This window comes from Alnus glutinosa, chromosome 10 (assembly GCF_958979055.1).
Source record: "Alnus glutinosa chromosome 10, dhAlnGlut1.1, whole genome shotgun sequence".
Taxonomy (NCBI): Eukaryota; Viridiplantae; Streptophyta; class Magnoliopsida; order Fagales; family Betulaceae; genus Alnus; species Alnus glutinosa.
This window is the reverse complement of record NC_084895.1, coordinates 6,087,341-6,159,429: the sequence shown is the minus strand read 5'-3', so window position 1 is coordinate 6,159,429 and position 72,089 is coordinate 6,087,341. Positions and strand designations below refer to the sequence as shown.

General features: G+C 33.0%; 5 protein-coding genes and 2 long non-coding RNA genes across 11 annotated transcripts; 5 read left to right on the top strand and 2 right to left on the bottom strand.

Moving 5' to 3' along the window:
- Nucleotides 1–6,922: 6,922 nt before the first annotated feature.
- LOC133878955 (rust resistance kinase Lr10-like) lies at nt 6,923–7,759 on the top strand. The gene is made up of 2 exons (XM_062317515.1): nt 6,923–7,110; nt 7,207–7,759. The coding sequence occupies exons 1-2, from the start codon at nt 6,923–6,925 to the stop codon at nt 7,757–7,759; spliced, it is 741 nt and encodes a 246-aa protein (XP_062173499.1).
- A 24,873-nt stretch (nt 7,760–32,632) lies between these two features.
- Nucleotides 32,633–37,849, top strand: LOC133880720 (ubiquitin-like-conjugating enzyme ATG10). Of its 5 annotated transcripts, none has more exons than XR_009902378.1 (6): nt 32,633–32,733; nt 34,075–34,244; nt 34,348–34,395; nt 34,467–34,563; nt 34,731–34,830; nt 37,552–37,849. XR_009902378.1 is itself a non-coding variant. In XM_062319720.1 (6 exons), exons 2-6 carry the CDS (start codon nt 34,092–34,094, stop codon nt 37,581–37,583), a joined length of 414 nt encoding a protein of 137 aa, XP_062175704.1. In that variant the 5' UTR covers nt 32,633–32,733; nt 34,075–34,091; the 3' UTR covers nt 37,584–37,849. The 5 variants fall into 5 exon arrangements, 4 of the variants coding, with proteins under 4 accessions (XP_062175704.1, XP_062175702.1, XP_062175705.1 ...); XM_062319720.1 differs by having other exon boundaries at nt 34,348–34,385; nt 34,737–34,830; XM_062319718.1 differs by having other exon boundaries at nt 34,348–34,385.
- A 12,836-nt stretch (nt 37,850–50,685) lies between these two features.
- On the bottom strand, nt 50,686–52,844 carry LOC133880722 (rust resistance kinase Lr10-like). The gene is made up of 2 exons (XM_062319723.1): nt 52,169–52,844; nt 50,686–51,951 (listed from the first exon to the last, which is right to left on the bottom strand). Exons 1-2 carry the CDS (start codon nt 52,827–52,829, stop codon nt 50,837–50,839), a joined length of 1,776 nt encoding a protein of 591 aa, XP_062175707.1. The 5' UTR covers nt 52,830–52,844; the 3' UTR covers nt 50,686–50,836.
- Nucleotides 52,845–53,021: 177 nt separating this feature from the next.
- Nucleotides 53,022–53,759, top strand: LOC133878954 (putative RING-H2 finger protein ATL21A). The gene has a single exon (XM_062317514.1). The coding sequence runs from the start codon at nt 53,022–53,024 to the stop codon at nt 53,757–53,759; it is 738 nt and encodes a 245-aa protein (XP_062173498.1).
- Nucleotides 53,760–53,869: 110 nt separating this feature from the next.
- Nucleotides 53,870–54,536, top strand: LOC133880730 (uncharacterized). Its single transcript, XR_009902387.1, has 3 exons — nt 53,870–54,091; nt 54,234–54,317; nt 54,492–54,536. It is a non-coding gene; the product is annotated as an uncharacterized LOC133880730 (long non-coding RNA).
- Nucleotides 54,537–54,601: 65 nt separating this feature from the next.
- On the top strand, nt 54,602–55,940 carry LOC133880714 (rust resistance kinase Lr10-like). The gene has a single exon (XM_062319710.1). It carries the CDS (start codon nt 54,811–54,813, stop codon nt 55,903–55,905), a length of 1,095 nt encoding a protein of 364 aa, XP_062175694.1. The 5' UTR covers nt 54,602–54,810; the 3' UTR covers nt 55,906–55,940.
- A 4,585-nt stretch (nt 55,941–60,525) lies between these two features.
- On the bottom strand, nt 60,526–62,814 carry LOC133880723 (uncharacterized). Its single transcript, XR_009902379.1, has 2 exons — nt 62,358–62,814; nt 60,526–60,733 (listed from the first exon to the last, which is right to left on the bottom strand). It is a non-coding gene; the product is annotated as an uncharacterized LOC133880723 (long non-coding RNA).
- Nucleotides 62,815–72,089: the final 9,275 nt, after the last annotated feature.

Below are 72,089 nucleotides of genomic sequence, written 5' to 3'. Positions count from 1 at the left end.
AAAACCCATGCAGTTTTGGGCCATTTAAGTGGGCTGACCTAGTTTGGGCCAGCACTATACATAGACCCAGAGGCCTGACCCGATTAAGTGGGTTGACCTAATTGCCAAATACAGTAGCCCATTTGGAGTCTTGTGACCCAAAAGCCCAACCCAATATAGTAGCCCAATACAAATACCCAACCCAAATTAAGTGGGTTAACCCAATTGGGTCAGCCCAATACAGCAACCCTTTTTTAGTAACCCATCAAGTTCTTTTTAAAAGGGGAATTTAGGCTTTATGGTGTTTAGAACCTGGGTTCACCAGGTGTAAAGAGCCTTGGCCACTTACTAAACCATTAGGCCATGTGTTTTATTATGTCTTCATATTAAAGTTTTATTCCCTTTATTATTTACAGTACTGTGTATTAAAATTATTGTTTATTTAATACATGAATTGAGGAATATATATTTTAAATTTATATTGTTTAAATATAAATTGTTTGATGCCTAGACCTAAGAATAATTAACAATACCATATATACTGGTGTGTTTACAGTAATATCTAAGAATGCAATGTCGGGGAAAGTTCTGGCAAGGAAAGTCTTGGGATTTAAGTGTGTCCGGTGTGACCCCCCTCACTTTCCTGGGAGCTCATCTGCTTGCACCTTGGAAAATGCTGTTTACCCCATTTAAGTATTGGTTTGTTATATTCCTAAGGCCATTAAGGGGGCATATATAAAGTTGTTAGATGTTAATGAAGTAGCAATTATCATGATAATTTTGGGAGAGCCACAGCATCCCAATTTTGAATGACAATTGCATCAAGATTACACACACGTAATTATCATAATAATTATGGGAGAACCAAAGCATCCCATTTTTGTATGATAATTACATCAGGATCACACGCATGAACCTCATAAAGATTTATTAGATGTTCATGAATTACAGCGTGATTATTATGATTTTGGGAGAGCCAAAGCATCCTAATTTTGTAATAATTGCATAAGGATCGTACACATGAACTTCATATAAAAAAATTAACATCGTATTGTAATTAACTCATAAATTTAATTACCTATCCCCAAAGGGAAGTTTTTTATTTTTGTGACTTAATTAGAATAAGATAACAAATTTAGTATTAAAAGTAAAATTTCTTTCGGTTGCCCAAAGGTACGAAGAATTTTATTTTTTAATATTTAAATTTGCTTTAGTCTTATTAATAAAGAGTAAATTTCATGCGTGATGCAACCTTTGCCCAAAGGTAGGTTGAAATTTACTATTTAAATTGGCATTGGCTAATTTAAAATAAAGTTGATATCGTCTTGTAGTTAATTCATAAATTTAATTACTTATCCCCAAAGGGAAGTTTTTATTTTTATGACTTAATTAGAATAAGATAACAAATTTAGTATTAAAAGTAAAATTTCTTTCGGTTGCCCAAAGGTACGAAGAATTTTATTTATTAATATTTAAATTTGCTTTAGTCTTATTAATAAAGAGTAAATTTCATGCATGATACAACCTTTGCCCACAGGTAGGTTGAAATTTACTATTTATTATTTAAATTGGCATTGGCCAATTTAAAATAAAGTTACTTCATAGCATTAAAGCATTTTTATTTTTGTTATTGCAGCTATTCATATTACTCTACCTTGGTAGTTTTATATTCCAATACTTTAAGGTAATATTTTTTCTGACTAAAAAAAAAAAAATATTAATATGCTTTTTTATTTGGGGTGTTCAAAATTTGGTGCTCCGTGTGGACAAACCACCTACTCCCGCGGAATTAAGTACGCCACGTGAGATTATTAAGCATGAACGGTGGGAGTGATTTAATCACTTAAGTTAGATGTTCATGAAATCTCATGTCACTAAAGTCATCAGGGATTTATTCCTGAATGTTTTAGAGCCAAAGTTTTATAAAGGTTGTTTATGAACATTTAGTAAGTTCAAACAAAACTTGGCCAGCACCCTAATAGAAAATGCTTTAAAGACAAACCTTTTACAGTTTCTAAAGTGTTTATAATCTCATTATGGGAATGAAGGATATTATAGTTTAGCTTAAGTCCCTAAAGATTGAGATTTTTTAAGTCATTATTGGTCATTTTATTTTGAATTCTCTCTTCTAAGTGTAGAATTTTTGTCTTGTAACACACGTAAGGATAAATGGTTAGTAAATAAACTTCTAACCATGTGTGTTCAAGGATATGAGAGAATTTATAAAGTGTTCACATGATTACTCATATTAAAGGAAAGACCAATAAATGCAATCATGTCCAACACTTAAAGCATGAGAATAAGGTGCCAATAAAGTATTATGGCAATCAAGATACCTATTTCTCATGAAATAAGGAAAATTAAGGGCATATAAAGAAAGATTGCATGAAGTATAAGAAATGACTTAAAATAAAGATAATCTCATACATCTAGTATGTCGTGAATCTCTTTTAGTGACTCATTCAAATATGTTGTGGATTGATTATGGTTTAACAATCCACGTTGTCAACACAAATGCAGAGTCCTTTTTAAATAACACGTGTTTATAACTTGAGGTTGTTGGGATCTATAGGTTAATTTTAAAATTCAGTCATAATTTTTGACCTCAAAAATGATTTATATTCCATAATTTTTAGAAATTTATTTTTTAGTTTGGCTTGTTAAAAATTTCAATTTTATTTTAAACTTGAAGTTTTTCTTATCTTTGGTGGAATATTGGTTGGGGTTTATTTAAAGTCTATTTAAAATTGACCTACGTCCCAATTTTTTAAACAAAATTATTTGTTTATTTCTGCATAGTGATGTTGACGTAAAGTAGAGTCTTTGAGAATTTAAAATGCTCTGGTTATGGCTTTGGAGATTGAAATATATCTCCATACAGTAAATAAAAGTCGGTAATTTACTGACTTTGGTTCTTGTGTGGGCTGCATAAGGGAAAGCATACCAACAAGACCACTAGAGGTGCCAAAAAGAGCATTTTGAGATTCTTGAGATCATGTACATTAAAATGTGTTGACTTTTTCATACTCATTGCCTAAATGGTCAGAGATATTTTGATCTCTTTTAGTGATGACCATATAAAGTTTATGTATCTCTATCTTCTAAATATTAAAGCTGGGGTATTGAATGCTTTCAATATCTATAAGGAAGAAGAAGAGAAACAATGTGAAGATCATTAGATCTAATATAGGCATAGAGTATTAAGGTAGGTACACACCAAGGGGAAATGATTAGTAATACTAATCTGCTATTACCCTTATAGAGTAAAGCTTTGAAGACCGTTGTGTATATGTTAAACAGGATTTCATCTAAGGTTGTCTTTATGACACCTTTTAAAATATGAAATAGATGGAAGCTTGTTTACATTATTTACACATATGGGGTTGCCTTGCTAAAGAGAGGATTTATAATCCTCACCTTAGAAAATTAGATTCAAGGACAACCAGCGGATCTTTATAAGCTATCTAGTAAACTTTAAGGGGTTATAATGTTTAATTATCCTTCATATGATCATAGAGTTGTTGATTGTAAAATTTCTAGAGGATGCAGAACCTAGTGGGAGTGCTCATTCACACAAATTGGAATTTGAGGAAGCACTAGAGTTGGTCAAATCTCCTCCTCATAGAGGATGATTGATTGTATTCAGGGAAAATCAGATTGATTATCCTCAATCATTTATAGAACAACCAACTCATACAGAACAGGTTCAAAAGTCTATTTTCCCATTGCAAAATGCAGAGGAAGTAGAATTAAGAAAATCCTATAGAATAAGGAGATCAACAATTCTTAGTGATCATGTTGTATATCTCCCAGAGTCTGATGTTGACATTGGACATAAAGATGATCCAAATTGTTTTCACATGCTATGAGTGGAGAAAACTCCACATAGTGATTCAATGCCATGAAGTAAGAGATAAATCTATGGCTCAAAAGTCAAGCTAGACTCGTAGCCAATGATTTTACTCATAAAGAAGGCATTGATTATCATGAAACATTCTCTCCAGTGTCTAAGAATGGTTCATCAAGATAATCATAGCATTAGTAGCTCATTTTGATCTAGAGCTACATCAAATGAATGCGAAAACAACTTTTTTGAATAGGGATCTTAAGGACGAGGTTTACATGAAACAATCAAAAGGTTTTATAAATAACAGTCAGAAAGCTTGCAAATTAAAGAATTCTATTTATGGGCTGTGATAGATCTCTCAATGGTAAGATACTTTTTTCAAGGTTATTGTTTATAGAAAACCTTGTTGATTAGTATATATACCTTAAGGTCAGTGGGAGTACAGTAATCTTTCTAGTCCTATATTTGCAAGTGGTGATTTAGGTTTGCTACATAAAGTTCACAAAACTTTGAAATGAAGGATTTGGGTGAAACCTCTTATGTCTTTTGACATAGAGATTCACAGAGACATAAAGAATATTAACATTGTCTCGGAAGGCCTACATTGAAAAATTTTGGGAAAATTTAGAATGAAGGATTTGCACCTTCAGTAGCAATTAAGAGGGACTAATTAAATACAAATTAATGTCCCAAAAGGTATTGGAATAAGGGCAGATGAAAAGTTTTTTCTTTAAACATCTGCATTATGCATAACCATATGACTGACAATAAGAATATTGGGTCAATAAAATGCTGCAAATAAAGTGTTGCGGTATATGCAAGGAACCAAGAAGTACAACTTAACCTAAGGATACACTTTCCATTTGAAGGTGGTTAGTTGTTCAGATTTGAGTTTGCTGATTGTGTAGATAGTAGAAAGTCTACTCTAAGGTATATATCTTTTTATTGAAGGATATATCCTAGAGATGCAGTTTGCAGACTATAGTTGCTACGTCTACCAAGAAAGCTAAAAGTCTAGCGTGCTATGAATTTGGTACACATGCATGATGGTTGAGACTTTTGTTGAAAGTCTTAATCTTGTCGATTTTACAGTTAGACCATAAAGATACTCTGCGGTAATTCTACTATAATCTTCTTTTATAAGAATAAAGAGTAGAAGCAGAAGTAAATCGACATCAAGTATCTCAGTACGAGAGATAACATTAAGAGACATAAATGGTCTATTGAGCATATAAGTACTGAATTAATGATTGCGGATCCCATGACTTAAAGTTTACCGGTAAATAAAGAATAAAGTCATGCGGAATATATGAGACTCATTAATTCATTTTTTGCTTGGTTTGTCTCTTTTTGGTCTATAGACATAAAGTTATTGTAATAAAGATTTTTTGTGCACATTTGTTATTTTATCCATGAGGATAAATAAAGTTGGACCCGAATGACTTATAGGAAGTTCATTCATAAAGCTTGATTATCCATAAGGTACTCATATAAGGAGTGTTTTACATCGTGATACATGGAAGGGACGACCTAATTTTATAGTGGTTTTACCGCCATGATTCGTGTAAAACATTTCTTAACTGAGTTGGAGGATTCCATAAAAGATTGGCCAAAACTAAAGAACCTAATACCATATGGTCATGTGTTATAAAGTCCAAGTGGGAGAATGTAATATATTATTCCTTTTTGGTTGTGGCCTTTATATCACATTTACGGTATTTACTATGTTTATTATTTTTTCAATAAACATATACGGCATTATGGATATTTCCATTAATTTAGATTACCGTAAATATGGAATCGGTATTATGGTTATTTCTATTAATTTAGATTACCGTAAATATGGAATCGGTTAATTGATTTTAAAATCAATTAACGATATTGTTTCCTTGATGGAAGGAAACAAATACGGTGTTTACCATTTTGAGGGTCCCTAACCTAGCCTATAAATAGAGTGCATGTGTACACCATCAGTACAGCCATCAAGCAATAGGCATAGGTTAGAAGATCCCTCAAATAATCTTTCTTGTTCTTCAGATGGATCGTGGAGATGCTTGAGCAAACATGGCTAGAGGTAAGCCTGAATTCTGTTTATTCGTTTTCCGCTGCGCATGTTAGATTAAATAATATGTTGATTATTTCTAACATCTATACGCTAATGTTATTCTTTTCTTAGGCAAACAAGGAATCCTTGACATGGTATACGTACAGAAGTAAGTTTTCTATCATGAGAATTCAATACGATCTAATTCTAAGATACCTCAAGTCTAGAGCGAGCTGAGGTTTATAGAGTTTATTTATATTTATAGACTTTCAAAATTATTCAAATCACCTTTTTGATTAATTAATGAATTTATTTATTTATTTATGCTCTTTTTTTTTTTTCTTTTTTTTTCATGTTGGAGATATTGTGAGAATACTAGAAGTACCAATGTCCATCGGTAAGAATTGTAGATATCTATACATTTTTATTTTGGTTATCTTTATTTCTATTTTTTAATTTTAATTTTATAAACAAATCATTCCTTGCAAATTGCAATGTGACGTTATTACGGATGTTTACATAAAAAAATAAAAAAAAGAAAAAAAAAAAAAGAAAAAGAAAAAAAGAAACACGACAAATGCTGAGTTTTAATTCTATGTTATTCTTTTGTTTGTCAATGTACAGCATTATATCAACTACGTACAACTACGACTACCGCTACCACTACTATATAGAAATGGAATTAATATTGATTGTCCTTGATGATGATTGATGAAGCAAGAGGTTTATACTGTTGCTTTTATTTCTTCTTAAGCATTGCCCTATATGTGCTCACATTTGTTTATGCAATTTTATTAATTAATTAATTAATTTTTTTTTCATACTTCTTGCAGCTCCTCCAATCAATTTACTGACGTACATGACCCTGGACTACGGTAAGAATCTTCTCTCCTTCGATCTTCTTTAAATTTCTTTTTTCCAAGATCATTCTATACATGCACTGTTAAGCATGAATTAATTAACATGTGGCCAAAATGAAAATATGAATTATTACCTGAAAAAGATAATAAGTATTGTACTTAATAAATATATAATTACAGCAATGCAACAACATGTTGGCTTACAATCCATGCTTTGGTGATGTTCTTCCATCTACAGGACTATTCCAGGCAGCAAAAATGATATTGGGGACTCCATTTGTGACTGCATTCTTGATATATAAATGCCGTAGGAGGCACTTATCCATGTATGGTGTTGTTGAAGAATTTCTACGAAGTCACAATAACCTCATGCCAATAAGGTACTCTTATTCCGAAATTAAGAAGATTACTAAAAGTTTCAAGGAGAAATTGGGTGAAGGAAGTTATGGCACTGTATTTAAATGAACACTTCAAAGTGATCGCCTTGTGGCTATAAAGATATTAGGTAAATCCAAAGCTAACGGACCAGATTTTACAAGCAAAGTTGCAACCATTGGAAGGATTCACTATGTTAACGTAGTGCAGCTCATTGGTTTTTGCGTTAAAGGATCGAAATGGGCTCTTGTATATGAGTTCATGCCTAATGATTCTCTAAATAAATACATATTTTTGCCAGAAGTATGCACGCTTCTACGTTATACTCAAATGTATGATATAGCTCTAAGAGTGACTCCTAGGATTGAATATTTACATCAAGGATGTGACATGCAAATTTTACATTTTGATAACAAGCCTCACAACATTCTTCTTGATGAAAATTTTACTCTCAAAGTTTTTGACTTTGAACTAGCAAAATTATATCTAGTAAATGACAGCATTATTTCTTTGACTGCTGCAAGAGGGACATTAGGATACATGGTTCCAAAGTTGTTTCACAAAAATATTGGGATTGGGCTTGGGCCTTGCGTTGGGTTGACAATTGTGGACAATAAAATTCAAGCTGAATTGGAGAACTCACTAGCTTACTAGATTTGGCATTTGGGTTAGCTTTGGATCGTAGGAGATAGGAATCCACTCTTTACTTAGAGTACGTTTGGCATTGTGATTTTGTAGACAAAAAATGTGATTTTAAACTAAATCACAAAAGATGTATTATTTTGATTTTTTTGACAAAAATTGGTACCATAAAAAAAATACCTTGGCATATTAAATTACTTCACATATTTATGATTAATGTTGCTAAAAATTAGATTTGTGTAAGTCATAATATACTATGTATATACATAGCATTCAGTGTAAATAGCCCCCAAAGTTCAAGAGTTGTTTATATCCCTATCTATTAACCATTCATACTATTTTACTAATTAGAGTCTATTGTATTTGTATACATGTATGCTTTTGTTAGTAATTTTCTTTGGCTCAAACCTCTACTTTGAACTGCCCAGGTTTGGTGGAATTTTTTATGAGCATATGTAGTCTTGGGTTTAAGTTTTGGCATCTCTCTCATGCCATTTATAGTTTTTAATGTAATTTTACTTACGACAAAATAAATTGTTGAATTTGAAATTGGTGCTTTAGAAGTTGGTGATTGCGTTTATGCAAGTACATTGCGCTTGAAGTTTATTTCTTTCAGATTTGTCAGTATATGCTAGTAGGATAATTCATTGACCAGAATCCTCATGTTATTATGAGCTGTTTTACTTAATATGTTGTACTTCGCTACTGTTGGTTTCGCTTACTTGATTATGGTCGGACATATGGAGGGTAGTATCTTCCTAAAGAGCTCTACTCAAAAAGTTTGAAGCTATCAAAGATTGACTTAGGTTATTCTTCAACTGTCATAAGTAAAAGAAATTGATTCATTTTGTATAGATGTAATTCATCTCTTTTGATATGAATATGGCAGAGCTGAGTGCTTGACTTGTTATCTTTCTTTCCTTTATAATTATTTTTATTTCTTACTATTCTTTATCAAGACCTGTTTTTCAAAAAATATTTTTGAAATTAAATTATAATATTAAAAGAAAAAACCACACATTCTGCTAGTTATATGCTAGTTTTGGGTAATGAAAATGATTTTTTATATTTATACTATGCAGTTTCATCTCTAGTCTGTGACTCAAAAATTAACTTACTTTTTTACCTATATGGTTTCAACTGTGAAAGTGAATATGTTTTTGCTTTTTCCCTTCGAGCTGTAACTGCCGTAAAAGAAGCAGTTTTTATCATGGAATGGAACCCTCTCATCAAGTGATTTTCGTCTTGCTGCTTGTGCTTTTATGGAGAAATGGAAAAGCATTACGTCAGCTTACCCTCCGTGGTCATGGGTCACTTGTCCAAAACAACCTTGGGTAGTTGGGTTGCTTCTCATGATGTCAGTGTTTTGTCAACCGTTATCTTGATCTTCCTCTGTTGCAATCAGTTCGTTTTCAACACTTGATGTTATTTTGCTTCTCTTATTTGTTTCTCTCTCTTTGGTGCAAGGATACTTACCTAAAGATAAAGAAAATAAATAAGAAATTTAATAATTAATAAATTATATTTATTAAATAAATAAAACAAGTCTTAAGTGAAATAATAAAATTACTAATAGAATAAATAATTAATTAAACGGGTAGTAAATAATTAAATTAAATGTGGAGTTATATATTAATTGTTAAAAGATATGATTTTAATATTATGAGGTCCTAGTGTAATTTATAAAAATGTATGCATTTAAATGAAAATGTAATCCTACATTATCACGTGTCACCGCCGAATCGGGTAGAAGTAGATAACATCTTCTTCTTCGAACCATCCATAATAGGACAAGTTCCCCACTCACCCTCTCTCTCTCTCTCTTCCCCTTTTCCCTCTCTCCTTTTTTCTTTCTCTTCTCCCTTGGCATTCACGCACAGCCCCATATTCCCTTTCTTTCCTTTCCTTTTCTTCTTCCATCCCTTCCTTCTTCTCATCACACACGCATGCCCTCTTCATTACCCTTTCACGTTTTCTCCTCTCTTCTTCACACACACACACACACACGTTGAGAGTGAGGGACCGAAACTGAGAGGGAGAGCCCGAGAATGAAAGAGAAGAAGAAGAAGAGAGAATCCGGCCATGAGCTTTAAGAGGTAAAATCTTTAGCTTCCCTTTGTAATTTCAAGCACAAAAATCATGTGGATCATTAGGGATTTTTTTAGATTCAAATTTTAGGTTAACCTCAAAAATCATGTGGATCATTGTGATATTAAGGGTCGTTCTCTATGGGTTGAGAAAATTTTGTGCCAATTAATGAGTATACTTTTTATTGAAATTTAGATGTCACATGAAAATTGAATAACTTGTGCTTTGGAAAACACAAAACTTCAATTCAGTGTATGCATATAAATGGACTCTGTAAACTGCCCTTTACATCAAACAAGACAGAAAAGAAGAGCTTAACAAACTCAGTTAATCAAAATAAAATTGAGATTAATATACTAATCAAAGGCTCTTTTCATATAAGATCCCTTTGGAATAGCAAGTGTCATTAAAAGTTCTGGGTTTTTAATGATCTACTAACGGAAGGAAAGAAACTTAATAATTACCAACTAGAAAAACTGCAGCACCCTTTGGAATAGCCAATGATCTCGCCAGTAATGTCCCAAATCCTCTGTTGAGTCCCTTGCATAAAGTTGTCCCTGTAATCCAACAATGTATGTATATGGAATTAATACAAGGGTTTGTCATCAAATTTAGTGATGATCATGAAATAGAATATTAGCAGGCAGGCAGGCAGGCGCACAAAAGCAATTATGGAAAAGAGACAAACCAGCAAACAGTTAAATGTAACAAGAACACCCAACTCCAAAATGCATAGTGTAACAAGGATGTCTGTTCGTTTTCTCCAACTCCAATAAATAAATAAAATTCAAATATAACAGGAAATCATGAAGCACCACACCAATTTTACAGAGAAAGCATACAAATTATGCTATATGTCCATAACATATCATATGGGCTTGTGGGCATGATTGAAGACGACAAACACACACCTATTTGCACTCGATCGGGTGGTACTTATACAATATTAACCCCAAAAAAAATCCAATACTTAACACGTTCATAGTTAAGACAAGCACATGGTAGAACACAACACATAAAATAACACAAACATAAAAATTTTATAATGGTAAAAAACAGAATCCCACAACTTGAATCTCATCCACATTAGAAACCCACCAACACATACATAACTCAACAATGGAAAGAGAATTAAAAATATATATATATATGGAGAAAAAAAAAAAAGTACCTTTAGGAGCCACTGCACAATGAAGAAAACTCTACCCAAAGCTCTTCCTTACCTAAACAAACAAAATTACAGCATTAAAAAGTGTTAGCTTCTAAGAATATCAAATACCCATAATAATTTTCAGATCTAGATGCCAAAACTAAGCTCTTTGCTGAAGTTCTGAGCAAAACTTTCTCTAGAATTACAAGCTGCAATTAAAATGTGAAGAAGAACCTAGCATGTTCTACTGTGTACGTGAGTGTTATAGTGCACAAAACAAATCCTCTAGAATCAAGTCAGTTAGACGTCGAGTCACCAAGCTCTTGAATGCTCTTGTGTTCACGTGAATACTAGTGATAACTCTTAATATATAATATAATATTATATTATATATTACAATTCTTAAAAAACTCTCAATGCTCCAAAATTTAATATATCTTTGAACCTAATTCAATCTGTCCACTTCTCAGATTAAACAGAGAACATAAAATTAGACATAAAAATATATTTGAAACGATCGATGCAAACAAATGTCTTTTTATAAACGACATTACGTGAAAAAAAATTATGTCTTTTGAATGGAAAAGACGTAATATTTTTTTAAAAAAATGATGCTTATTGTTCAAACAAGTCCAAACGACGTTAAATTGACTCGATTAGACAACCAAACGACATCACTCCTCTTAATTTGAGTAGGGCGCGGAATATACCGAACAGCCCCGTGCCCTCCTCAATTTTTTCACCTCTCTCTCTCTCTTACAGCCCAGCGTCCTGCGCCCTTCTCCACCCCAGCTCCAAGCATTCCAGCTGCGAGTTTCCAACCCACTTTGGTTTTATCTTCAAGTCTGATTTTTTATTAGCTTGTAGTCACGGTCCTCTCTGTTTTCACTTCTTTCTGTTACAAATTTTTGTCTAATTTCTTCAATATGCCACTTTCTTGCCATGCCTTCCTGTTATCCTACTCTTTGTTTGTCTTTTTTTTTATTCATGTGCATTGTTGCCAAGCAACTTGTTTTAGTTCACACGCATTTCAAGTTGGGCTATGGTTAATTTGGCTATCTGGGTTTGTGTTAATTACTCTCTCTCTCTCTCTCTCTCTCTCTCTCTCTCTCTACGCTACTCAGAGGTCACCTTCCATCAGGGTTCGGATCAAAGTGCCCAAACTTAGTTACAGAGCTCTAGTCTTGACGATCCGGGCAATCCGAGAATTACCGTATTCTCAGCGCCCAGCCCATTTAACGGCTCTGCTGGGGCTAGGCAGAGTCTAGCCGTTCGGTCATGGCTTCCGTTTGTTATATTGAGGTGTGCTGGAGAAGAAATAGATGAGTTTATATATTGGTGAAGTTATCTCTAATTGCTGATTGGGAACAATTTTATATGAAAACATATCAATACTAATAGACGAAGGTTTCCTCGGTGAATTCCTTATCTAGAGGGGTCCCACAGCACATAGAATGGTCATCGACGTGTTCAACTTTCAATCCGATCAACCAGGAGCCCAATGAAACATCCTCGTTCGCATATCTATGTAATATGGGCCTGCCAAATGATACCATACCAAAGTCCCAGACACCCAAAAAAAAAAAAAAAAATTCAGATTTTCCTACACCTGCCAAATTCAGTTTTGGACTCACAGGTTGATTGAGACGTAGGTAGCAAGCACGTGTTGTTTTAATAGTATGTGTTTTTCATATGCTTAAAGGATACTTGTCACTTTTATATATGGGTTGTATGAAATTTTTTACAAACCGATTTATAGAAAATTTATGTCTAAATATTATATTTATAGAACATTACACATATTTGAATAATTTTAAATACAAACAAATTCCTTAAATTGAGATAAGTAAATCTCTTAATTTATGAAATAAAATAAACTAAATCCCTTAATTTAGGATAATCAAATCATAAAAGATTTATATCCTTTTCATTTCATCATTGTTTCTATGTAACTATGTCTGTGTACAAGGGCCTGCAACTTGGGGGGCCAAATTTAAGAAAAGAAAAAAAATTGGGGGGATCAGAGCAAATTTTTTAATATGTTTTAATATTTTTTTTATTTTTTTTTTGGGAAAGCCTTGGGACTTGGGGGGGCCAAATTGAAGAAAAAAAAAATTGGGGGGCCAAATTAAAAAAATTTGGGGTAAATTGGGCTTGAGGTGGGGAGGCTCCCCCAATCTCCTGAATGGCTTCGTCCCTATCTTTGTATTAAATTTTTAGAGGTTCAAGGCTAAAGAACAAATGAATTAAGAAGATAACTCAAGTCTTCTACCAAAACGTTGCATCTAAATTAAGTAGAAACATTGTGTTTAACTCATGCCTCAAAAAGAGACAAAAAAATCGCTGGTTAAACTTACTCTTAGAAGAGACAGAACACGAGTAATTCTAACAGTATCCATTTTTTCTGTCTTTCTCAAAATGACGTGACTTTTAAAATTATTGTTTAATCAAAATTTAATAATAATCTACAACATATCAAATGGTGATTTTAATAGTCAGATTATTTTTGAAGAAACATACGAGAAACTTCTAACATTATTCATAAAACACACATACATTTTTAAACACCGTGAGAACCACGAGTCCTTGACATGTTCAACCTAGTCAACCAACTTAAATTAATAATGAGGTGCTTTCACGTGTTCAATGCTGACTTAATAAAAATACCTAAATATAAATATTGTGATAAGTGAGTAAAAGTTGGGAACTTGTGATTTCAATAGTTTCATTAGTTTGAAAATTGTGCGGCGATCAAACTGTTGAATCCTCGTTCTACTCACAGTCAACATAATTGTAGTTAACTGAGATTTCGGAAAACAACAATGATTCTGTTGAGCTCCAATCAAATTTTAAACGAGCTAGTGTAGATTTAGTAAATTTGTCTTTAGATCCTTGCTTAAGAAATTATTTTTTTTTTTATTACCATTCTAATGATAGAGACAAAATCCGAAAAACATATGTACAAAAAGGACCATTTCAACGAATTAACCATGATTTTCCAAAAACACAGTTTAGAAAAATATGGCATCATTTTAAAATATGAAGTAATCATGTTGTGTTTTCAAAATATAAAGACTTGTTAATGACAACTGAACAAGTTAACTCTACGCGAGACAAAATATATTGTAAATTACATTTGTATAAATTGTATGTTTAAAACAAAAATTAAATTTTGTTGAATTATTTATTTATCTTTTACTATTTTTAATCAATACTTTTTTAATTTTATCTTTTAATCTTGACCCATTTGAACATAAATTTTGGCTCCACCAGTGCAAGCAAGTCATCCTGCAACTAAGAGGTGGCTCGGGTGGCTACCCCTAAACAGTGGTCAGGCCACCCCTAAACAGTGGTCATGACTTGTGCAACCAACTCATAATAGAGGGCTAGCTTGCAGGCTACGCAAGTCACTCCTAATTTTGGTTGTTTTTTTTCTTCTTTTTTTTTTTTTGCCTTATTTTTTTCTTTTGGAAAATGATAGAATTCTAATTTTATTTAAACTCAGCGATTGATGGAATTTGTATAAAATTGGATGACATGATCGATTTGATAATGCAAACAAACTAAAAGAACTAAATAAAAATAGAAACTTGGGAGGGGGCTTGATAAAGGCTTGAAACTGAAGTCATTTAATAATTTTTCTACACTATTTAATCATTTAATGCGATATGAAGTTACCGATAAATAAAGATTAATGCTATAAATTACACTTTTGTTTCATAATACTGACGCGACAATTCTAATAAAACTTTGAATTAGTCTTTGTAAAAAAAAATAAATAAATATTAACGATCGATTAGAATTGTCATATCAACATTATATGATAGTTACAAGACGAAAATGTGATTTATATCATTTCTCAAAAATATGTTACCCTTAAGTGTAACTAAATTCGCTATATAACATAATATTGATCGACCATGTCATAACAGTCTATTCTCCTTTTGAATTATACATATTTTTTCTTGCACTTTAGCCAATAGCTCTTTCTTTTTATTGCTCACCAATCACCATGTATTCGCAATTTATTTTTTTCTCACAACGACGTATTTGGAACAAGATAACATAGTAGATTGTACAGTTGATATAGGCTTGATTAGCCGACTCCCTTAATTGTCTAATCTTCTTTATTATTATATATGAAGTTTTTCTAGTTCTACGGTTTTTTTTTTTTTTTAAAAAAAAAAAAAAAAAAAAAAAAAAAAAAAAAAAATTAGATGACACAAATGCCCTTAAACTTGCTACCCCTTGCTTTGTGTTCTACTTGATATGATCTCTCATAACTCGGAGGCTGTATAAGCATCAAATTCAAATGTTGTGTAAAGAGAAAACCTGTACGACAAACATATGCTTATTACTTGTAGGTATGGTTCTTCTTAATCTGAGAAGGATTCTATATATATATATATATATATATATATATATATATATATATATATATATATATATATTATGGCCAAAATATTAAGTTTGACCCACGTGAGGCCTATTATAAAATGGAAATGCTCTACTTCTCAAATTCTTCAAAAGCGGTTCCCAAATTATGTGTCACCATCTCATAAGATGATGACACATTTTTCAAAATAGTAAATCTTATCTATGATTGACAAATCATTTAAAAATCAACTTTTGAAAAAAAAAAAATGGTAAGTTTTGCACTTTGATCTCATTATAAAAACCCAAACTTCTATAAAAACCCATACAAAACCCAATTTTAGCCTCCTTACACCCCAAAGAATTTTCTAATTTAAATAATTATTGTGAAAATCAAACAAGTTCTTAAAGTCAATTCTTTAAAAAAAAAAAAACATATCTCCATTTTTGTTACCCTAAATGGATCAATAAAAACGGAGTAATCTTTTTCGTATTTTCTAGCAAGCTCCAATGGTTGTTTGTTAGGGGCCCACAATTTTTTGCACCTTGCTAATCACTAGAGCTTATACTGATACCATATAAAAAAATCGTGCAAGGAAAGGTTCTCTCTGACAGGCAATAGTTTAGATTGAGATTTGACGCAATACCACTTATTTGGACTATACATTTTTAATGAACGGCCCATATTATAATGGTAAATAAATGAATAAATAATAGTTAAAAAAAGAAAAAAAAGAAAAAGAACAAGAACAAGAAAGAAAGAAAGTGTGGCTCCTAATGAAGGGGTGGATATTAGTGTGGTTTAGAGGTGACCGAATCAACCCCGGCCTTGGCCACTTTTAATTGTAGGAGTAATACTCTACACCACTTCCTCATCCCCTAAAGCCTATGTTGCCTAGTCCTCCAAACTAAAAAAACAATTTACATACATCAAATACTATCGGGGACTACACCACATAGGCTTTAGGAGGAGGGGAGGCGAATGTGGGGAGGTGTAGTGCCCCAGATCATGATTAAGGGTTAATTAGGCTTTAATTAGGAATTTGAGATTTTTTTGACCTTTTGAATTTGGATTTACCTTAATTGTAGTGCCCCATATAAATAAGATCCTTAAACCTCAATGTCGAGCTAGACAACATGTATCCTACTAGGTCCAGTGGCGAGGAACTTGGTATGCCACTAAGCCTATCCCCTGGTAATAAGTTTCACATAACCATCAGTTCGATACAATAGTAGCTAACACTTCCGTCTATAGAGTTTCTCATAAAGAATCATTCCAATAATCGTCTGGATTATTGTAAGCAATCTCAATTTATGGTAGATACTGATCATTAATCCAACTTCCCTTAAGTCCAATACATAAGCCCGCAGTTATGTCCTCCAATGATTCGAATAGCCTTCTAAACTAACTGTTGGTCTATAGATGAAAAGCGGTTGCAAACTTAAACTGCATACAACCTCCTACTGTAACTCTACCAGAATCTTAATAGTAAATCACATTCCGCCACACGACATTCGATGCTTTGACCATTGTACCACACTTTAGACATACAATACTACTAGCTTATCCTTCTTTGACATGAAGTGAGCAATCCTTGTCAATCAATCACTTTGACCAAATAGTGTCATCTCTAGAGGCTGCTCTCAACAATCTTGTTACCAAAGTCCATATTTATCTTGTTCCATTTGAGTATTGGTCAAAGTGCTCACACCGGCCTTTGATGCTTCACCTCCTTGTAATGACACTCATTACCAATATGTCTATTCTCTCATCATCTAGAATATCAGTATCATACGAGTTAAAATCCTCAATGAGCAATACCTTTAGCCAAGAGTTCTTTAGTCCATTCGTATTAATACACCCAAAAATTCTCTATAATACATTACTTCATCCATACCAATAATGTAATGCGTGAACGATTTACTAACTCCAATAGACCTTGATCATATTATAGAATCTAGTATCAAATTGTCTTCCTTATTCCTCAAGCGACACACACAATCTACTTATTGAGTTACTTCCCTCTACTACGTCATTCGTCCTATCAAAATATCATTATCAAAGTTTTATGCCCAATGTTACCACAATTAGCATTAACAATCTCAAGCCTTAACATTCTTATAATGGTCAATTAACAAAATCCTGAATCTAAACACATCCAATCTTAGTGTAATTACCATCATGCAGTAATAAAATCATTGTCTAGCATTACACTTTCAAGTCCAAAACTTCAAGTCATGCACACGTTCTTAATTGTACTTATTGTAGACTGCAGAATTAAATAGCTGCAATTTATGTGACAAGAGCAGAGACAATATATTAATGAGATATAGTAATAAAAGATTATAAGCAATGTACCGCTCTAATTGTATAGGCATGCTTCAAAAGCCACATTAGTCAATTGGTTTGGGATCCAGATCCCTCCAATTGGGTTATTTGAATTGCATATAATTTAGTCATTCATTTTGTAATTTTTAGTTTCGACAAGAAGCATTTACAATTTATTGGTTTTGGGGGACCATACATTCTGTGATTCTCATAATTGTGTAGAGGCCGGTAATGTGTGACCTTATTTTCTGTCTTTGATTTGATTCTGCCATTTATGTATATCTAGAGCTACATAGATGTTTTACCCTCCACGTCCTTCAACTTCATTGTTTTTAACCCTATTATCCCTTTCGGTTTTAGCTTAATTCCATTTTTCTATGTTAAACAAGCTTTAGGATCAAATACGTACGCATATTAGTATTACAATGCTAATCAAGTTTAAAGATTAACTAGTTTAATTTCTGGTTAATTTAATCTTCAAAAAACTTGGCTTAGGTTTGTTGTTAAGCCATTTCAAATCATACACCCAATTCAATACCTTCTTCGGAGAAATGTAATGTAAAGAAGACTTAGAAAGGTAATGTAAAGAAGACTTGACTATGTATACAACACGTAAGATCTCTCACAATAGGTTTTTTTTTTTTTTTTTCATAAATTTAAAAAATCAAATTACTTTTGATTTCCTATCCAAATACATTCCATGATAGCTTTCTTTATATTCTATATGCAAATTAAATATTATTTTTTTACAAAATATAAGTTTCCTACTTACTCACATTTTTTTTAAGATCCCAACAGGCAACAGAATATCTAATGAAAGGCAAAGAGATGAGAAATGGGAGACGTGAGAGAATTATTTTGTATTAAAATAATAATTATATACCTTTGACTCCATGTAGTTTAACTACTTTATTTTTCTACAAAGATTTAAAAAAATAGGCACATGTCCATCCATATGTCTCATTAATTTAATTTTTTTTTTAAGAAAACTAAAAAATTAAAAGAGAAAACTGAAAAACTAAAAATATTAAAAAGAATTAAGAACATTGAATAAATAAATAAATAAATTTGAAAAGAAAAAAAATAAGGGATGACTCGAGTCATCCTTTGGGCAAAATGCCCTTGGGCCAAATAAGGGTGGTTCGGCCACTCCCATTTGGCTTAGGGATGGTTTCGACCACCCTCTACGGCTAGCCTTACAAGGCAAAAAATGAAAGAAAAAAAAAATTAATCATAGAATTTGGCCCTTAGGAGTGGCCGAACGTACCCTTCAACCATAATTTTTTTTTTTTTGAGTTGTGTAAAAAGTTGCCAATCATAATTTCTAAAAATAAAAAAAAAAAATAGTTGAAAATAATAGGAGACCCAAACAAGCCCTTTGTTACTTCTAAGTTACAACTAAAAATAATGTAAAGGAGATTCTGAAGCACTCACATTACAAGTTACAACATTTGATAGCCTTCCAAAATAAGAGCAAAAGATTTATTTAGACGATGTTTTTAGAAAATAATTTTCAAAAACTGTTTTAGGAGGGAAAAAAAGAAACGAAAAATGACATACTGTCAAGGTTTTCCAATGAAAAACTATTGCTGAATAATGCATTTCGAAAATTATTTTATGCTTTGATCTTTGAAGACCATCATATATATTTTTTTATGTTTTTTTTTTTTTCCTAAAAGCGGGGTTGTTGGAGATATTCAATATAATAATCATATTTATATTGAATGCTCCAAGAGCATTTAAAGCATATATACATCGCTGTCTTCGTCGGTCGGGCCATTAGTGTGATAAAAGACCAGACCATCAAAATTCAAAAGTTGACTATAATTCAAAATTCAAAATTCAAAATTCAAAAGTTGGTAGCTATAATTGATGCATCCATGTGCTTCAGACAAAGCGGGTGGCTAGCTATAATTAATGAATGTGGAAATAACGATCAAAGCTTTGTCCATCATACACTTTGGATTACAAAAGAAAATTTTCAAGATGATTCAGGGAATGCATGTGATGTGTGAAAGCAGGAAAATTTGCAGTTGGATAGGATTGGAAAAGACAAGAGAATTGAATTACGGTGGTACTCATTCCTTCAACGTCAACCCAAAATGACTCACAGTCCACAAGTTTGCCCCCTCTGATCTGATCTTTCTTATTAAAGTGTTTCGCCTCCTCCCTAGTCATGATGAACATCACAATTAATCTACCCTTTTGCCATTGTCCTCCTCTATTCAAGAGCATTTAAAGGCACTTAAAATATATATATATATATATTGGGAATTCCCACATACCTCGTTGTCTTTGTAGGCCATTAATGTGAATTTGTCATGATTTTTAATATTTCTATTATGCATAAAGAAAGGAAAATTATTGAGCTGATATTCTGAAATATACTTGGTATTTTACGGATACTGTGTAGCAGGATATACATTGTGTCGATGTGCTTCGAAAATAAATGGTGTGACTAGCTAGAAACAAATTCATTCTTAGATTATATGACAACCTTAAGAAATTGAAAAGGAAAAAAAAAAAAAAAAAAAAGATAAAAGAAAAAAAAAATAGTAAATAAAACTTTAGTTTCAATCATTTCTAAGTAAAAAAAATAGATACAAAAATTCTTTATAGGAGACTCAAGGCAGACTTTGCAAGACAATTCAAATGATCTTTTCAAGAACCTGCACAAAAAATCCAATTTAGTGGAGCATCACTTCTTCATTTATCCAAATTCAATGCCAATTGGTGTTTTATCTCATTTTCAAGTAATCAAAATGGAGCCTTAGGGTACAATTAGTAATAGAAAAGCCATGCAAATTAATAAATAATTTAATGCGTCCTAATCAAGAAATATACAGAAGGGTTGAGAAGATGGAGATAATAAAACTACTTAATACATGCATGAAATCGAGTTTCATAATAATTGGATACTTCAGTCTTATCAGGTGCCTAGGAGACTTAAGTCTAGTACGTGAATGCGTCCAAACATTTTGGTAGTTTATAGGTCTAAGTTATATGGAGTCATAGTTTAGAGATTGAAGTATGAATTCGATGTAATGCTCTGTTTGTTTCGGCTAAAATGCTTTCGAGAAAATGTTTTCGGCATTTTACGATGTTTGGTGAAGGCGAAAATAATAGTCAACAGAAATCATTTTCAATTCGACTGTAAAAACTTCTTTAATTTTTGGAAAACGATTTAAAATTATAAATCGTTTTTCGAATTTAAACTCTTCATTCTTACTCACACATTTGTGAAAATCCGTTACCACGAACATTAGAATTTGTTGGTAGCCTAAGTCTACCGTCGAAGGTTTCGAATTTTGGTATTTGTTAGTTTTTTTGCTATATTCTGTTGACAAAATCATTATATTGTAAGTGTGCTACTGAAACAAAGAAGTTGTAATTATTTAGAATCTTCAGAATATTCATAAATTATTTCTCCTATATGGAAAGAGCCTTAATATGACAATATCAATGTCACAAGCATCTAGAATGTAATTTCCGGAGTCCAGGAAGATTTTGCACAATTTACGCCTCAGCAAAATTAGTTCCCCAGTTGACCATCCCCGATGGCCCAGATAAACATCTGGACACCCATCAGTGTTCAAGAAGATATTGAATAGCTCAACATAGACAGCATCCAACCGTTTGGACGATAGGGCAACATAGTTAGGACGATATTCAGTGTTTGAGAAGATTTTGAACAACACATCACAAGCTTGGTGAAGACAACATGCAACTGTCCAGACGCTAGGGCAATACTGTCCGGACTTGGAGACTGAAGTTTAATGAAGAAATGCGTGAAGCGTGTTATGAAAGTCGGTTGCTACTTGCCGTCCTGACGCCCTCTGCCTATGTCGGAACGCCGCTTAGAGAAATCTAAATCAATATTGTATTAGGTCTTCTAAAGCCTATAAATAGAGGTATCTAGGATTGTATTTTTCAATGAATTCGGTATTGAATTGTTGTATACTAAAAGATGGTGTTTAGGCAGAACCAAATATATTTGTTAGCTCTCTTAGGGTGCTTATTATGTGATTTGATTAACCCGTAAAGTCTAGTTTAAGGAGGAACCATAAGCTAAAGGATTCCATTAAAGACCCCTTCAAGTACGAGACCCAATTGAGTGTCGTTCACGTATAGGTACGTGTCAGAGTTCAAGGTAGTAACTATTCCATTAGAGGTATGTGAGTACGACTGTCTTGTAACTAGCTTTGTCTTATGAATAGTAGATATTCTTGGTTTGGCTACCCCGGAATAGTTTTTCTTTTAATTGAGTTTCCACTTTGTTGATAAAATATGTCTTCTTTTAAATTTCACACTTAAATATTTTATTGCACAATTGATCACACACACACACGTTAATTAGGAGTCTATTTATTTTTCAATTGATATCAGAACAAGTATACTCGTGTTTGGATTAATTTTCTGAGTGTGATCTATATTTTTGTTGACTCCTTTTATCATGATTTTTTTTTTTTCAGCTATTTGAAGAGAATTCTGATAATGAGCACTTTAAGGATTTTCTTAAATTGAGTAAAAATTTCAAAAATTCTAATAAAGAGCTCAAAAAAGTTAAGCAAGAAAAAGAGTCTTTAATCATTCAATTGTCTGAATCACATGCTTTGATTGACTCTTTGAAATCTGTGAATACCATGTTGTTTAACACTATTGATACACTTCATAATAAATTAAAAGAATCTGAAGATCTCTTGAAAAAATTCTCTCGTGATAATTTAAAAAACGTGCTTTGTATTCATACATTTAATTCTAACAAGCCTAACATATTGTCACATGATGCATATATTGTCACGTTCAAAGACGGATTGAGGAAATAGTCCGTTACAACCCTTGACCTCTTCTATATATATATATATATATATATATATATATATATATATATATATATATATATATATATTGCCTTTTCTTTTTAGCGAACCGAACCACCATCGACCGCCTACCGACTAATTTTGGTTCGGTAGTCGGTATAAAATTTTGTTCTGAAAGCCGGTTCGATAACTGAACCGAACTGCATTTTAATTGGTAACTAAACCGCATTTTAATCGATAACCGAATCGAACCGAACTGCCTTTATTCCAATCGATTAACCAAAACGACATAAAACAAAACGACATCAACTTAGTAAAAACGAAACGTTTGATCTTTTTCTTTTTTTCTTTTCCTTGAAAAAAAATCAAAATGACGTTGTTTCACTACCCATGTTAACCGATTTAATCGACTTAACCGACCATCTATTAACCGATTTAATCGAATTAACCGAACGTCTATCAACCGTTTAACCGAAATAATTTCACCGACTACATTCCTACAAAAGTTGGTTAACCAACCGAATTAACTCACTTAACCGTCTAACGAACCAATACCCACCGTATCCATTGCCTACGCCTACAATGTCTACTCCTTCTAAGTGTTAAGGATTTTCAATGTTGGAGATCAACAGTTACGTGTGTTAGCACTGGAGTCTTTTGGCCAATCTTGTGTCTCAAAGCCTTCATTCAATTGTGCGACTATTGCTACCAAGTGGGTAGAAAGATGCCTACCTTGGTAGGTATAGTCCATTCGGTAGTAGTAGTCAAGGGCACTGTGGTTGCTTTTGCCACAAATTTGATGTGGAGAATGAGGAGCAGGAGGCTGAGTGGTGCGGGAGTGAGAATTTCCCTGCTGATTTGAATTGCCTGGTTGGAAGTTGAAGTTCTTGAAGTATTGATTTTGAGCAGGATGGTTGTTATTGCTTCTTGGTGAGTAGCAAGAGTTGCTCCTAGGAGCAAACTATTGATGGTGTGAGTTGGATCTTGGAGAAAATCTTGGCCTCTTGAAATGAGAGGGATCTGTCATGTGGAACTTGGTTAGACCTTGCTTATTGGTGTATAATGCAAAGTTGCCAGTTTCTGGTGTGACAGTTGGGTGCTGCTGATTCTCAAGTAGAATCTCAGCAAAGGTCATTTCATGATCAGGGGTTGCAAAGGAATGGACAGTAACAAAGGTGTGAAAGAAAGGATTCAGGCCACTTACAACAAAGGAGATGAGATCATCATCTTAAACTGGTTTTCCTGCTGTAGACAATTGGTCTGCCCATTGCTTAGCTAAACTCAGGTATTCAATGCAAGTTCTACTTTTGCACTTTCTTTTGAATTTCATCTTTGTTCCATATTCTTTTGCACTTTCTTTCCATTGTTTTATTAATTTCCTTTTTTCAAAATGATGCAATTTTTTAATTCTACTTTTTTTTTTTTTAATCAAGTTATAATTGCATATTTGAATATATTATTTTTGCTCCCACTACTTCAATTTGGATCACATAAACTGAACTTAATATCCCATCGGTACTCCATGGACGCTGCTGCTGTTTGTTGGTTGTGTTTTTGGTTTGAATAAGAGTTTTCTTCTTCATAGATCTGCTCTCATGGATGATCTATAAAATGAAGGTTAGTCAGGTGTGAGCGGTTATCCCTCACGGCTTGGATAGTTCGATGTAAGGGATTATCTCTTATGGCTTAGATAGTTTGGTGTGAAGGATTATCTATCACGACCAGTTTAAATAAATTTTTCTAAGATATTTGGCTACCCTTGTCTTAGATCTAGTTTGCTCGAAGCAGATCTGCTCTTTAACTATTTTTTTTATATGGGTTAACGAAATATGAAAGTCATAGATAGCATATTCTTGTAAGAATTTTGTTTGTATCTATGACTTTGCAATCTCATACTCATAGCATGTGGCTATGATTTTGTAGAACTTTTTGTTTTGTGGTGTAAGAACTTTATGCCCGTGATATTTGATTAATGAAATACTAAGATCTTTCGTTAAAAAAAAAAAAAAAAAAAGAAAAAAAAAGAAAAAAAGTTCCAACTTAAAGTTGACTAAAATTGTGATATGTGGTGTGAACTCATATTTTTTAAAATATTGAACCGGTCATTTAAGTAAAAAATCGGTCATTTAAGTAAAATTGAATTGGTCCAAATATTCAAAGCAATGAAATAAACAGTGCATTTAATATGCTTAATTAACTCTCTCATGTTGAATAGAAAAATAATAGAAACGTCAAATTTTGTTGTCATTAATAGGGGTGTGCAAAACCCACCCGCACCCGCACCCGCCCCGCACCAACCCGCTCCATCAATAACAGATATAAGACATTTCTAAAAAAGTGCGGGCCCTAAATATGCCAACCCGTGATTTTATAGGGCGGGTTGCGGTATTAAATTTTTTCTCACCCGCACACCCGCCCCGCAATCCCTTTATACTCGTACCATCAAATTTTTCCCAAAAAAATTATAAGAATCATGACTAGGGGTGTGCCTTTGATTTTATCAAATTTTCTCCAAAAAAATTATGAGAGTCACGAATTGCCCAAATTGTGTACCTTTGATTTCATTCAATTCTGCACTATTCATTTCATCTATATTCTTATATACACTTTCATCTCTATATTCTCACATACCCATTCAATCTACAATCACATAAAAGAATAAAAAAGTTTTTTACAGTTAGGTTTGTTGGTAATTCTGGTTGTTTCTTCTTGTTATTGTTTGCTGGTGAGGTTGATTCAATTTGGATTTTCAAATTTTAAATTGGGTTAACAAGATTGTGAATTATTTTTCTAGTTTTGGGCCCAGAAAAAAAAAAATTTAAAAAAAATACCCGAACCCGCATGAACCCGTCCTGATCCGCACTACCCAAGGCCCAGTGGGTTGACCATTCATTATGCGGGTTGCGGATCTTGAGTTTCAAACCCGTTCACTGCGGGGCGGGTTGTGGAAAACATGCAAATCCGGCCCGCGCCCACTCCTAGTCATTAATGTCTCTTTGATTTCTACCTCTCTCTCTCTCTCTCTTCCCATAACTAAAAGACCGGTCCTTTAAGTAAAATTGAAACAGTCTATGTATTTCAAATGAAATAAAAGGTGCATTTAATATACCTAATTAACTCTCTTACTTTGAATAGAAAAATAATAAAAACGTCAAATTTTGCTATCATTAAATTCTCTCAGATTTCTACCTCTCTCTCCTTACTTTTAAGAACCTTTAGGACATTAGGGCTTACTCTATATTACTCTCTCTCCTCTTGAACGCAAAGAATTGGACAAAACCTATAGTTGGTCCTCCTATAATAAACACGAGAAATGCTATAGGTACTTACAAACTCTTACAAAAGGAAGTTTACAAACTAACATGGCATCCATGTGGCATTTTATTAATTAAAAAAATCATTTAAACCTCCCTTTTAAACTGAAGTCATTCTTCTTTTTTCTTTAAAAAAAAAAATTGCATTGTTCTTTCTAGAACCTTTTTCTCCAGCTTCCCATCGAGACTCCAGATCCTCTTACCCGTCGTCAAATGGTCGTTCCTCTAGCCACGTCACCTCGGCAACCAGACCTTGACCTCCGGCAACCTCTTGACACCGTCGACAGAGATCCAGCCACAGAGATCCGGCTCGAGCATCATCGCCACAGAGCTCCTGACATCATTGACATAGATCTAGCCATAGAGAGCCGGATTTCTCTTTGTCCGAAAACCCACACACATCGGGGGTGGGTTTCCGACTGGATCTCTCTTTCTAGTGGCCGGATCTTTCTATCTCTATGGCTGGATCTCTCTTTCTCTGTCACTGTCTCTGTTGGGAGCTCGCCGATGGTCGGGGGTTCGGGGTCTGGTTGTCGGATCTCTAGAGGATCAGCCGAGGTGACGTGATTCGGCTCTCGATGAAAAGGATGCACACTGCACAATGCGGCTTATTAGATTCAAATGAGTTTTAAATGAGTTTTTTAATTAATAAAATGCCACATGGATGCCATGTCAGTCTGTGAACTTCACTTTGTAAGAGTTTGTAAGTACCTATAGCATTTCTCAATAAACACTAGCAACAACATTCAAGTAAATAGTTTTGTTTTTCTAACTACTTTCTTTGCTTTACTTTACTTTTTATTTCTTTTGTGGTCTTGAAGTGGTTGAATTTGAGGTTGATTCAGTCTAGAGTTTTGATTTAATAAAAAATAATTGTTTCACATTTTATTTCATTTTTTAATTTTTATGGGATTTTTTTTTCTTGGTTTGTGTGATTAAGTCGGATTTTCAGTCTATTTTTGCATTTTATTTGTATTGAAATATAATACGTATCACACCAACAATATTCGATATTCATGTTAATTTTCTAATAATACTTTGATAATCAGAATCCAGGTTTTCCTCTTGTTATTTATTTTTTATTATTTATACTTTTTTTCATTTCAAAATATTCCTATTGGAATAAAGATTTCAAAATGTTTAAATTTATGTTGTTCATTTTTTGAAGTATTTTTTCTGCTTTAAAAGAAGGCAAAAAATAATTTAATTGTTGTACAGAAAAAGAATAGAAATGCTTTCAAAACACCAAAAAGATAATTAAACATTAAACTTCATATGAGATGATTTATTTGATTGTAACAAAATATTAAGTGAAATATTTTGTTTTATTTTGTATTCATTAAAAAAAAAAGATTTTGTTTATTTTTTATTTTTTTTGGAATGTTCAGAACTATATTAGTTTTATTTGTATTTAAATATAATATCAAACCAACAATATTAGAGATTTATGCTAATTTTTTATTAATGCTTTAATAATCAGAATCTAAGTTTTCTTTTTCCTATTATTTTTCTTTATACTTCTTCTCATTTTAAACTACATGTATAAAAGCAAATATTGAAATATATTTTAAAATTTGATTTAACATGTTCGCTAATGTACTAGACTATTGGTGTAGTGATGTATAACTTTTAGTATGATAGATTCTTTACACATTTTTTAATCTATAATAAAAAGGATAATATAAATACATTTAAATTTTAAAATTAAATTATAACGAAAGAATTCTACGCGTCACGCGGGTTATGTACTAATATATAAAATAGCTGCGTTCACTTTTAGCGGTGCATAAAATTGTGACACGGGAGATCAACCGGTTATTTTGAAAAGTTGAACCGTATGTGTGTTTGTTGAACCTATAATTTTTAAAATTGAATCGTGCGTGCATTGTCATTTAGTTAAACTTTGCGTTTTAACTGAATTCTGATGTGTTTCAATGAAAGCTAAACGCTGACCAAAATAGTCATTTAACGTGCGTGGATTTTGATATAAAAAAATAAAATAAAATAAAATCCGCAAAACATTGTCTTCCCCACTGTCTCACCGTTCTCTCTCTAAGAGTCTAACTCTCACAGATATTTCTCTTCTGTTCTTTTTCTCTTCTCCTTCTTCTTCTCCACTATTCTCTCTTCTTTCTTCTTCTGTTTTCGTTTTATTTCTCTATCGCACATTCTCTCTCTTTGGTTTTCGTGTTTATTTATTTTTTCTTTTTGGTTTTCGTGGTTCAGAAGCGTAGAACTGAGGCCTACACCAAGCTCAAAAGGTTTGTCTCTTTATTGAAAGTTTCTCTGAGTTTTGCAAATAGGAGATTTTGGGAATCTGATTTTTATTTTTCTTTTTAAAAGTCAATTGATTTTTTTTTTTTTTTTTTTTTTTTTGTTGTTTGTTGTCTTAGAAAATTTTATACGAGAACAAAGTATGTTTTTCCACGTTTTTCTGTTTTTCTTAAGAATAAATTTTACATGAGAACAAATTTATATCATTAAGCATTGAATGTAATGTGAGAAGATTTATTTGATTGCATTAAATGATGAGTAAAAAAATTTATTTTATTTTGTAGGATTTGGCTTAGTTGCTGTAAAAAAAAACTACAGCACCATACTGACCATTGAAAAAACTACAACATCTATTCTGTGATATTTAGAATTTAGATTTTCTTCTTGCCATTTTTTTTTTATACTTCTTTTCGTTATAAACTACACCTATGTAAACAAATATTTTAAAAAGTTTTACTTTTTATGGATTAAAATAAAATTAAGGATCTTAACCTTTAATGTGTTTTTATTGAAAGATGTGTGGTATTTTTTTTTTTTTTTTACACGCATTTTTTAACTTATAATAAAAAAGTATGAGGAAAATGTGTTTAAATTCTGAAATTAAATTATAATGAAGAATTCCGTGCATAGCACAGATTATGAGCTAATCATATATATATAATCCGAGTTCTTCCTTAAAATGGCATAGAATGGTGGCACGTGGCATGAAATTATACTTTTTAGTGACTAAATCGGTCCCTTAAATAATGAACCGGTCTTTTAAATAAAATTGAACCGGTCTATTTTATATTTCTCTTTCTCTCTCTATTAATGATACAATTAGTCTATTTCTCAATTAATGATACAAGTATAACTTTTTGTGTAGAAATGTGTTTCTTTAGTATTTTATATTTTTGGTTGAAATTTAAATCTGTTTCCATTTTGTTTGTGAAATTTTTGGTTGAACAATTCTTCATTTGAATGTTTATGAGATTTTTTTATTTTTTATTTTTATTTTTTTTTCGCTCATTTGTTTTTTTTCGAATATTCAGAATTATATATAATTGAAATATAATAGGTATCATACTGACAAAAAAAAAAAAAATCCTGCTAATTTTCTATTTTATGCTCTGATAATCAAAATCATGGTTTTCTTCTTCACACTTATTTTTATTCTAAACTGCACTTATGGGAACAAAGATTTTAACATGTTTTAATTTATATGAATTAAACTAAAAATAAGGGTCTTATGTTTTAATTCATTTGAATGTTTTATGAGATATTTGTTTTTCTTTTATGTGATTTACACAATTTGCACTTATTTTTTTGAAGTATTATTATGCTTTTGAAAACCAAAAAGGGCAAAATTTTATTTGATTATTGTGTACAAAAGGAATAGAAATGCTTTTACAACACTAAAGAGTTAATTAAACATTAAATTTGAATTTTTTTTTTCTTTTAATGTTCAAAATTATGTGGATTTTATTTTTATTGAAACATAATAGGTACGGATCACACTAACAATATTATAAATTCCTACTATTAATCCTATTATTAATGCTTTGATAATCAAAATTCAGGTTTTTCTCTTGCTATTTTTTTTTCTTTACACTTCTTTTCATTTTAAACTACACATATGAGAATATTTTAAATGTTTTAATTTATATGGATTAAAACTAAAATTATGGCTCTTTTGATAGTAAAATTTTATGTAGTTTATATATTCATCTAATATTCTTTGTGCAATGGAGAATTATGACACGTGGCGTGAACCTATAATTTTTAAACACTGAACTAGTTTTTTAAGTAAAAGAAAACCGGTGAATTTTAAAGGTTGAACCGGTTTTGTGAGACCAAAATATGATTTTTTTTCACATTATATTATTAAGTGTCATTATAGCCGCATTAAGTTGTAAGATTTTTTTTAAAAAAATAAAATTAAAAACATGCATTAATTCAAAGTGGTCTGATTTTTTTTTCTCCAAAATTTTATTTCAAAAATTTTCTTTATATAAGATTTCATTAAGTTCAAAATGTTAATGTATAATATTATGGTTTCAGAATTTGCAACTCTCTTAATTATGGAGAGACAAAATTTTAAATTAAGAATGTACTACATTAACTACTCATAATAGACCATATAGATATTGCATGCATTAATTTTAAAGAAATTGTATAAGTAAGCTAAAAAGTCATGTTATTCTCTTAGATTGATTATTTATATATCTCTCTCTCTTTAGGGTTTGAAATATCGTGAATTGTGAAATCAAGAGCATCCAGCAGCGACATTCAATAGAAGAACAGAGTGTTGAAGTACATAATTTTGTTTTTTTTTTTGAAGGAATTTTTTTTTTTTTGGAGGTTGAAGGACTTTAGATTTTATGCATTTTTATAATTAGAATCTAGATATTCTTCTGTTATTTTTTTTTTTCTTTATACTTTTCGTTTTCAACCATGTTTACCTATGAGAATAAATTTTCATAAAAACTATTTATTTTTCTCTGTATTTTTTTTTCCCTAATGTTCAGAATTATTTGCGTTTTATTTGTAATGAAATATAATAGGTATCACACAAAGATTCTTACTAATTTTATATTAATTAATGCTTTGATATTTAGATAAAACTATGTATTCTTTTATATATATATATATTTTATGCTTTTTATTTTAAACCATGTATATCTATGGAAACAAAGATTTAAACATGCTTTAATGTATCTGGATTAAACTAAGATAAAGACTTATGTTTTCTGGAATTTAATTTTTTTTTTTTTTCGTTTATGTGATTTACTCTATTTTTAGCCATTTTTGGAAAGTGTTTTTATGTTTGTGAAAACAAACCAAGGCAAAAATTTAAGTTTAGAATTATATAGGTTTTATTTGTATTGAAATGTAATATGTATCATACCAATAATATTAGAAATTTCTGCTAATTTTTTAATTAATGCTTTGATAATCATAATCGACCGGCTTTCCTCTTGCTCTTTTTTTTTTTTTTTCCCTCTTTTCTTTTCTTTTCTTTTCTTTATGCTTCTTTTCATTTTAAACTACTGATATGAGAACAAAGATTTTAATGTTTTTTAATTTATATAGATTAAAATAAAATTAAGGGTTTTATTTTTAAATATATTTGAATTTTTTAATGGTTTTTTTTTTTTGTATGATTCACTCATTTTTTTTTTTTTTTGTAGTGTTTTTTCTACTTTTGAAAACAAAATAAGTCAAAAAATTATTTGTTTAAGTGTTGACTGTGATATGAGAGGATTTATTTGATTCATTAAATGTTGAGTGAAAAATTTTGTTTTATTTTGTAGGATTTGGCTTAGGTACTGTAAAAAAAAATTACAGCACTCTCTTGACCATTGAAAAAATTACAGCACCTATACTGTAATATTTGGAATTTATATATTTTTTTTGCTATTTTTTTTTTTTATATTTCTTTTCGTTATAAACTACACCAATGTAAATAAATATTTTAAAAAGTTTTACTTTTTTTGAGTTAAAATAAAATTAAGGATCTTAATATTTATTGTCTTTTTATTGAAATATGTGTGATAATATATATATTTTTTTATAAGCATTTTTTAACCTATAATAAAAAGTACAATGAAAATATGTTTAAATTCTAAAACTAAGTTATAATGAAGAATCCAAACCATAAGGCCGGATTATGAAATAGTTAATATAATAGCTGACTTCCTCTTTAGTTGTGCATAGAATTGTGACATGTGACACTGAACCGTGCATATGTTTATTGATCCCATAATTTTTAAAATTGAACCGTGTGTGCATTACTATTTAGTTAAATTGTGTGTTTTAGCTGGAATTGATGTGGGGCTTGTTTGGCAAAGACCTGTACAGAACAGAATAGTGGGTTGTTAATTTTGGAATTAGTAAAAGGTGATGATGAGATATAAAAGTTTTAAAAAATGTATAAAAAAGTGAAAAAGTTTTGGATTGTAGTGAATAAAAAATTATTGATGTGATATAAAAAGTAAAAAAGTGGGAATGTTTTGATGTTGGTTGGTATTAAAAAATATAAAAAAGTAAAAAAATAATTATATATACAGTACCCCCGCTATTCGGTATTGTACCGTCCGTTAACAAAACGCTGACCTAAACAATCATTTAACGTGAAATAAAAAAATAAAAATAAAAATAAAAATAAATTTAACGGGCGTAGGTTTTGATTAAAAAATAAAATAAAAAAAATCAACGTTATCTTCTTCCCCACCCACCGTCTCACTCTTCTCACAGATCTTTCACTTCTAACTTTCACAGCTCTTCTGTTGTTTTTCTCTTCTCCGCTATTCTCTCTTCCTTCTTCTTCTGTTTTCCTTTTCTTTCTCTAACGCACGTTCTCTCTCTTTGGTTTTCGTATTTCTCTAGTTTTTTTTTTTGGCTTTGCTACACAATTGAAAGGGGGCAATTTTTTACGCTGATTTGGGTTTTCGGTGTGCATATTCTTCTCCTCTCTCTCTTCGAGTAGGTTTTTTTTTCCCTTTTCTCTCTCTCACTCTCAGAAGAATATCTTGGAAGATTTTGATAAAATGTATCGTGAAAAGAAAATAGGCGGAAAAGCGGGTATGTGCCGATTTGCTCCGCAGATTTCTCATGGTTCAGAAGCGCAGAACCGAGGCCTACACCAAGCTGAAAAGGTTCGTCTTGATTGGAAGTCTTGATTTTTATTTTTCTGTTGTTTGTTGTCTGAGAACAAAGTATGTTTTTCCACGTTTTTCTGTTTTTCTTTATTTTTCAATTTTCTATAAAATTTTCTTGATTTGTTTGTTTGTTTGTTTTCTGTTTTCATTGGATGAATTCTGAGTTAAAGCGACAGTAAAATTTTGATAGAGAATCTGATAGCAGATTTTCTACTTGGTACAGTTATGTATTGATTGAAGGATAATTATACCTTTAACATGATTGCTAAGTGGCAAGGGCTTTTATTATTGCTTCGGCGTTGTTCCACTGGTAGACGTGGATTGTATTTACTCTTGACAAAATGGTGGTTAGGACTTTGATTGTTACTAATTTGCTCTTCTTGATGGTGTTTGTTACAAAAAAACTTCATAAAATATGTGATATAAGCCAGTGAATGATTTGTTGAATAGTTGAGTTTGAGGGTTGCTGATTTTCTGAGTTTGGTGGGGATAAATTCACCAAAAATCTTTCTTCAGTATCTCTACATTTTTCTTGTTAGTTATTACCATAAAAAATGATTTGAGATCATATAGAGTTCTATAAAAAAAAAAAAAAAAGGCATGAATGCCGATTTGCTGTAGATCAGAGAACCAAGTAAATCTATGATTACTGTCATTTGGTTGAAACCACTTTTGGTGAGAAGGATTGTCATCTATTCTCTGTTACCTTGGATTTTACATTTGTTAAAAGACAATTATGCATTATTTTACAGCTTTACATGCAATTTAGTATGACATGGGCAATGAATGGTTTGTTGGATATTTGAGTTCAAGAAGGTTCTTAATTCATTCCTGTACCTGTCGCTGAGCTCAATTCTATCGATTGCATGTGGGTCTTTGGAAGACTATGTTTCTGGTGAGTGAAAACTTCGGTTTTGTTTGGTTGGTGAGAAATTGGAAGAAATAGAAAGAAAAATGAGGTCCTTTTCTTTTGGTGGGTTTGATATAGTAGTTGTTATAGGATTTGTCAATATATTTGAATTAACAAAGTAATCCTTTTGCATGGTTGCTCATAAAGGAAAGAGAACGAAAGCAATGTTTTGAATTGTATGTTGATGTTGTTTGATTTCAAATATGTCAAAAATTAGGGCAATGTGTGTGTATATATATGTGCTGTGAGAACTTTTTGGTTTCTACATTATGAATTGGGGTTGTTTTAATAATGATGTGAGAGATATGCTTTGTATTGCCCAAATGGTTTGAAATTGAGTATATTGCTTGGAATTATAAGATTGTAGTTTATTTTCCTACAAAGAAACTTTTCTCATCTTTTTGCCTTTTCCCTTCATGCTGTAACAGCTGTAAAAGAAGCGGTCATGGATATTTTATCATGGAATGGAACCCTCTCATCAAGTTATTTTCGTCTTGCTGCTTGTGCTTTTATGGAGAAATGGAAAAGCGTTCTGTCAGCTTTCCCTCTGTGGTCATGGGTAACTTGTCCAAAACAACCTTGGGTTGCTTCTCATGATGTTAGTGTTGTCAACTGTTATCTTAACCTTCCTCTGTTGCAATCTGTTCATTTTCAACACTTGATGTTATTTTACTTCTCTTATTTGTTTCTCTCTCTTATAGGTGGAAGGATACTTATCATTGGAGAACATAATTCTCAAGTCAGTTGAGGTTTGTCCTTGATGTTATAATGATCCAGCACTAACTATTTAATTTTTCAATTGATCTTAGCATTATTGTAGTTGTTATGCACAGGATGAACATGATGAACTAAGTTGCCCTCAGAAAGAAGAGGCAAGTTGCTTTGAGAAAGAGGAACCCATTGATGTTGCCACCTTAGTATGTCTTTTAACTGATATCCTAGTTTCCGATTCCTTTGTTTGATATCAATCTTGAAGTGTATCGAAGTACACATAGATATCGCTCATTAAAGGTGCATGTTTTTCTATAACCCGTTGATTCTTTTCTCTTTTACTACATTGATCAGATCTTGCGCTTTTTGCAAGGTCCAGAGGAATTGCAGCAAAGTACCTTACTATGATCTCCATATAATATATAGTGCTTCATACAGAGTTCCAGTACTATTTTTCCATGCTTACTACAGTGGTATGTTCATCTCTGTTTAATCAGATCAAAAACGGAATGTAGGGTATATATGTACACACACACACACACACACACAAAAATACATAGATACAGACACAACGGCATGATATATTTACATATATGTGTATGTATTCATGACGCGCACACAAATGACAGATGCTTGCTGGGTTTCTGTTGAACATATCCTTGTACACAGAGAACTTTTTCCACAAACAAGCACCATCATAAATTTGGTCATTAGTACAACATAACATGTATGGTAATAGGATTTTTTTGTGTTTTATTTCTTGTTTTCATCAACATAATGTGTTCATCATCATAAATTTGGTCATAACATGTATCGTAATAGGATTTTGTTGTGTTATATTTATTGTTTTCTTCAACATATGGTAATATTTTTCTCTTTTTAAGAAACATGGTACAATTTGTTTTAACTCGATATACTTCTATAAATGATTGAAATGCATGCATAGTAGTTAGATTGGCCAGATTCGTTATTTCAATCAATGTATTTTCTGGTGGTTATTTGCAACTTTATGATGTGTTCACTGTTTGGTTCTGTATTCTTGGTTGATCCTTAATGAGCTTTCAGTGAATGCTTTAAAATTACTATTTCTTAGATCTGCTCTTGGAAGTATATTTCTTTCATCTCTGGATTTTCCTGGTTTGTTGCATTTTAGATTGTATGCCTTTAGGAGAACCTGTTTTATGCTCCTCTGAACTCAGATGTCTTCCTTTTCTGATAAGTTTTGTTTTTTTTTATACTTGAAAGGAAAAAAGAAATGTGGCTACAGAATGATGCAGGACATCATTGAATTAATTGTTTCTAAGGTTGTCTTGCTGAGAAGATGTTGATAATTGAGTGGCGAAGGTTAGAAAAGAGTAATAGAATCTTAGGTGGGATATAAAGAGGAAAAATAATCATATTTTTGTTCGGGATCGATTATGAGAGAAAAAATAGATTATATTTCTCAGAATTGCAGCATGAAAGAAGGAAAGAACTGCTGAGAACATCAACAAGAAAGAGAATTAAGAAGGAAGATCAGATAGGAAGAGACAAAGGAGGGAAGGGATTCCAAACTAAAAATCAAACAACTCAACATTAAATTCATTGAATCACTGCCAAAAGAGTTCAAGTAACATCCTTTTATAGGCACCATTACTTAAGGAAATACTCGCACATTTCATCGAAAAGTAAGTAGAACAGCTCATTAGCTCATTATATATTTGAAATATAACTTCCAACAAAGCACTGATGTTGTTCAAGTATAGATGGAGAACTTTTGGGGTTTAATGAAATATAAAAAGACCTTCCTGCTCACTCTGCAAAAGCATTGTTGGATTCAAAATGGATGTTCATAACCCAGGAGGTATGTTTTTATTTCAATTTTCTCTTAATTTGGTTTTCTTTTTGGGTTTCTGTTATGATTATTATGATCACAAGTGATGGTAATATATGTGCTGTTTATAATCTGGATTAAGATAGACAAATATAGGTGTTTCCTTCCGTACAAATAGGAGTGTACGGGTCAGTTTGGATAAGATTTGGGATAAATCTGAAACTGAACCAAATTTGGTTGGTTTCTAAATGAAACTGGAATCTATTTGATCATCAAGAAAAGCCAAAGACAAATTAAACCGAAACAAGCTTGGGTTAGATTAGTTTTAATCTTTAGTTTTGGGGCCCTACCATGTTCTTGTTTTTTTCCCCAGTTTTTGGGAGGGGTTTGAAGGGTGGTGGCAATGGCCATGGCAGTGGTAGTCATGATGAAGGCCATGAACATTGGTGGCGAACTTGTGAAGGTCATGGTGGGGATTTTCTCATATTTATGGAAGGAAAGAGTGGAGACAGCGAAAATAGAAAAAAGAGTCCTGATGATGGAGTTCTGGTCCTGATGAGGATACGTTGCAAATGGATGAGTTTGTAGGAGTCGACACCCTAGAATGAAGGGGATGAGTGTGAGGACATTTTATAAGGTGAAATAACTGCTAATGAATCTAAGGCTTCTGATATGGTATTTTTAAAATCCCGAAATTCAACTGAAATGATTTGTTTACTATATCTGAACTAAATTAAACCATGAAAACAAAAAAGAACTGAACTGCTTGGTTTGGTTGGGTTGGGTTTCTGAACCCCTGATCGAGAATGAGCAAATGAGTTTACCTCTTGTTTTCGGCTATTAGGAAGCAACACTATATTGACTCATAACAAATCTCATGGTTTTTGTCTATAGATAGGGTGGAATACTATCATTGAGCTTGGCTTTGATGCTAATTGTTGCAGATAGCATCAACCTTGAGAATTTTTTATCCTGTTTATGGTGCTTCTGTTTATCTTAGATTATGTGCATCTAGTTCCATAGAATCTCCCATTTCTCAGATAAGATCCCTGATATTCTGAGGAATCAGGACAAGTCTTCTAGTCGTTCTACATCAACTTAGTTGTTCGTGCTGCTATGCTTTGTATATGAAATCAGCAGTGAAACCAAACTATTGTAGTATATCTTCTTTTAAGTAAGGTTCTTTGCAATTTAATTATGTTTAATGGATCATTAGACTGTGAGGCACCTGCTTAGCTTTTGTATGCAAAGCAGATGTTGATGAAGCATCGGTTGTAAACTTGTGAGAGCTTTATGTTTCACGAAGAATTTACTGTTTATGCCTTTGGTGTTGACTTAAATGCTGTGACAAAACTTTGAAAACTTTAACTTGTCAATTTAGGAGCATCCATACTTGAACAGGCCATGGTTTAAATTACATCCATGTGGGACCAGTGAGTGGATGAAGCTGCTTTTTCATGCTGATGTTTCGGTGCCTAAAAATGGAGTGGCAATTGAACTCTCTGTGGTGTCATGGCTCTCAGTCGTTGGGCAAGTGGTTGGTCTTAGAATCCCTCTTAAAATGCTTGAATCAGCTATAATATTGAATTGTTGATGACTTTCCTTTGATAATATCTGCACATTATATGGAAGTATGGGGGCTTGCTTTTGTTGACAATCCTATATATCCTCTTTTATTATTCTATATGTATTTAGCTGCCCAATCGTTTAATTACCAGCCTAAAAGGTGTTTTAGGTATATCATTTTGTTCTACATTCTACTATATATAAAAACATACTGGAAATTAAACCCTTTTTAGGATGAAAATAGGAAAGGTTTTATTCAGAACATCTTTGTAAATGCATTCCCCGAGTGTTGCAAATTTACCAGTATTAGGTATATATATGTGTTTTGAGTCCAACGCCAAAGTTCTTTATTTTTATATATTGTTAAGGGGAGTTGATAATCTTAAGCAAATTCACCACCAATGTTGAAGTACCCCTCTTTACCTTTCCTTTTTCTTCTTTCTAGTACATAGTATTGGAGAATTGGAGAAGAAGAAAAAGTAAATGACTTTTTCGTCAAGTTCACCGACTATTCTTTTGAATCGATTGTAATACACTTATAAAAAAAAAATACGTAGTATGATCTGTTGGATTGGGTCTTATCTCAGGATAGTTTTGGATTACAGCCTAGTGAATCAAATCACGAACCTCATACACCACCCACCTTGCGGCCGCCATCCTCCATTGATGCCACCTCAACACCTTTATCTCTGCTGCCAGCCTCACGCTGTCATCATCCTTCATTGTTCACGCTGTCATCATCCTTCATTGTTAATGTAAAGTGCTATTGGCTTTGACTAATTACATGTCTGTAACTTTGGCAAAGATTTTTAAATAATGTTACATCTTTTGCCTTTATCTTATTGGGAGTGCCCGTCAACCCCTGGATGAGGTTTTTGTTAAAAAAATAATAATAAATAAAAAAATAAAAAATAAAAAATAAAAAATCAAGAGTTGATGTTGGATAAGGGTGTAGCATGTGGTATTCGGCTAGATTTTTTTTTTTTTCCTATAATCTTCTTAGTTCCAAATTTTTTTGCACTTTCTTTCCCAACATTATTTTACTAATTTCCTTTTTTCTTAGTGATGGGAACTTTTTAAATATATATATATATATATATATATATATATATTTTTTTTTTTAAAAAAAAGTCAGGTTATAAAACTTTCGAATGATTCTATGGTTCTAACCATGTAACAGAAAGCATTCATATCAAAATAATTAAACATCTACGTGACCACCACTTTAGAAATGCTATTGAAGCAGTTTTCCAGACTGTTAGATAGTGAAATCATATGGGGCCAATTTCTTCTAAAGGAGAATTTTGTATGATCAAAGATAGTTTAAGAGGCAATCCATCACCAAAAGTCACCACTTTCAGCCTAAAAGGGTCGGCTCCATTTCAAGTCATTTCATTGTTGATAATTTATTTTGTTTTATCCAATGATTTACATGATGCTATGTAGTGTATATATTGTTACGTCATTTAAAATTACTGTTAAATAAAACAAAATAAAATCTTGATTGTAAAATAGCGTTTAATGGAGCGGATCTTTGTCCACTTTGAGCAGCTTTAGCCACATTTTAAATGAGAGTAATGTTAGAAATTGCATTTCTATTCCATAACTATCTCATAATGTTAACGTATCAAATAATAATAATAATTCAAGAGTTTGTTCAAATCGTCATGTCAACATTGTATGATAAGCTGTAATTTATAGAATTAATTTCTCATTAAATAATAGATACATAAATTCTGTATTACGTCCATTACCCTTTGCTAGAGAAATCAAAATTCTCTATGATTTTTCCAAGAACCTGCACAAAAAATCCAGTTTGGTGGAGCACATCTCTTCTAGTTTTATTCAAATCGAATGCCAATTTGTGTTTTATCTCATTTCCCAGTAATCAAAATGGAGCTTTAAGGTACAATTAATAATAGAAAAGCCATGCAAATTAATAAGTAATTTAATTCGTCCTAATCAAGAAGTATACAAAAGGGTTGAGGAGAAGATGGAGATAATAAAACTACGTAATACATGCAGGAAATTAAGTTTCATAATAGCTGGATACTTCAATCTTATCAAATGCCTAGGACTTAGACTCAAGTCTAGTACACCAATGTGTCCAAACATCTTGATAGTTTATAGGTCTGAGTTATATAGAGTCATAGTTAAGAGATTGAAGTACGAATTGGATGTTAGTTTGTGAAATAGAGTGTAATTTAAGTTATAAATGAGGCTTTTAAAAAAAAAATCAATTATATATAAATTAAAGCGCAGTCATAAATTATGCACATATTTTGTGTTAGATATATGTATGAATGTTTAAAACTTGAATAGACAGCATATCAATGCACAATGATTTATCACTGTACGCATTATTAATTTAAAATAGTAATGTGAATTCACACACATATCATGGTAGAGAGTACAAAGAAAAATCATTTGTCAATTTTGTCCAAGGAGAGAAACAACATTTGTCAAAGTAATTTGTCAAAGAAAAATTCAGTACGTGACATCTGTGTATGTTATATAGAATCTCATAATAATCTAAAGCGATAAAGCATGAATGCCCTTAAACTTCCTACCCTTTGCTTTGTGTTCTGCATGATATCTCTCATAACCCGGAGGGCAGAGGCTGTATAAGTATCAAATGTTGTGTAAAGAGAAAACAGATACAACTAACATATGCTTATTACTTGTAGTTGTTACTTGTAGGTATAATTCTTCATAATTTGAGAAGGATTCTCTCTATTTCATATTAAATTTTACATATTTAATAGTTTATATATTGTTACATGATGAATATCCAATGATTGATTTTAAAAAGAATTTGTTAGAGTTATACAAAAATTATACAGAAGTTGTAAACATATCATATCTCTTTTCGAATATAATATGATGTGGTTGGTATCATATCTTTTCAAATATTATATGGGAAGGTCTTTTGTATTTACTTGCACTTCAAGTAGAAGAAAATAATAACTATATATATATATATATATATTACCAATGGATAACTAAAACGTGCATGCATCACTTTTTCAAATACTCAAAGAGACCAATTCTTACTTTTTGCTGCTAATGGAAATGGTCATAGAGAGCGGATGAAATAATTGTAGTTTGTATTGACTGGAGCTAATTCTTACTTTTTGCTGCTAATGGAAATGGTCATAGAGAGTGGTTGAAATAATTGTAGTCTGTATTGACCGGAGCTAATTCTTACTTTTTGCTGCTAATGGAAATGGTCATAGAGAGTGGTTGAAATAATTGTAGTCTATATTGACCGGAGCTAATTCTTACTTTTTGCTGCTAATGGAAATGGTCATAGATAGTGGTTGAAATAATTGTAGTCTGTATTGACCGGAGTTAATTCTTACTTTTTGCTGCTAATGGAAATGGTCATAGAGAGTGGTTGAAATAATTGTAGTCTGTATTGACCGGAGCTAAAGCTGGCTTAATTGACGGCTTCCAAATGTTGTATTTCTTTAAAAAAAAAACAAAGCATATCTCCATTTTTGTTATCCTAAATGGATCAATAAAATCGGAGTAATCTTTTTCACATTTTCCAGCAAGTTCCAATGGCTGTTTGTTTGGCGGCCCACATTTTTTGCACCTTGCTAATCACCGGAGCTTATACTAATACCATATAAAGAAAGCGTCAGAGGAAAGGTTGTCTTTCCTCTCTTTGACAGGCAGCAATTTGGATTGAGATTTGATGCAATGCTTCTTATTTGAACTGTACATTTTAAATTAACGGCCCATATAACAATGATAAGTAAATGAATAAATAATAGTTAAAAAATAAAAAACAAAGAATAAAGAAAGGGTGGCTCCTAGTGAGGGGGTGGATATTGGTGTGGTTCGGAGGTGACCGAATCAACCCCTTGGGCAAAGGGCGATTTGGCCACCTTAATTGCAAGAGTAATGCTCTATACCATCCCCTTTTATCTCTTTAAAGCCTATGTGTTATGGTCGTCCAAATAAAATAATAATAATAATAATAATAAGCAATTTCCATAATGAAATACCCACCCTAGTCTAGAGTTACAAAGATTTTTTACCCTCCACGTCCTTCAACTTCATTGTTTTTAACCCTATTATCCCTTTCGGATTTAGCTTACTTCCATTTTTCTATGTCAAACAAGCTTTAGGACCAGATACGTATCCATATTAGTATTACAATGCTAATCAAGTTTGAAGATTAACTAGTTTAATTTACTGGTTAATTTAATCTTCAAAAAACTTGGCTAAAGTTCGTTGTTGGGTAGTTAAGCTATTTCAAATCATGCGCCCAATTTAATAATACCTTCTTCAGAGAAAGGTAATGTTAAGAAAACTTGACTATGTACACAACAGTGACAACACGACAGCACGTACGTAAGAGCCCTCAAAATATTTATTTATTTGTTCATAAATTTAGAAAAGAAAACTACTTTTATTTTTCTATCCAAATATGTACACTTCACGATAGTTTTCATTATATTTCCATATACAAATTAAATATTAGTTTTTTTACAAAATATAAATTCCTTACTTATTCTCACATTTTTTACAAAATCCAAACACAATCTCCCATGAAAGGCAAAGAGATGAGAAATGAGAGTTGATAAAGAAATATTTTGTATTAAAATAAAGATTAAATACCTTTGACCCCATGTAGTTTAACAACTTTAGTTTTTTTCTACCTAGGTTTTATTTTGTATCATATATGATACCTCGCTTATGGCTAAAAAGGGAGATGATAACTCCTTCTATCTTCCATTCAAAAATTGGGGAAAGTCCACGTCAATATCACTAAAAAATAGACATGTGTCCATATGGCTCATTATTTTATTTTATTTTAATTTTTTTTTAAAATAGAAAATTATAAGAAAAAACTAAAAAACTAAAAACAGTAAAAAAATTGAATAAAAAAAAAACTTTGAAAAAAAAGAGGGGTGGCTTGGGTCACCCTTTGGGCAAAATGCCCTTGGGCCAAATAAGGGTGGCTCGGCCACTCCCATTTAGCTTGGGGGTGGTTTCAACCATCCCCTACGACCAACCCTACAAGGACAAAAAGAAAAAATAACAAAATAAAAAAATAATTAATCTTTGAGTTTGACACTCAAGGATGGCCGAACAACCCCCATTTGCCATGAGGGTGGTTCGGCTAAGCCCAAATAGACCGTAGGAGGTGGCCAAAACCAACTCCAATCTAAATGGGGGTGGCAAAGGCCCTTGAGAGTGGTTTCAGCCACCCCATTTTGTTATTTGGGGGTGGCCGAAACACCCCCATGACCCGAGGGGGTTGTTCAGTCACCCTCAATTTTTTTAATATTTTTAATTTCTTTTTAATTTTTTTTTTTTCTAATGAGTCATAGGAACATATGTCTGTTTTTTATGGAATTGACGTGGACTTCCGTCAAATTTTAGAGTGAAATTGGAAGGAGGTACCATTCTTTTTTTAGTCATAAGCGACGTACCATCTACGATACAAAATGAAACCTAAGTGAAAAAAAATAAAATTGTTAAACCATAGGAGGCAAAAATATATTTAATCCTTCAAATGATGGAAGGGAAGTTGTAGGAAAGTTCATTTCATGGCATTGTAGCATACCCAATATTTAGAGAACCTATAGAGAATCTGCTCTAATTGATTTTTTTTTTTTTTTATTTTTTTTATTTTTTTTAAATTTCTCAATATTTAAAGAAGAAAAAGCAAATATAATGTAGCTATTGTAAATTATCTAAAGAAAAGATTGCATCGGCCGAAAAGATAGTTAAGCTCAAGACTTTAATTGACAAAAACGAAGGACAGACTACAGCGATTAGAAGACATTTAAGCTAAATCGAACCACCCCTAGATGAGGTAGAGCAACCACCAAGTGTTTGGAGATGTTCAGCCACCCTTATCAGATTTAGGGTTGGTTGAACCACCTCAAACACTTGGGGGGTGATCTGGCAACCCGTAAGTTTGGCTAGGACCCCCATCGTATATGATAGGTTTGTTCCCGCCTAATTTGTCGAGATAGGTGGGCTCTCAAACTCCCTCTTTTAGACCGTCTAAATTTAATATAAAATTCAAACAACTTGCCTAGAATCTTGGTTCTTGATGAAACCTTGAGAATTGCACGTTATTTGTCACATTTGTTTCAATTCTTATTGCCAATCAAATGCAAGATTGTGAAGCACTCAAGTTACAACATTTTATTGCCTTCCAAAATGTTTAGGCTTTAATCTTTGAAGACCATCAAATGTTGACTACCTGCACGGATGATCATTAAACTTGATATGAGCATCCACCAAACTGATGTCGTGGAGGAGAAATGACATTTTACGTGCAATATTAAATACACAATAATCATATCAATTTACTCATTTAATTTCGTTCTTGTTATTAGTCTTCAACCACTCATTTATTCAGTAAAATAATATCTCCCAGTCCACAAGTTTGCCCCCTCTCATCTTTCTTATTAAAGTGCCCCCACTCCCCAGTCGTGTACATCACATCTATCCTTTTGTCATTGCCCTCCTTAATCATACACTACTAACTATGGTGTTGATTGACTTATTAAAAAAAAAAAAAAAAAACTATGGTGTTGATTGGTAAATACATATCCAATATTTAGAACAAAGTAATAGATCGTTAATTTTGAAATTAATAAAAAGTAATGATGTGACATAAAATAAAAAAAAATTATATGAAAAAAGTGAAAAAGTTGTATACTGTAAGAAATTTTTTTATTTGAATAGTAATAAAAAATTATTGATATGATATAAAAAGTGAAAAAAGTGAGAATGTTTTGATGTTGACTGTTATTGAAAAATATATATAAAAAAAAAATGAAGAAAATATTGCTATGCACTACTCTGTTCTGTTCTTATCCTCGTCAAACAAGGTCTACACCTTCTGCTAGCTTGCCTCTCTTCAAGAGCATTTAAAGGCCATTCAAAAAAATAAAAAATTAATCTTAGAGTTTGGCCTTTAGGGATGGTCGAACGCATCTCATCACTCATAATTTGTTTTTTGTTTTTTTTTTTTTTTTTTTGAGTTATATAAAAAGTTGTCAAACATAATTTTTAAAAATAAAAAAAAATAGTTGAAAATAATAAGGAACCCAAACAAGCCCTATGTTACTTCCAAGTTCCAAATAAAAATAATGTAAAGAATACTTGACCATGTAAATGAGATTGTGAAGCACTCACGTTACAACATTTGATAGCCTTCCAAAATAAGAGCAAAAGATTTCTTTAGATGATGCTTTTAGAAAATAATTTCCAAAAACTGTTTTAAGAGAGAAAAAAAGAAAGAAAAGAAAAAGGAAAATCACATACTGTCAAGGTTTTCCAATGAAAAACTATTGCTGAATAATGCATTTCGAAAATTATTTTATGCTTTCTTCTTTGAAGACCATCATATATATTTTTTATGTTTTTTTTTCCTAAAAGCGGGGTTGTTGGAGATATTCAATATAATAATTATATTTATATTGAATGCTTCAAGAGCATTTAAATATAAAGAGAGGCACTTAAAATATATATATATTCTCACATACATCGCTGTCTTTGTAGGTCGGGCCATTAATGTGATAAAGACCAGACCATCAAAATTCAAAAGTTGACTATAAGATCACCTTTTAACGAATAGATCAAAGATGGTAACATTAGTCTTTTACAGATATCGTGGAGCAGTGGTATAATTAATGAGACAGAAGTGATATAATTCATGTGTCGCTGTGCTTCGGACAAAGTGGGTAGCTATAATTAATGAATAGTGGACATAACAATCAACGCTTCGTCAATCATACACTTTGGATTCCAAAAGAAATTTTTAAAACGATTCAGGAAATGCATGTGATGTGTGAAAGCAGGAAAATTTGTAAAACAAGAGAATTGAGTTACGTTGCTACGCATTCATTCAATGCCAACCCAAAATAATGACTCTCAGTCCACAAGTTTGTCTCCTCTGATCTGATCTTTCTTATTAAAGTGTTCCCAATCTCCAGTCATGTACATCATAATCTACCTTTTTGCCATTGCCCTCCTCAATCATACAGATACACTACCAACTACAGCTTGCCTCTTTTCAAGAGCATTTAAAGACACTTAAAAGAAAAAGAAAAAGAAATTGATTTCCACATACCTCGTTGTCATTGTAGGCCATTAATGTGAATTTGTCATGATTTTTAATATTTCTAATTTTTTATTATGCATAAAAAGAAGAAGATATTGTTGTGCTGATATTCAGGAATATACTAATAAAATTTGAACTTCAATGATTTGTATTGATGTGTAGTAACGTATATATAGAGAAAATAGTTACATGATCTTTTAATCAGTTAAGAAAACCTATCTAAAGTTTGAATTTCAAACATAAACCTTATCTAGCTTATCTAGAGTTTGAACAGAATTCAAACTCTCTATTTTAAATATACATAATCCTATCTATTAGTTAGGAGTCTACACTAGAGAGGAGTCTTCACTTGAACTTGAACGAGATTCTGCGGATGCTGAGGTGGCAGCAGTGATATGTTTTACAGCCCCCCTTAAGCTAATGGGGACGGAACAAACCATAAGCTTGTCACGTAGGAAAGAAAACCGAACAGAACTGAGACCTTTAGTGAAGATGTCAGCAAGCTGATCATGAGTGCAAACCGGCTGGAGAGGGAATCCCAGACTTGTCGAGCACTGGTGACACCAAAGGTGGTTGACATCACTTTCTCCGTAAGAGTGGCATTAAGCCAAGAAAGAACAAACTGATCTTTCTTAGTCCAAAGCAGAAAAGCTGTGGACAGGGTAGCAGTAGCTTTCCCTTGATCATCCAGAACGTACTTGGGAGGGCACGGTTCAGAACCATCCACGAAACCCATCAAGTCGTTTGTCTTCAAAATTGGAATCACTTGGTTAGACCACGTGATGTAGTTGGGTCCTTCCAATTTGAAGGTCATAAGCTGGCCAATATTAGGCGGAACAAATTGGACAGCAGAGTTGGAAGCCATTGACAGAGAGAAAAGAAGAAAGAAAAAGTAGCGGAAATGTAGAAAGGATCGAAAAATTCTGCGTGAGCAATTTAGAGCTCTGATACCATAATAAAATTTGAACTTCAATGATTTGTATTGATGTGTAGTAACGTATATATAGAGAAAATAGTTACATGATCTTTTGATCAGTTAAGAAAACCTATCTAAAGTTTGAATTTCAAACATAAACCTTATCTAGCTTATCTAGAGTTTGAACAGAATTCAAACTCTCTATTTTAAATATACATAATCCTATCTATTAGTTAGGAGTCTACACTAGAGAGGAGTCTTCACTTGAACTTGAACGAGATTCTGCGGATGCTGAGGTGGCAGCAGTGATATGTTTTACATATACATCAGTCTTTTACAAGTAATTTTACATGTACATTAAGTATCTATCAAGTGTCTATAAAAAAATAAGGTGGTACTTAAGAGTAATTCTATTAATATATTAAATATCCATCAAGTGTCCATTAAAAAATAAGGTAGCTTTTAAAATCACCATTGGGTGTGTAATTGATCAAATGATGATTTTAAAAGCCACCTCATTTTTGTATGGACATTTGATGGACATTTAATGTACTAATAAAATTACTAGGAATTTAAAATCACCATGGGACATGTGATTGATCAAATGATGATTTTAAAAGCTATCTCATTTTTTTATGGACACTTAATATATTATTATAATTGCTCGTCTTTTACAGATACTGTGCAGCATAATATACATTGTGTCTTTGCGCTTCGAAAATAAATGGTGTGATTAGAAAAAAATTCATTCTTAGATTATATGACAACGAAAAAGGGGGGGGGGGGGGGGGGGTGCAGATAAAAGAAAAAAAAAAAAAAAAGCTAGTAAATTAATAAAACTGTAGTTTCTATCATTTCTCAGTAAATAATAGATATAAAAATTCTTTATAGGAGACTCAAGGCAGCCTTTGCAAGAGAATTCATATGATCTTTCCAAGAACTTGCACAAAAAATCCAATTTAGTAGAGCATATCTTCTTCATTTATTTTATCCAAATTCAATGCCAATTTGTAAAAAATTTACTACAAAGCAATTTGTAGGAAATTTTTGTCTCTCTCTTTCTATATAACTAAAAGTTTAAAGAAAATCAAAATTAAAAAAATTAAAATTTTTTAGTTGGGGCGGCTGCCGAACCACCTGTTTTCTTCTTGTTTTTTCTACATTTTTATTTTTAAAAAATTAAGTTTCTAATTTCTTTAACTTTTTAGTTTTATATTAATAGACTAATAGTTTTTCAAGTTTTTTTATTTTTTTTTATTTTTTTATTTTAGGTTTTAAGAGAATAAGGGTATTATAGAAATATTTCAACAAAGAGACTTTTTGACATACTTTAATAATTTGATATGTCACACTAGTGCACTTAAAAATTCATGAAGTTGTTCTCAAATTCGCAATATATATATATATCAAGGTTGTATTTTATTTTATTTTATTTTTTTTTTGGACATGTCCACACAAGAGAGGGATGGGAGGAATTCGAACTAGTGACATCCGCTTCATAAGGCGTGGTTCCCAGCCGATTGAGCTACCCCTTGAGGACATCAAGACTGTATTTTATGTCATGGTCTGCACCATCTTTGTTGTCCAACACTCCTTTAATCTGCCAGTCCTCCATTAATTGCGCACACTTTCCCATTAGTTAGTTTTTTTTTTTTTTTTTTTCAATGTGTGATAGGCACACACATCTGTTTTTTATGAGTATTGAGGTGAAATTCCGTCAATTTTTAGATTGAAATTGGAAAGAGGTACTTTTCTCTTCTTTTTTTTAGCCATAAGCGATATACCATCTATAATACAAAATGAAACCTAAGTGGAAAAAAAAATAAAATTGTTAAATCATAGGGGGGAAAATATATTTAACCCTTCAAATGATGAAGGGAAGCTATAGGGAAGCTCATTTGGTACCATTGTAGCATACCCAATATTTAAAGAACCTATATAGAGCATCAGTTCTAAGTTTTTTTTTTTTTTTTTTTTTTTTTTTTTTTTTTTTTCCTTATATTTAAAGAAGAAAAAGCAAATATAATGTAGCTATTGTAAATTATCTAAAGGAAAGATTGTAGCGGTTGAAAAGATATTTAAGCTAAAGATTTTAATTTCTAACTTTTTAAAGAGCTCTTTTTGTTTTTGTCTCTAGACTAGTTGATTTGAAGATGGCATATAGATCCAACTAAAGATAATGTAAAGAAAACTTGACCAATAAGACTACAACACATAAATGACAGACTACAACGACTAGAAGACATTTAACCTAAAGACTCTAGAGCTCATTTGGATTTGCAATTTTTTTGTATTGTTTTTAAATTGTGAATACCGAGAAAAAAATGATTTGAAATTATGTATGGATGATTTAGAAAATAGAAAGAAAAAAAATTAAAATTGGGAATATATGCTTGGCAAGGTGAATTAAATTGAATCTAATTGGGAAAAGTAAAACTAAATCTGAAAAAAGAAAAAGAAAAGAACAGAATAAAAAAATTGGAAAGGGGTTTCGAACCACCTCTAGGGGAAGCAGAGCAACCGCCAAGTGTTTGGAAGTGTTCAGTCACACCTGTCATATTCAGGAGTGGTTAAGCTACCCCAAACACTTGGGGGTGATTTGGCCACCCCTAAGTCTGGCTAGGATAGTCCCATTGTATATGATAGGTCTGCACCCGACCACCTAATTTATCGAGATAGGTGGGCTTTCCAACGCCCTCTTTCGAACTATCTAAATTTAATATAAAATTCGAACAATTTGCATAGAATCTTGATTCCTTGATGGAACCTTGAGAATTGCACGTTATTTGTTTCAATTCTTATTGCCAATCAAATGCAAGATTGTGAAGCACTAAAGTTACAACATTTGATAGCCTTCCAAAATGTTTATGCTTTAATCTTTGAAGACCATCAAATGTTGACTACCTGCACCGATGATCATTAAACTTGATATGAACATCCACCAAACTGATGTCGTGGAGGAGAAATGACATTTTATGTGCAATCTTGAAAGTATATCTGGAATGCGATTAAATCCACAATAATCATATCATTTAGTCATTTAATTTCATTCTTGTTATTAGTCTAGATCTTCAGCCACTCATTATTTATTCAGTAAAGTCAAAGTGCAAGCTTCGTAGCAAGTCTGCTAGTCATCCAATCCAGTGGACAACATTCATCCAACAACAACAAAGGTGATGGCGAAATATCCTACGGTAAGATTGCCGTGAGTCACGTTTGCATGCATAATTAGTCCGAACCTTCACCATTCCAGTCCTTATTTCTGGGTCATCACTCACACTTTCTCTGTCTATATATCTTTTTCATTAAGGTGTCCGAGTCATGGACATAACAATCAACCCCTCGTCATTGCCCTTGTCAATATATATCATACACTTTGGATTCCAAAAGAAATTTCCAAGACGATTCAGGGAATGCATGTGAAAGCAGGAAAATTTGCAGTTCGATAGGATTGGAAAAGGCAAGACAATTGAATTACGTTGCTACGCATTCATTCAACGTCAACCCAAAATAATGACTCCCAGTCCACAAGTTTGCCCCCTCTCATCTTTCTTATTGAAGTGTCCCCACTCCCCAGTCATGTACATCACAATCTACCCTTTTGCCATTGCCCTCCTCAGTCATACACCACTAACTACAGCTTCAGCTTTCCTTTGTTCAAAGCATTTAAAGGCACTTTAAAAAAAATTTAAAAAAATTGATTCCCACATACCTCGTTGTCTTTGTAGGCCATTAATTAATGTGAATTTGTCATCATTTTTAATATTTCTATTATGCATAAAAAAATGGATATTATTGAGCTGATATTCAGAAATATACATTAGTCTTTTACAGTTACTCTTCAGCAGAATATACTTTGTGTCGGTGTGCTTAGAAAATAAATGGTGTGACTGGAAACAAATTCATTCTTAGATTGAAAAGGAAAAAGAGGCAGATAAAAAAAAATAAAAATAATAAATATAACTGTAGTTTCTTAATTCGAAGCTGAAGTCACAACATTGATTACAAAATTAATAATTTCTAGGACTAGTACAAGATCATTGCAACATATATAGTAATTATTACATACTCCAAGTTTACATATAATTATTCTGATTCAAGAATCACTTTCAACTCATTGTTTAGACGTTTTGTAGGCATATTTTCTCTAGTTTTTATGGGGCCTGCAGAGGCAAAGGGATTAGGAGGCATAGTTAATTTATCTCCTTCTCCTTCTAACATTTGAACCACATTTTTAATAGAAGGACGATCTATTGGGTGCCATTGGATGCACCAGAGTCCTACAATTGCAAGTTTCTTTGCAATTTTAGCATCTCCATCATCCTCAACAAAGATTCGTATGTCTTCTTTTTGTTCCAAGAGATTGTAGATCCATTCTGGAAAGTAGACTTGGCTAGTGTTCTCAAGTGTAACGTCGACATTTTTCCTCCCTCCAACTATTTCAAGCAACAATATTCCAAAGCTATAAACATCTGCTTTTGCAGACACATTTCCAAAATTTCTAGAGAACACTTCAGGTGCAATGTAACCCACAGTCCCCCTAGCTGTGGTCATGGAAACTGCACTTTGATCATTTGAACACAACTTGGCAAGACCAAAATCAGAAATTTTTGGATTGAAGTTCTGGTCTAGCAAAACATTGTGAGGCTTGATATCAAAATGGAGGATTCGTTGGTCGCATCCTTGGTGAAGATATTCAATTCCTTTTGCTACACCATAAGCAATATCTTGCAGCTTATCCCAATTAAGAATAAGGTTCTTGGCGGCCGTTGAAGATATAAACTTGTCTAGTGAATCATTTGGTAAGAACTCATAAACTAGAGCTCTTCTAAATCCATCAGCACAGAAGCCAACCAAGCGAACCACATTAACATGATGGATCTTAGCCATTGTTCCTACTTCATTTATGAATTCGTCCCCATTTCCCATGGAAGTGTTCAGGATCTTCACCGCAACATAAATTTCGTTAGAAAGCTTTCCTTTGAACACTGTTCCATATGCTTCTTCACCTAACTTCTCAGCAAATTGATTTGTAATCCTTTTAACATTGGCGTACGAGTATCTTGTAGGTCTGAAATTTCTGTAATCTTCCAAAAACTTTTCGATCTTCGCTCGATGTTCTTTTTCTACTTTATCATAAGTATAGAAACAATAGAGAGCAAAGACCGAGAGCAATATCATAAATGGACCTAAGATGAGACCTGCATTATAAACATTCATGAATCAATAACTTTATCCTCCACAATTATAAGAATAATTACAAATTAATATTAAATACATATAGGACTCACCAGCAATCTTTAACTTCAATATTAATACACCTGCAAAGATTTAACACAATCCGCTTCTCATTATTGTAAATTTCAAAATATAAATAATTAAGTAGAAAGTTTGAAATGAATTGGATAGATATAATACCTTTAGTATGTGTAGAAATGCACTGAATTCCTGATCCACTGCTAATACATCTCTTACCTCTGTTCTTTTCACAGTGTCTGCAGTCTGGAGTGGACCAATTCAATTGGACAAATTTATCGGGATGGAATATTATGGCATCTGGAATTGATAGAAGACTATACATCTTTGTACAAGATATGAGGGACGCCGTGATGGAAGTCGCAGGATAAACTTGGTAGGTTGAGCCACTACGACAAGAGATCAGAGGGTACTCCATTTCTTCTGATCTTGGGGAACAATTGAATAAGGCATAGTCGGAAAGGTCATTATAAGGGTCATGTACTTTGAATCGGAAAGGAGAGGAATTAGACAAATTGAGCCACCGAAGCTGCTGCCTTGGGAAGCAATGATGTGGATCATATAACTGAATTATCTGAGATTTGTAGTCAATCTGTTTGACAAAGAGCTTCACTGAAATTGGCAGCTCGAGCACCGTTAGATTCGTATCAGTGCAGGAGAGATTAAACCCAGAATATTCACAGTCGTCTGACTGGTTGTTAAGTCGGAAGGGAAATCGGATGCTTGGGCCATGGCCTCCACAACGTGTTTCAGCACACATATTTTGGCCATCTCCAAGGTCTATGACGAAAGCCACAAACAAGAACAAGTATGAGATTACCATTTCTATGCAAATATCCATCAGCAATGGTTCTCGATCAGCCTCTTAAATACTTCATAAAAAGCCTATTTTTCAATATATGACGTAGGTGCTTACGCCTTACATTATTTATTTACTTTTTCTATATATTGGCTTTAATTGCTGTGGAATATGTGAAATCTCTCTCTCTCTCTCTCTCTCTCTCTCCAGATCTCCATGGCAAGAGGAATGGGACTGACGGCCCTTATTGTTGTTCTTGTCCTAGTTCAGCAAACTTGCAATACTACTGCAGAGGATCACTGTCCTCCTTCTTCCTGCGGCTCCATCCTTAACATAAGCTATCCGTTTCGATTAACGAGCGATCCCAAAAACTGCGGCGATCAAAGGTATAATCTTTCATGTGAGAACAACAAAACACTAGTGTTACACTTATATGATGGAAGATATTACGTACGACAAATTAATTACACCGACTACTCAATCAGAGTTGTAGACCCAGGTATTGGACTCAACGCTAATGAGTACTACTCCTTCATCCCTCGTTATTCTCTAGAATATAATAATTTCAGTTCTGGGAATCCATATCAAGCATATTATCCTATGGCAATGTATTTCGTGAAATGTGAAAAGCGAGTGAATTCTCGGTATCATATAAACATTTCTGCTTGCATTGAGGATGGAGTGAATTTTAGTTCCAAGAGGTATACGTATGCTCTATTCGGGTATTATCTTGCTGCAGTGAAGTTGGGGGACTTGTGCCAGGTAGAGCAAATATCTTTCACGTCCAGGCTAAATCGTTATTATTATGATAATGATCGAGACTCAAGAAATATTTCCTGTACAAACTTCTACAGTGAATTGCTACAGGGTTTTGACCTTTCCTGGTCCCGAGATGGTGCGTATATAAAAGAATGCATGCAAAAAAAAGACTTTCAATTTCTAATTAAATTTTGATTCTTACATGTTTACTATTGAATTTCTGTTTCTTTCTTTTCTTATGGCTAACGAGCCTAACCATTCATGCTTCTAAACGCTAACGTTATTCTTCTCTTAGGCAAACGAGGAATCCTTGAGATGATATACATAAGTAAGTTTTCTATCATGAGAATTCAATACGATCTAATTCTAAGATACCTCAATTAAGTCTAGAGGTTTATAGAGCTATTTATATTTATAGACTTTTAAAATTATTCAAATCACCTTTTTGATTAATTGATAAATTTATTTATTTATTTATTTTCATGTTGTAGTGATTGTGTTCATATTAGAAGTACCAGCGGGCTACGGTCAGAACCTATATCTATCTTTTTTCTTTTCTTTTCTTTTTCTTATTTTTTTTTTTTTCTTATTCCTTGCAATGTGATGTTTACATAGAAATAAATACGACAAATACTGATCAGTTTGTCATTCTTTTGTTTGTCAATACAGTATTATATATTTTAGATCAACTACAACGACGACTAGGACTACCACCACTACCACCAGTAGAACTATATGGGCTATTTGGCAGAGGTGAGGCTTCAATCTTAAAAATTTATTTGCAGGATAAATTCCCTATGGGCAATTTGGTAATTAAATTTAGTATAGAATGAAACAACCACATAGAAATGGAATATCGATTGTCCTCGATGATGAAGCAAGAGGTTTATTAATTAATTTTTTTTTTTTTTTTCATACTTCTTGCAGAAAATTTACATACTCCTCCAATCAATTTACTGACGTACATGACCCTGGACTACGGTAAGAATAATCTTCTCTCCTCTGATCTTCTTCTTCTTCTTTTTTTTTTAGCAGATCATTCTATACACTGTTAAGCATGAATTAATTAACATGTGGCCAAAATGAAAATATGAATTATTACCTGAAAAAGATAACAAGTATTGTCCTTCGTTACTAGGATCTATACTAAAATAAATATATATTTACAGCAATGCAACAACATGTTGACTTACAATCCATGCTTTGGTGATGTTCTTCCATAGGGCTAGTACTCCAACCAGCAAAAATGATACTGGGGACTCCATTTGTAATTGCATTCTTGATATATAAATGGCGTAGGAGGCATTTATCCATGTACAATGCTATTGAAGAATTTCTACAAAGTCACAATAACCTCAGGCCAATAAGGTACTCTTATTCCGAAATTAGGAAGATTACCAAAAGTTTCAAGGAGAAATTGGGTGAAGGAGGTTATGGCACTGTATTTAAAGGAACACTTCAAAGTGGTCGTCTTGTGGCTATAAAGATGTTAGGTAAGTCCAAAGCTAACGGACAAGATTTTATAAGTGAAGTTGCAACCATTGGAAGGATTCACCATGTTAATGTAGTGCAACTTATTGGTTTTTGCGTTGAAGGATCGAAACGGGCTCTTGTATATGAGTTCATGCCTAATGGTTCCCTAAATAAACACATATTTTTGCCAGAAGTATGCACGCTCCTAAGCTATGATCAAATGTATGATATAGCTCTAGGAGTGGCTCGTGGGATTGAATATTTACATCAAGGATGTGAGATGCAAATTTTACATTTTGATATCAAGCCTCACAACATTCTTCTTGATGAAAATTTTACTCCCAAGGTTTCTGACTTTGGACTAGCAAAATTATATCCAACAAATGACAGCATTGTTTCTTTGACTGCTGCAAGAGGGACATTAGGATACATGGCTCCTGAGTTGTTCTACAAAAATATTGGAGGCGTCTCATACAAAGCTGATGTTTATAGTTTTGGAATGTTATTGATGGAAATGGCCGGTAGAAGAAAGAACGTAAATACAGTTGCAGAACACTCAAGCCAAATATACTTCCCTACTTGGGTTTATGACCAATTGCAAAATGGAAACGACGTAGAAATATTGGAAGAAGCCACAGAAGAGGAAAAGAAAATAGGGAAGAAGATGATCATTGTTGCATTATGGTGTATACAGATGAAGCCTAATGATCGCCCTTCAATGAACAAAGTTGTTCAAATGCTTGAAGGAGAAGTTGAATGCTTACAAATGCCGTCCAAGCCTTTCCTTTCAGCACTAGACGAAACTGTAATAGGTGATGGAGAGAATTCAAATCAATCAAATGAATCAAGTCAATCATCTCAATTTTAAATGCAAATTAATTTATGTACGAGTCTTTTTGATTTATTATATCCCTGTTTAAAAAGAAAATTAGTTTTCTCATATATATTTGATAGCGCAAAGATGCTTAGTATTTCTATGTAACAAATAAGAGTTTGTTTGAATTAAGATAACTCTAGCTCCTTATTACATCAGTTTTTTTTTTTTTTTTAATGTTCAATTCTATTTTCTGATACTTGACTAATGAATTTGAGTTTGAAATTTGAGAAGATATGTTGCTATTCTTCTTCATTGTCTACCAGTGATCCTCTGCTTTGTGGATTTGGCATATTGAATTGGACCAATCCTTAGTCATTTGGAGATAATATTGTTGAGGGATCTCAATCCAAATTAAGATTTAATGTATTAGTGGAGGAGATTTGGTATATTGCCACCCCATGACACAATTATTAATTTTTTTTAATTAAATAAAAAATCACAAAACCATATAATTGGGTTGGGTCTGATTTAATATTTTCTTTTTTTAAAAAAATAAAAAATAAAAAATTGTGTCAATAATTATGTCTTTGGTGGCAAAATATCATTCTAACCAAGTCTGGACGGCTTCCAACTAGCACTCTATCTAGCTTTCTTAAGATTGTGTCTGTTTGATCCAAAATGAGTTTGCCCAAACAAAAATCAAATCTCTATGTGTCAACTAACGTGCGGGGTTTTGTGGGGACGAGACCTCGCATGACATCATTTAATGCAAATTAGATCGAACGAAAGTTGCTTCTCCACGTGTCACTTGACCTGTGATGTTAGGTGAGACTCAACATCATTTGATTGCATTTAATGCCAAATTTGATCGAATAAAAATAAATTCGATCGAATGAAATGTACATTAATTGCACAAAAAGATTCTATTTAAAGAACGAAAAATAATATTTGTTCATAGTGAACCATAGAGGGTTTTGAACTTTTTCCTTGAGTGTTAAACCAAAAGATTGAGTGTTCATGTAAGGGTTTATTATACGGAGGACTTTCAGGCAAGATTTTCAAAGAGTTTCTTCAAGGGTGAGCATTTTGAAGGCATAGCTCCTTATATAATATAGTTGTAGTAGTGTTCAAATAAATGATATAGACAATGATGTTAATATGTTAGGAGGGTTAACATGCTAGAATGAACAATTGGCTTAGAAAATGAATATCGACACTTGGACTTGTCCCCTTTCAAACTAACACACTACGGGTACTTCATTGTAAGATACATGAAGGCATGAAGCACATGTGCTAAATTTTTACATGAAACACTCAATTTAGACTAAAAAATACAAAATAATAATAATAATAATAATAATATAAAGGGTTCTTTGAGCGTTAGTCGAGCCCCCCTTAGCCACTTTTGACGATGGCCAAATCACCCAATCAACCGGGTCTGGTCAACCACCCTATCAGCCTTTCTTTTGTCTTTTTGTCTTCTTTTTTTTTCTTCTTATTTTTCTTATTTTATAATAATTTTTAAGGGTAATTTAGGCATTTCATGTAAACAAAATTAGTATGTGTGCATTACACATGCCATCTCCCAACAATTTTTAGGTAAGAAGCTAACAAATGATGCAACTTACAGTACTTAAGTGGTAGTTTGAGGAAGTTAAGTATCACTTTTTAAAATTTAAGGATAATTTAGACATTTTAAGTAACAAGCTATCACCGACGAGTTCCGACTTATTTTTCATTCAATTTAATGTTAGAAGAGCTAGCTAACAGAAGGTATAACTTGCAACAAAGTGGTAGTTTGAGGGGCTAATATTACATTTTAAAGTTTAAATGTGTATTTACAAAAAAGGTGTCAATTTAAGGGAAATTAAGTGTAATTTCTCAATTTTCTTTGCTTTGAAGGATATTTTTGGAATAAATGTATTTGCTTACCTAGTTGTTTCATCATGATCTATTAATAAAAGTCATAAAGTCCAAATAAAAGAAAAATACGTAATTACCTTTTCCCCCATGAATTACCACCTTTTGCGCAAAACCCCCACAAACTACCAACTCGACCAAAATAGAGCATTCAACTACAAAAAACAACCATTTTCCCTCATTCTGTCAGTCAGAGGGGTTAAAACAAACGGTCAACGGGTCACGTGACCTTCACATGTTGTTTTACCCGCATTTTCTTCCTCTTTTCTCCCCATGAATTACCACAATTTTCCAACATGCCCCCATAAAAAACGGCACATAAGGGTCACGTGACCCGTTGACCATTTGTTTTAACCTTCTGACTGACGGAAGGGGAAAAAATGATTATTTTTGATAATTGAATGCTCTATTTTGATCGAGTTGATAGTTTGTGAGAGCTTTGCGCAAAAGTTGGTAATTCATGGGAGAAAAAGGTAATTCCTCCAAAGAAAGAAAGAAAGAAAGAAAGAAAAAAAAAAAAAAAAAAAAAAGACTTGGGCTCATGTAAGAAGGCTCCTGTCCGATATGATTTTTTTTTAGCTTTTAAGACAAAAAAATCTGCTCCCTATTTTTATCTTTTAGCTCCTTGAGTTTATTGTGGTTACCAAATCCTTGTTAGATTTGATTTCAAATAAATTGCTTTAATTTTTTTAAAAAGATTAAAGCAAACCGTACAAAAAAAAAAGTTCAATAGAAGCTGTAAGGAACAGTCCTGTATAGGGCAGCGGACCAATCACTAGCTATTAGAATTACAAAAGAGAGAATCAGGTGGTTCACAAGGTCTCTCAATCCACAAGTTTTCCTGATTCTTTTGAACTTCCTCAAGAGAAACCAATCTGATTGAGAATCTTGTCTATATTTAGTTAGCCTGGTTGGATTTGCAACTCTTGGGATTAAGGTAATAATAGTAAGTAAACATCCAGAAGCAAAGAAAGATTTGATTTCTTCCGGTATATCTTTCCCAATTATATGTGAAGTCTTTGTGAAAAACAAGGTGTTCTAACCATAAGGGCATGGAGTCTTATTGTCTTTGAGAGAAAACATTGAGTATCTAATGTGACGACCCCTTTTTTTTTTTTTTTTTTTTTTTTTTTTTTTTTTTTTTTTTTAACAAAACGTAAAACGAGTCCTTACAGTGGTACGACGATATGTCGCAAAGCCAACATATGGCACATGCCCCATAACATGTACCTGATAATCAGAGTATAACATATATCTACTTATGCAGCGGAAAACATAAATCTGAATAGCAGAAATTATAACTTATACATCTATCACAAATTAATTACAACAAAGAGCCATTTAACATCTATCTGTTTGAGTCTTATTAATACAATAATTACATAACAATAATGGCTTTACAAAAAATAAGTGACACAAACGTCACAAGTCATACTAGACCTACAAAATAGTGGACAACTTGTGGTCCGACAATTACAATCGTCGCTGGCAAGCTTCAGTCATAATATCTCAAATACACTGCTACCAAATTATCAACTATATTTAGAAGCACCCGCAGCCAAAGGAACATCATCTACATGGTTATGGTGGTATCCACATCCACATAGGTGAAAGAATGAGTTCACCGTCTCAGTATAAAACATACTAAGACCTCAGTAATATTAAACTAACTGAGTTTTCACAAAGAACCAACCTTTATTTTATTTTTAGTCGTGCGAACACTATATCAGCCATAATTTACCAATAGCTAATATAGTAAACACCGACTATTCAGAAAACATTTAAAACATACTATATAGCTGTGAACATATGTAAAAGTTCCAATCTACTGCTTGAAAGTTTTTACGTATAAACCCCTCTATAATAATACTTTTCAACGGTGGCTCAGACATATATGCACACGATCACTCCATCACAGATATCACGCCTACACATAGGTCTTAAACAATAAAACATAGCATCTTACTCTTCCATATTAGGATATCATCATTCAACAAAATACTCGCAACACCATCTCTAATCGTATTTCAACTTCATGCCTTGAACGTCAGTAGATCATAAAGCACTAGAGTTAAATTCAATTATGCTAACACATCTTTCCTGAAGAACAAGAACAGTCAACCTTCTTACTAATAGACATGCCATTACTCGCACTTGAGCAGTCATGTATTCATGTGCATTCAAGTTCAATGGATGACATCTTAACACATGCAATCATCCGATAGAAATATACATAAGCGCTTTTCATTTAAGACACTTATGCATACCAACACGTCTAGTAAAAACTACTCATAACATAAAAACATCACTCATAAAACAATGCTATATATGATATGCATGAAACTGTGTATGTTGATACTGCTGATACTAATATGCTAATACTGCTGTTTAACTGTGTATATTGCTGCTTTACTACTGTACTGCTGTTAATGTATGCTCTATACTCTCTGCTTGACCAGTATATATTTCACTACTGTATCAAGCTATAAAATCATGTAGTTGCTAAATCATGTTCTCTTAAAACTAAACAAATCCGACCTTTCATCAAATACTTTGAAAACATTCAAATCGTAGTTTTTTCATAAAACATAAACAGATTCAACATGACAAGTTCTCAAACAATTTTGTATAATTTAAATCCCAACTGCAGCACACTCAAACACTTTAACTCAATTCAACACATTTCACTCTTGCATCAATTCTTAAACATCATTGAAATAATTGAACATAATCAAACTAATCAAATTATGCAAAACATATCTTTCATCATATAGTTAGTTCAGATTCATAAAACAATATACATTTTACAAATCCATAATACATAAAAAAATATAATTTCTCAGTGAGTAGAATACTCACCTTGGCTGCATTGGACTCTTGACTCAAGCACTCTCTTGGACTCTAGTCACTTGGACTCTACATTGGAGAACCAATTAAAGCCTCAAATCCGGACACGATCCTGCAAACATTGGTATCGTTAAACTACACTATTGAATCCCATACTCTATGACATCCTAACTACCCGCGTGCTCACACATTGCGTCACTCACTTTTAAAGCCATCTAGATGCCTTAAGCTATTATTAGATTAGTCATTAGTTATAAGTTTGTGTCTTATCTTATTTATTAACCAGAAGACGCATCTATTATTTCATTAACTTATTTGTTATTGTTGTGTCACATTATTATTCCTAATCTTTTTTATAACTTGTTGCTTATTTACTAAGTTCACAATATATATATTTAACTCATATATATACATATGTATATATACATTTATACCTTCAACGCTTAAACCTATTCCGATAATACACTAAAACACTTAGTGTAAATGGATGAGTGAATTAGGTACTAAGTTGTCTTGTTATCATTATTAACTATTAAGTCTTCTAGTTAGTTTATCCATTTAAGCTAACTAAGTATATTCGATCCCTATATATATACCTATTGACGTAAGATTATATTAGACATCACAACTCTATGTTCTTTTAACATTGACCACTACATTAATACTTTACTAGTTTCTAACCTTCCAAGTAATTTAGATTATAAGACCTAGACATACTAGTAATCACTTATCTTATTTCTCATTCTCACTTGGTACCAAGATGGGGACTTAATCAATAATTAGCAATTCATCCTCCTCTAAACATTCAAATGGATTATAATAAAGAATCTAACTTTAATCAATTCCACTTTATCCAACCTTTACCCAAAATCCTCATTGATGTTCTCTTAATCAATCCAAGCTTCAAAGCATACTTACAACACTAAAATAACTCATAGTAGAGAACCTACTAAATTCCAATAAATCCTTTGCACTCTCTTTTGCATAGTACCATTAACCCATTCTCTATTTCCACCTCATTTGTCATTTACACCAAAAGGATCTAACACATTAACTTCAACATCATAGTTCACTCCAAATCAACACCAAATTTGGATTCAACTACATACACACATCAAAGCCATAAAACCAACTCTAAGGGTACCAATTTGGTAATTCTCAACAAAGCCCTCAAAATCAATCTCCAACAACTCTAGGAAACCAATCCTAACTAATTTCAGCACCCGTACACAAGCCATCTTCGGATAATACCCAACCATTTCCAAATGAAATTAACTGGAACCCATCCTCAACCAAGTTCCACCAACAAGACTCAATAAAACATCATCAAATCAACCATCAACAAAAATCCAAAATTTCATTAATAAACCCAACAATTTCCATATTGAAACTAACACCCAAAATCACCTAAACCGATAATCCATAACAAATTAACACAACTAATTCACTTAGCCTTCAATCCCCCAAATCAGCCCTCAAGATACTCTAAAACACCACTAAAAATCACATCTTCCCTCAATCGGTGAACATCAAAACAAAGAAACTAAACCAAGCTTCACAACCTACAAAATCCATACCTATTTTGGTTAAAACAAACACTCAACTGAAACTCCAAAAATCAACACAACCAAGACACTCATCCGGCCGTGAATCGAGTCCAAATAGCACAGAAAAATACCCAAAGTAAATCTATAATAACTCAGGAATGAAATCACAAGAAATTACAGAAAATCTACCGGAAATTCATCAAGGAATGATCCTCTACCCGGACGCCGGAAATCATCCCAAAATCACCGGAAATTGGCTCCTATTCGCTTCACCGGCGTCACCCACCGGAAATCACGCCCTCAGCTCCGCCGGCGTCGTCTTGTCCGGAAGGATCGGGTCTCTCTTACTCTCGGCGATGATCTCGCATGCTGGGTTTCACTCGGGTTGTGTCGGTGTGATGGAAGAGAGGAGAAATGAGGAAGAGAGGAGAGGGAAAGTAGGGCTGGGCGACAGAACAGGGGAAAGAGAATGGAAGAAAAGAAGAAGAGGGGGAGAGATCGTGCTGCAAGGGAAAAAGGGGATAGAAAGAAAATGAAGAAAAGGAAGGAAAAGAAGAGGAATGTGGGGAGGGCTGGAACGTGGGGATTGAGGGGAGAAAAATATTTCCCCAAAGTCACCATGAATTTGGATCCACTCCCTTTAGTGTAAAAAATGAGGGTATAGAATATGAAAAAGACAATTAGACCTTCATTTTTACACTAAATCGATTCTCTTCGTTTGAAACGGAGAGAATACTTGTTCCAAAGTAACCATAGCCACACACATGGCTATGAATAAGACAAAGCCTTGCTCTTATTTTAATACTAGCCTCTAACTTTTTTAAATTGTATTTTTGCCCAATCTTATTTTATTTATTTCTCAAATAATTATTACTCAACCTCATTTTATTTAATATCATTACAACTTAATCTTACAATTAATTATTCATTACAATAGGACTCATTATTGTAATTATTTATTTTAACTCCATTATTTACCTTAAACTTATTTTATTTTCATAATATAAATGTTGTCAATTAAAATTTAACAATTGATTCCATCTACTTAATAAATATAATTTATTAATTACTAATTTATCTATTTATTTTCTTGATCTTTACATCTAACCTCTTCATCACTCACCTTCTTGAGTCAGCCAGCCCTCTGTTGATGTAACATCAAGCCTTTCTGAAATAGCAGCATTCAATCTTTCCTCATTCAGCTCAACAAAGTTAGAATTTACACCCAGAAGCTTTTTGGAAGAAGCTTACCATTTCATAGTTGACCTCTTCAGGGTCTTCCACCCTATTTCCATCTTTCTTAAACACACATCTGTGATTTTCTTTCTACTGTTTCTGCACTTAACAGATTTGAACTATGCTTAGCCACCGCCTTCTATCCTTTATCTTATAGAAGCTTTCTTCAGCCCTGCGCATATCACAATACATCTGTAAACAACTCTTTTTCTTTCAACAAAAGCTCACCCTTTCCAGTATTCAGCTGAATTTGCTTCTGGATGCTCTCAAGTTTTTCTCTAGCCATGATAATTCTCCTTGATATCTGAGAGGCTCTTCTCGTTCAACTTAGTTCTGACTTCAGCAGCTTCAACTGGCTGGAAACTTTATCCATAGGAGTCCCTTTCACCACTGTGATCCAAATTTTCACCACTAAAGGCTAGAATTCATAATGCCCAAGCCAAAAAATATTTTAAAAAATTGAAAGGCATTTTCTGAATTGGAGGCTCAAGAAGGACCCTACTGGGGAGTGATCAGAAATGCCTTGAGGTAGAAGGACTCTAATCACCACTCTAATCATCCATGTTTTCATTAACTAACACTCTGTCTAGCTTTCTTAAGATGGGATTCTCAGGCCTTCTATTAGACCAAGTATAGAGCCAGCCCATAAAATTCAGATCTTCCGTCTTGGCAAGTCTGATGTAAATCGTCCATATAGTCTGTCCAATCAACAGATCCCCCTTTCCTCTCAGTCACATATGTATTTAGAATTATGTTTTTCCATTTTGTTAGGATTAGACAATTTGTTTCTCTATTTTACTCAACTTGGCAAGCTTCATCTTTTAGGGATATGCATTTAGAATAAATGATGGCATAATGAAATCATCGTACTTAGTAGCTGAGTTGTCCAACATCTACTTACACTTGGGCATGGCATTCTTGCTATTATTTTTGTCAAGTCTCTGTGGGTGTTTGTCAGATGATTATCTTCAGTCACTGCAATCACTCCACAAGCATCATCAGCTACTGCTGTGGAAGTAAACAATTTTTGATCTATGTGATTGGGGGTTTTGCATATTAACTAGCTTACTTCTCTAATTTCTTTTGGTTTTTGAATTTGGGGAATCGGGTGGCAAACAGGATGCAAGTCCTAGTGATAGTGATACCATCCCAACTCCTGTAGTTGTTATCAACCAATACTCTGATCCAAGTGCAACTATTGTGGAGATAACTTTTGGGGATCAGCTTGGAGCTCTTCTCGATACTGCTATGAAGCCAGTTACTTCCTCCTTTAGTTTATTGAGCATGAGAAATTAAGCAAATGGGTTGCAGATGAATGCACTTAAAAATCTTGGACTCAATGTTGTTAAGGCCAATGTTTTTTTGGATTCTTCTGGGAAGCACAACAAGTTTGCCATCACTATAGCGTAAGTTATATTATGTAAGTTATATTATGCCTTACATGTACATATGAACTTCAGTCCTTGTATACATTATTGTCTACTCTGCTCTTATACTGTCCTGACAGCTGCCAAATATGCAATTGATGCCGGTGATTTTTTTTTTTTTCTCTTCTTTTTTATTTTCTGGTCACTCGACTGAAAGTTCAGATTTCTGTTGTCCTTGAAAGAGACAGTTTCTTATATGTTTTCTGGAGTGATCTTCCTTACAATTGCTTCTATTTGAGTCACAAATTTGACAACCCCTTGAACTAATGCAACACCTAAAAGCAAAAAGAGAATTGGTGTTGGTGACGTTTGTTCTTGGATAAGAAAACAGCTAGTCGTTTCTGATACGGTTGGAAATCTTAGTTTCCTAGATAACTCTGAAAACCTTAAAAATTTGACATGTGACTCATTACTCCTTGTAGTTAGTTCTTTTTGTCACTGTTTTATATGGATTTTGATTTATTTGTTGGTAGAGTTTGTTTGCAGTGACACTGGTAGAAAAGTAGAAGATCCAGAGTTGCTTGAGGCAATTCGCTTAACAATTATAAACAACCTGATTGAGTATCACCCGGTATTTCATCTTTAAACCTTCTTCTTCTTTTATTTATTTATTTTAATGTTCTTATTTAGATAACACCTGGTAGAGCACCACTTCCTTTCTTTATAAGCTTCGTCAATGCGTTCCAGGAATCAAACGGCCAATAAGCAATGGGAGTAGCCTTTGGAGTAATGCCACCAAAACAACAGGTTCAAATCTTTCTATAATTATATTTTCATTTTTGAAGTTTAAATCTGGTTGGAGTTTGTGTGTGGGGGAGCACTTCTTGTTGCAAAGTTAACTATCTGGGATAAATCTGTCACATTTAGAATATTATTACTATGTTTACCTTCGTTGAATATGTTTGTGTTATCTTATTCATTAAAAAAAAAAAAAAAAAATGTTTGTGTTACCTTCCATTTCATGAATGTGGTACAAACCAGTGTCCCACACTTCTGTCCCAATTCAGATATGTCGTGTTGTTATTCCTCAGGTTGATGTGGATATAGCAACTCATGTGAACGTCTATAGTGATGGCCCTGACCAGAAGTAATGCATGTATCAGTTTTGTTTACTCATGTGATTAACTCCTGCAACCCAACAACTGTTGCTCCTATAACAATTGTTGAGGCTGCAGCTCCACACCCACTGACGTAGCTAATCAAAGAACATCGTCTTCGATTCTGCAAGGAGAAGCGTCTTCGTCTTCTACCCCAAAAGATAAAACAAGCCCGCAGGCTAAAAGAAAGATAAAACTCCGCAGAGTATTTGAGAGAGAATTTTCTAATTTTATAACAATTCAATTGATTGAGTTTTTACATAATAAGCAAGCCTATTTATAGAAGAGAAATACTTGTAGAGAAAATAATCCTAATCCTAATAGTAATAGTAAACCTTATTTTAATAACAATAGTAAACTTTATCCTAGTAGTAAAAGTAAACTTTATTCTAAAAGGAAATCAAATAAATAAAAACTATTTATTAGGGATCTTCTAGAAACTTCTAGGGACCTTCATGTGCTACATCAGTCTCCCCTTCTTGAAAAGAACTCGTCCTCGAGTTAAATTCTGACTCCGCTTGGGGGAAATATTCAAAAATGTTTGCCACTTTGAATGTTGAAGATATCGTCAAGTCCTTGGGAAGATCAACGACATATGCATTATCGTTAATCTTTTTAAGTATTTTGCATGGACCGTACTTCTTATTCCTCAGCTTTCCAGAAACACCAGTCGGTAATCGCCCCTTGCGTAGATATACCATCACAAGATCTCCTTCTTGAAAAATCTTTGATCGCCGACCCTTGTCTGCTACTGCCTTGTACTAGCATAGGATTTTTCTAGATGCTGACGAACTCCCTCTTGGGTAGCTTTCACCTGTTTTGCTAAATGCTCCGCTGCCACACTTGCTTCTGGTAACTTAGGTAAAGTTGCTAGATCTACTGCAAGTCTTGGAGTTCTCCCATAGACGACTTTGAATGGTGCCTTCCCCGTAGATCGATTCACCATGTTGTTATAGGCAAACTCAGCCTGAGCTAAAGCCAGGTCCCACTGCTTCAGTTTGTTGCCTGCAATACAACGAAGTAAATTACCTAGGGTTCGATTAACAACTTCTGTCTGCCCGTCCGTCTGCGGATGACTTGTGCTACTGAAGTTCAATGCTGTGTCAAACTGCCTCCATAATGTTCGCCAAAAGTGAGACAAGAACTTGGTGTCTTGGTCAGAAGTGATAGACTTTGGAATCCCATGCAATCGAACCACCTCTCAAAAAAATAGATTGGCCACTTGAACAGCATCAAATGTTTTCTTGCAAGCAACAAAGTGAGCCATTTTGGAAAATCTATCCACAATTACTATTATAGAATTTGCTCCTCATTGGGTTCTCGGGAGACCCAATACAAAATCCATAGATACATCTTCCCATGGTGCTTCCGATATTGGTAGAGGCATGTATAATCCTGTATTTTGAGTTTGTCCCTTGGCGACCTGACAAGTCTAGCATCGTTGAACAAAATTACATACTTCTTTCTTCAGTTGCGGCCAGTAATATCGCTCTTCGACCAGAGCAATAGTCTTGTCTCTTCCCAGATGACCACCCAAGCCTCCAGCATGTAATTCTCGGATTATTTGTTCTCATAAGGAACTCCTCGGAATGCATAGCCGATTCCCACGAAGTAAATACCCCTCATGAATGTGTATCTCGGAAACTGGTTGCCCCGCCTTACAACGCCTCCAAGTCTCACCAAAATCTTCATCTTCCTCATATAACTCCTTTAGGCACTCGAATCTAGTCACTTCAGCTTTCATGGTGATCAGTAGGGTAGCTCGGCGGCTTAAAGCGTCAGCTACTCGATTCAATTTTCCCGACTTACTCTTAAGAGAAAAAGTGAACCGTTGGATATAAGAAACCCATTGAGCATGCATTCGATTAAGATTCTTTTGATTATTGATGAACTTTAATGCTTGATGATCGGTATAGAGGACAAACTCTCGTTGGATTAGGTAGTGCTCCCACACTTTGAGAGCTCTTAAGACAACATAAAGCTCCAACTCATATGTTGACCACTTCTGTCTTGCTTCTCCGAGCTTTTCACTAAAAAATTCCACTGGCTTCCCTTCTTGAGATAACACAGCTCCTATCCCAACGACCGATGCATCACATTCAACTTCAAACAATTTGTCAAAATCGGGTAAGGCAAGTACAAGTGCTGTGCATAGTTTTTCTTTGATGATTGAGAAACTTCACTCAGCTTCGTCACCCTAGTTGAATTTTCCTTTCTTCATGCACTCGGTGATTGGTGCTACAATACTGCTGAAATTCCGAACGAACCTTCTATAGAAAGTTGCTAACCCATGGAAACTTCTTAATTCTCCCACTGTCTTGGGCGTAGGCCATTCTCTGATGGCTCTCACCTTCTCTTCATCCACTCTGATTCCATCGGCACTAACCACAAATCCGAGGAAGACTAATTGATCCATCATGAAGCTACACTTCTTTAAGTTGATAAACAACTTATTTTCACGGAGGACCTCCAATACTTTCCTCACGTGATCCATGTGATTCACCGGGTTGCGACTATAGATAAGAATATCATCAAAATAGACAACAACAAAATTTCCGATAAAAGGTTTCAATAGCTGATTCATGAGTCGCATGAAAGTGCTTGGTGCATTTGAAAGACCGAAAGGCATCACCATCCACTTGTAAAGCCCCTCTTTAGTCTTGAATAGGGGTGGGTATCGGGTAAATCGGTGTCGAAAATACTATTTCCGATTACCGATCCGCCCTTGTCGGTAAAGTCGGAATAATACCCGACAGTTTTCCGTTAAACATTATTTTCGAAATTGTCGGATAAATCGGGAAATCAGAACAGTCGGTCGAAACCAGTCGGTTAAATCGGTAGTAGGTGGGCTTTTTCCCAAATTGGGCTTTTCAAAATTGGGCCTTAACCGGTTGGTTTTCTAAACTTAGGCTTTTAATTTGAAATTTTCAGTTTTGTAAGCTGGGCCTTTTAAATTGCCAAACTGGCCCACAATTTAAATTGCCAAACTGGCCCACAATTATATGTCTAAGAAAAAATTGGACAATTTGGACAATTGGACGTTGGATCCAAATATCCAACTTGTAGAAACTTTCTAACTTTAAAATTTAAATCTTTTATCAGTTTGCTGGTTTTTTTTCTTTTTTTAACAAAAATGTACTTACATTCCATCATACATACTTACATACCAAGTATCCAACTTGTAAAATGTACTTACATACCAACATAAGTTTGCTGATTTTTTTCTTTTTTTAATAAAAAACTTACATACCACATTCCAATAAACCCAACCAACACATTACATACTTACATACCAACATTCAAGAGTTCCAACAATCAAACTACCACATGATCCACATTCCAAATTTTCAATACACTGAATAACCACATTCCAAACTACCAAGTTACCAACATAAATTACATAAGCTGATAACCACATACACATTCCAAATCCAAACTACTTTCTAATACTCACAATATAAACCCAACATAATTACACATAAGTTACATAATCTGATAAGTGATAACCACATACACATTCCAAATCCAAACTACTTTCTAACACTCACAATATAAACCCAACATAATTACACATAAGTTACATAATCTGATAAGTGATAACCACATACACATTCCAAATCCAAACTACTTTCTAACACTCACAATATAAACCCAACATAATTACACATAAGTTACATAATATGATATGTGATAACCACATACACATTCCAAATCCAAACTACTTTCTAACACTCACAATATAAACCCAACATAGTTACACATAAGTTACATAATCTGATAAGTGATAACCACATACACATTCCAAATCCAAACTACTTTCTAATACTCACAATATAAACCCAACATAATTACATAACCTGATAACACATTCCAAAGTCCAAACTACTTTCTAATACTCACAATATAAACCCAACATAATTACATAACCTGATAACACATTCCAAAGTCCAAACTACTTTTTAATATCCAAATTCAAAAAAACAAAATACATATATTAAAGGCCTAGCAAGCATAAAACTTAAAAGCAAGCAAACAAAAGCAGAATTCAAAAGGAAAGGAAAGGAAAGCAAAACAATTCAACCCATTCTCAAACAAAATCAAAAAGCAAGGCAAAGCAAATTAAACGATTACAATCAGTAAATCATTTCAAATCTAAAATCAAGTGTCATTGTATCAACCATTCCCAAATCCAAAGTTCCACGAGCTGCATCGATCAGAAATTCATAAACCTTCAATTTGCATTCTTCAATAATAATAATAATAAAAAAAAAAAAACCAACACATAATGTCATAAACATAGTTAAATGTTAGTGATCAAATAAAAATAATAAAAGACCATATAAACTATAAAGAAGACAAGAAGTAAATATCAAGTAAGATAATAATAGGATGCAAAAAACTTACCAAATAAACATTCTTGACAAAGTACATCCCTCGAGCCTTACTCGTCGTCAAGTGTGATGGAATTAGACAAAATTTCTATCACAATGCAATTTTTAAAGTATTAGTAAAAATCAACTCAATCAATTGAAACAAATAAGTTAAATAACAAATATTAGTATATTACCTGAGTCAAGCTTGTAGCTCTCTTCATCTTCAATACTAGGCAAAAGCCGCAAAAGCAAGTCCTTGTCTGGCTCGTTATGCTCACTCCAAGTAGATCTCAACCAATTCTGAGTACATATAAGAGCCTCCACTGTTTTTGGAGCTAAAGAACTCCGATAACAATCTATGACGCGACCTCCAGTGCTAAATGCAGACTCAGAAGCAACGGTGGTAAGTGGAATAGCTAAGACATCTCGCGCAATCCGGGAAAGAACTGAATACTTTGCTGAGTTTACATTCCACCACATTAAGATATCAAATGTATCACTTGGTATCTCAACACCCTCCACATAATATTTTTCTATCTCTGTCCGAGCTAGCATCAAATTTCTCCTTGCCCGAAATGTATGGAAGTCCTTCAAAGCATCTTTATTCAATTGAGGATCACAAGAAGTACCACTACCCAGTCCCACACCCAATGAGGTTGAAGTTGAGGAAATCCGACCTTCATTTGACATTCTTGCCCCACTAGGCCCACTTTCTCCATCATGCATAGCATAGTGACTATATAATTGTTCCAAAATATTCTTCAACTTGGAGACAATTCGGTCTGTTTTTGCTTCCCCTATATTACTCAAGAACCAAAACTCCAATACTTCCATCTTGTAACGAGGATCAAGCACAGAAGCAATGAACAACAATGGATTAATTTTTTCAAAATCTCCCCAATACTTATCATATTTCAGTTTCATTCTGAAAGCCATGTCACTCAACTTATCATCATCACTACCACAATACGCAATCAAACAATTATAAACTTTCTGCAGTTTTTTGAAATATATGTTGGTAGTTGTGTACAAGGAAGCCGATATCTGCATAGTCACATCATAAAACACTTTCAAAAATTTTATAAAGTGTTGAACATTAGCCCAATCATCATCATTTGGAAGCCCCAACCCCCTTTTCCCTGGCCCATCATCACACAAATACGTTACAAAATTTGAATCTTCGTCTATCATTAGATCAAAGGCCCTTTCATATTTCACCTCTACCTCTAACATGGTATAAGTGGAGTTCCATCTAGTGGGAACATCAAGGGTCAAGGAAGCATTACATGCAATTGTTTTTCTTTCCGCACAAGACTTGAATTGGGCCAATCTATGAGGGGATCCCTTCACATACTTCACCATATTTCGAACCTTTACTACTGAATCATCTATATCCTTCAAACCCTCATGCACAATAAGATTGAGAATATGGGCACAACACCTTACATGAATAAATTCGTGGCGACAAAGAACATCATTATTACCCAAATTTCTTTTTTTAAAAAAATCAATTGCGCTATCATTAGCGCTTGCATTGTCAACAGATATTGTCAACAACTTTCCAATTCCCCAATCTACCAAACATTGCTCTACTTCGCTTGCAATTGTTGGCCCCTTGTGATTCGACACTTGGCGAAATGACAATATCTTTTTGTGATACTTCCAAGATTGGTCAATGAAATGGCCAGTGATGCACATGTAAGTCATATTCTGAATTGAAGTCCATGTGTCAGTGGTCAAACAAACCCTTTGGCCACTCATCAAAAACTCAGCCTTTATTGTATTCTT

What these genes read in the sequence shown, in the direction of transcription:
- LOC133878955 (XM_062317515.1), top strand. Translation starts at nt 6,923, where the DNA reads ATGTTGGCTTACAATCCATGCTTTGGTGATGTTCTTCCATCTACAGGA. An exon ending in AATAACCTCATGCCAATAAG is followed by an intron (nt 7,111 to 7,206) that starts GTACTCTTATTC and finishes AACACTTCAAAG; the next exon opens with TGATCGCCTTGTGGCTATAA.
- LOC133880720 (XM_062319718.1), top strand. Translation starts at nt 34,092, where the DNA reads ATGGATATTTTATCATGGAATGGAACCCTCTCATCAAGTTATTTTCGT. An exon ending in TTGGAGAACATAATTCTCAA is followed by an intron (nt 34,386 to 34,466) that starts GTCAGTTGAGGT and finishes GCATTATTGTAG; the next exon opens with TTGTTATGCACAGGATGAAC. An exon ending in TTTCCATGCTTACTACAGTG is followed by an intron (nt 34,831 to 37,551) that starts GTATGTTCATCT and finishes TTGTCAATTTAG; the next exon opens with GAGCATCCATACTTGAACAG.
- LOC133880722 (XM_062319723.1), bottom strand. Translation starts at nt 52,829, where the DNA reads ATGGTAATCTCATACTTGTTCTTGTTTGTGGCTTTCGTCATAGACCTT. An exon ending in CATTTCTACACATACTAAAG is followed by an intron (nt 51,952 to 52,168) that starts GTATTATATCTA and finishes TTTATAATGCAG; the next exon opens with GTCTCATCTTAGGTCCATTT.
- LOC133878954 (XM_062317514.1), top strand. Translation starts at nt 53,022, where the DNA reads ATGGCAAGAGGAATGGGACTGACGGCCCTTATTGTTGTTCTTGTCCTA.
- LOC133880714 (XM_062319710.1), top strand. Translation starts at nt 54,811, where the DNA reads ATGATACTGGGGACTCCATTTGTAATTGCATTCTTGATATATAAATGG.